Source organism: Heptranchias perlo, chromosome 19, assembly GCF_035084215.1.
Source record: "Heptranchias perlo isolate sHepPer1 chromosome 19, sHepPer1.hap1, whole genome shotgun sequence".
Taxonomy (NCBI): Eukaryota; Metazoa; Chordata; class Chondrichthyes; order Hexanchiformes; family Hexanchidae; genus Heptranchias; species Heptranchias perlo.
Genome location: NC_090343.1, coordinates 36,153,481 through 36,225,569, shown reverse-complemented (window position 1 = coordinate 36,225,569; position 72,089 = coordinate 36,153,481).

Sequence of the window (72,089 nt, the reverse complement as noted above, 5' to 3'; positions counted from 1 at the left end):
GTGGGTCCTGTCAGACAGCTAGTTGGTTTTCACCTGATGATTCACAGTTCACAAGTGAGCACAAGCAGAGAGTGAGCACAAATAGAGAGTGGCAGTGTCAGCTGTGGAGATTCCAGGTCGGAGATCGCACTCCTCTCCAAGCGCTGCCTCAGCTGAACACAGATGCTGAACCCCGGGGACCATCGACAAAAAGGAGAATCATAGATGGACAGCAGCAAATTTGCGAGGTAGTGGCAGACATTTTTGTTTATTCGTTCATGGGATGTGGGCGTCGCTGGCCAGGCCGGCATTTATTGCCCATCCATAATTGCCCTTGAGAAGGTGGTAGTGAGCCACCTTCTTGAACCGCTGCAGTCCGTGTGGTGAAGGTTCTCCCACAGTGCTGTTAGGAAGGGAGTTCCTGGATTTTGACCCAGTGACAATGAAGGAACGACGATATATTTCCAAGTCGGGATGGTGTGTGACTTGGAGGAGAACGTGCAGGTGGTGTTGTTCCCATGCGCCTGCTGCTCTTGTCCTTCTAGGTGGTAGAGGTTGCGGGTTTGAGAGGTGCTGTCGAAGAACCCTTGGTGAGTTGCTGCAGTGCATCCTGTGGATGGTGAACACTGCAGCCACAGTGCGCCAGTGGTGAAGGGAGTGAATGTTTAGGGTGGTGGATGGGGTGCCAATCAAGCAGGCTGCTTTGTCCTGGATGGTATCGAGCTTCTTGAGTGTATTTGGAGCAGCACTCATCCAGGCAAGTGGAGAGTATTCCATCACACTTCTGACTTGTGCCTTGTAGATGGTAGAAAGGCTTTGGGGAGTTAGGAGGTGAGTCACTCGCCGCAGAATACCCAGCCTCTGACCTGCTCTTGTAGCCACAGTATTTATATGGCTGGTCCAGTTAAGTTTCTAGTCAATGGTGACTCCCAGGATGTTGGTGGTGGGGGATTCGGCAATGGTAATGCCATTGAATGTCAAGGGGAGGTGGTTAGATCCTCTCTTGTTGGAGATGGTCATTGCCTGGCACTTGTCTGGCACGAATGTTACTTGCCACTTATCAGCCCATGCCTGGATGTTGTCCAGGTCTTGCTGCATGCGGGCTCGGACTGCTTCATTATCTGAGGGGTTGCGAATGGAACTGAACACTGTGCAATCATCGGCGAACATCCTCATTTCTGACCTTATGATGGAGGGAAGGTCATTGATGAAGCAGCTGAAGATAGTTGGGCCTAGGACACTGCCCTGAGGAACTCCTGCAGCAATGCCCTGGGGCTGAGATGATTGGCCTCCAACAACCACTACCATCTTCCTTAGTGCTGGGTATGACTCCAGCCACTGGAGAGTTTTCCCCCTGATTCCCATTGACTTCAATTTTACTAGGGCTCCTTGGTGCCACACTCGGTCAAATGCTGCCTTGATGTCAAGGGCAGTCACTCTCACCTCACCTCTGGAATTCAGCTCTTTTGTCCATGTTTGGACCAAGGCTGTAATGAGGTCTGGTGCCGAGTGGTCCTGGCGGAACCCAAACTGAGCATCAGTGAGCAGGTTATTGGTGAGTAAGTGCCGCTTGATAGCACTGTCGACGACACCTTCCATCACTTTGCTGATGATTGAGAGTAGACTGATTGGGCGGTAATTGGCCGGATTGGATTTGTCCTGCTTTTTGTGGACAGGACATACCTGGGCAATTTTCCACATTGTCGGGTAGATGCCAGTGTTGGAGCTGCACTGGAACAGCTTGGCTAGAGGCGCGGCTAGTTCTGGAGCTTGGCATACTGTCCACAATAGCAGAGAGGATGGAGGAGTCCAGCTCAAACATTTGTGGATTGATGTCATAGGCCATTGTGAGAATGTCTTCCATGGAAAGAGTGGCCTCTTCCGTGAAACTTCAATCGCAGCTTTCAAACCAGTCCATGAACACCATGACCATGGCCATGCAGACTTTGAATGCCAGCATGTCTGCCACATTAAACAGGATGACAGATACTTTATTGGTGACCTTACAAGGAGTCAATGATCTGCACCAAGCTGCTCCCCAGCAGAGTGGTGGGAGTGATGTGGCCCTGGCCCAGGAGAGGGATGACAGCGAAAAGGGACATGGAAGTGGGAACTCCACTCAAAGCACTCCCACATCTCACCCACTGCCCCCTCCTCAGCCAGCACCTGACATGCTGCCTCATCACCCGATGGCCAAGTCTGGCCCTGCACAGGTGTAGGTGGAGCAGTCTTTGGTGGGGCCCTCATGGTCTCCAACACCCAGAGGTCGTCGGCCAAAAGTATCTCAGCTGTCAGGGCAAGAATCTGAGCAGCCTGCCAATACCTCTGCTGAAGCTACAGGGAATGCACCACGTAGGAACGGTAGAGAAAGGAAGAGAAAAACATTGTAAATCACCAGGGGTATGCACATGGGTGTTTGTCAAAAAGTTATGTTGTTCAGTTTCCTTTTGTTATTACCACACATAACATTTATTAATTTGCACCACTTCTCCGTGTTGCTCATTCTTGCATGTTGGGAGTCAACTCCCCTTTTCAGTTGCTTGGTGATGAATGTGAAGACATGAATTGACAGGACCAATTGGGTTGTGCAATGGGTGGGTGATTGGTTACAGGACTGCTTTGTGTTGGTGTTCGGGGGGGGGGGCGGGGGGATGGGGGCACAGGGGACGTGATTGTTACTTTGGGCCAGTGTGAGTGGCTAACTGAACCTTCAAGCTATTAGGGCATCCTTGGCATCCCGAGCAGCAATGTGAGCGGCTGGTCTGGCGTTGGGTGCCCAATCTTCATCTTCCTCTTCCTTGTCCTCCTCCTCTTCATTGGAAGCGTGATCAGATGATGAGTGATGAGCGCCTTGTTCCTCCTCCACCTGTAGTCCTCACTGCTGCGCAATGTTGTACAGAATGCAGCACACCACGATTATTCTAGAGACTCTCACTGGCAAGTACTGAAGGGCACCTCCAGACCTGTCCAGGCACCTGAAGCGCATCTCGAGCATGCTTGATGGCTCGCTCGAAGACACGTCTGGTGGTCACATGGCTGCCATTGTAGCGCTCTTGAGGTTCATCAGTGGGGTTCCTCAGATCAGGTTTGAAGGGGGTATCCTTTGTCACCTAGCAGCCATCACTTAAGACTGGATCCAGGTACGAACAGGACGGGGATATTGAACTGCTACAGGATGAAAGCATTATGGCATCTCCCAGGGAATCTGTTGCAGACCTGCATGAACCTCTTCTTGTGGTTTCACACCAGCTGAACATTGATGGAATGAAATCCCTTGCAGTTGACGAATGCTCCTGGTTGATCTGGTGGTGCTCGGACTGCCATGTGTGTGCAATCGATGGCACCCTGTACCTGTGGGAAGCCAGCCAAAGACGTGAATCCAAGTGCCCGCTCATTCTGGCTATTGTCATCACAGGGGAAGTTGAACATAAGTGGACGCCCTGGCAAACAACCCATCCGTCACCTGCCTTATGAATTTATGTGTAACCAACTGGAGGCCCTTGATATGTCTCTGGTGGCACTCTAGATGGAGCCAGAGGCAAATAAATTGAGGGTAGTGGTGATTTTCACAGCGATTTGTAATGCATGGCCACCAGGTCCAGCAGGGAGCAGGTCTTCTAGGAGGCTACAGATGTCTGCGACCACCTGATGTGACAACCTGAGCCTTTGGAAGCACTGCTGTTCAGAGAGTTCAAGGAAGCTGAGCCTCTGTCCTTACACCCTGTTATGTAGATAGTGCCTTCTGCAAACTCAGCCCTTCTGTTGGTCTCCTCTCTGCTGCCCAGCTCCCTGCTACCCTCCTGCAGCTCCCACCAGAGCATGTTGCTGCTGTGGATGGTGATTGTCTTCCTTGTCCGAAGTGCAATCTAAAGCATGGCGCCACTCTTCCTGATGCCCTCGGTGTGAACACCTCCAAACTGTAAAAAATCGTCTCTCACCACAAGAACTCTCAGCAAACCGTTTACCAGTGGGAAGTGAGAAAGCACCTGTGAGCACTGAGCCTTTATTCATATCGGGACACCTGACCTTTAACCATCCCTATGAAGTGCCGTTCAATCTCGTCTTTGTTTTACTGCCAAATCTCCCGAGTTCCGGGAAACCTGCGCTGGCGGAGTCAATTTCAAATCAGTGCCAAAATCTCGAGAACGTACCCTCATTAACATAATGACGGACCCCCCTCTCAAGAGCAGGTTATTTGTCCCCACCCAAACCTGCCTCGGTTAAAACCGGAAGTGGGTGCGTTGGAGGCGGGTTGGGGGTCGGGTATCCCATTTTTTACATTTTAACCTGTCTACCCGCCACTAACCCGCCCGTCGTGGTGGTGGGGGGGGGGGGGTTTATAATCTCCCAAGTGTGGGGATACAGATCATTAATATTTCTTTCTTATCTGTATAATATATGCTATTGTAGGCACAGGGACTGCTTTTTTTATGCTCCACTCCATTACTTCAAGGCTCCAAAAGCAGAGTATTTTATATTTCTAACACTGTGACTCATTGGCAATATATAAATATTACAAAAACTATGATGTATATTTTAAAACTTGCAGATCAAAGAAGTAATTGCATCAGTGTTAGTATTGTTTGCTATTAAGTCGCGATAACTTGTATATAATCTTGTACTATTTGGAATGCAATTGAGTCATGTAGGGAGAAATTGAAACCAACCCGATGACACTTTATTAAAATATCCAATTTTTGAGGCTATTCTTGTGCATATTTTCTAGCTTTTTGAAACCCTCATCCATCCCAATGCTCTCCTAGCTGCGTTCCCATCATTCACCCTCCATAAACTTCAGCTCATCCAAAACTCTGCAGCCCATATCCTAACTCGCACCAAATCCCATTCACCCATCACTCCTTTGCTTGCTGACCTACATTGACTCCCTGTCGGCCAGTGCCTCAATTTTAAAATGCTTATCCTTGTTTTCAAGTCCCTCCATGGCCTCATCCCTCCCTATCTCTGTAATCTCCTCTAGCCCTGCAAACCTTCAAGGTCTCTGCACTCCTCCAATTCTGGCCTTTTGTGCATCCTGATTTTAATCGCCCCATCATTGGCGGCCGTGCCTTCAGCTGCCTAGGCCCTAAGCTCTGAGTTTCTCTCCCTAAACCTCTCCACCTCTCTATCTATCACTCCTCCTTTAAGACGCTCCTTAAAACCTACTTCATTGAACAAGTTTTTGGTCACTTGTTCCAATATTACATAAAATGTACAGCACAGAAACAGGCCATTCGGCCCGACAAGTCCATGCCGATGTTTATGCGTCACATGAGCCTTCGCCTTCCCTACTTCATCGAATCCTATCAGCATATCCTTCTATTCCTTTCTCCCTCATGTATTTATCTAACTTCTCCTTAAATGTATCTGTGCTAGTCGCCTCAACTACTCCTTGTGGTCGCGAGTTCCACATTCTAACCACTCTCCGGGTATAGAAGTTTCTCCTGAATTCCTTATTGGATTTATGAGTGACTATCTTATATTTATGACCCCTAGTTCTAGTATCCCCCTGCAAGTGGAAACATCTTCTCTATGTGTACCCTGTCAAACCCTTTCATAATCTTAAAGACCCCTATCAGGTCACCCCTCAGAGAAAAGAGCCCCAGCCTGCTCAATATTTCCTGATAGTTATAACCTCTCAGTTCGGATATCATCCTAGTAAATCTTTTTTGCACATTCTCCAATGCCTCTATATTCTTTTTATAATATGAAGACCAGAAATGTTCACAATACTGAAGTGTGGTTTAACCAAGATTCTAGACAAGTTTATCATAACTGCTCTCCTTTTCAATTCTATCCCTCTCGAAATGAACACCAGTGCTTGGGGAGATACACAATGGGCTCAATTCTAACAGGGCGGTGGGATGGCAACGGGGGGTCAATGGGCAGGCAGCAAACACGACTAATAAAAACTTACGGTTCCCCACGCGATTGTGACTTAATTGGCGGCCATTAATCTTGTTTCCGGGTTTGCTGTCCGAAAGCTGCGCAGTGGGCAGACTGCGATCCCGCACGACAGGCTGTCATGGAGCGTCTGGATGTAAAGGGCTATTGCTCCAATGGATTTTGCTGGAGCAAAGAGCAAGAAGACCCAATGGAGCAGCACAGGGGCAAGGCTGCTCCAAGATTAGGCGAGGCCTCACTTCAGCTGGTACTGGTTGGGGTGAGGAGGAGGAGGAAACTATTTCACCAGGCCGACAGGAGGAAGTGCCCAGCCTCTGCCACCAAGAAGGCCTGGCTCAAGGTGGCAGAGGAGGTCATGAGCAGGAGCAACATCTGCCGCACTTGGGTCCAGTGCAGGAAGCGTTTTAATGACCTAACTAGGTCAGCAAAAGTGAGTACACTTACTGATTCTCTTGCATTCCATGTCGCACATCACCCTCCCCTCCCCCCCAACTCATTCTGCACTGCCAAGACCATTCCATCACATCACTCCTCACACTCACTTAAGGCTCATCCTCAACTTACCTGCACTTCCTCACCTCTCCATTTGTGACCCCACCACTACCACTTATCCCAATCCCGATCCAATGTGATGTCTCTGTCTCATACTCACCCTCTGATGCACTCTTTCACGGTCAGCCTCACCAAAAGCAATGCATTCATCGTCACTCATTCTGTACTTTCTTCCCTTCTAGAAGAGGGCACAAAATGCATGCGAGAGGGCGAGGACTGGAGGGGGGACATAACAAATAGTGGTCCTCACAGATGCGGAGGAGGAGGCCCTGGAGATCAGCCGTACCCTTGAGTGCCTGTCCGTTCGGGATGCCGAGACTGGCACCCCACAAACGTCTGGTGACAAAACATTAACATTCATCACAAACATGAATTGATGTTAACAATGTTCGGCATGTTGAGCACCTCAGTATGCTCTTCGCAACATGACACATCTGTAATGATGCTTAATATTGCCTTCTGTTCTTTTACAGGCCCTTCAATGACCACAGTGAGGGCAGAAGGCGATTCCTCATAGGACCCACCGACCTCTGAGGGTGCATCGTCACATCTTAGCGAGCCATCCACCAGCGCAGATACTCACGCCTAGTAGTGAATTAGTTGGGTTGGCACCTGGTGAGTCACCACACATAAGTGAGCATGAGCAGACACTGGTGGCCAGGGCAACTGTGGAGAGTCCGTGTTGGTGGGCACACTCCTCTCCAGGCTCTACTCAGCAAGACGCAGATACTGAACCCCAGGGGCCATCCTTTAAAAGGAGAATGATCGAGGGGCAGCAGCACATTTGTGAGGTACTAGAACAGGTGCCATGCACACTCTCCACAATAGTGCAGACGATGGAGGAGTCCAACTCCTGCATTAGTGGAATGGTGGCACAGATAGGGGAGGCAATCTCTGAAATAGTGTCACGGGGATGTGAGCAACTGTCTGAGATAGTGTTGCAGGTAACTGCGGAAATGTCTGAGATAGTGTCGCAGGTAAGTGCGGGAATGCCTGCGATGGAGAGAAGACTAGCCCCCGTTGAGCTTCAAGCACGGCTCACAAATGAGTCCATTCAGGCCCCGACAACAGCCGTTTGGACTCATGATGAACAACATTCTGCCGCCTTAAACAAGCTGACAGAAACTTTACAACTGGGCTTCCAAGGCATCATACATGTCCTCCAAACTGTTCTCCAGCAGGGTGATAGGAATGTTGTGGGCCTGGTCCAGGAGAGGGATGATGGCGAAAGGGGACATGGAAGTGGGGATGGTCACTCAAAGCGCTTCCACGTCTCACCCATTGCCCCTCTCTCAACCAGCACCTGCAATGCTGCCTCCTCTCCAGGTGGCCGAGTCAGCCCCTGCACAGGTGCAGGTGGACCAGTCTTTGGAGGGACCCTCGCGGGCTCCAAAACCCAGAGGGCGTAGGCTGACAGATCTATGTAGTCTGGCCATGGACATGAGCAACCTGCCACTACCTCTGCTGCAGCCACAGGGGATGCACCACGCAGAAGCGGTAGGAAGAGAAAGGCTAAGGATTTATGATCACGAGGGTATGCACAAGGGTGTCTGACAGACTGTCATGTTTTTCATTTGTATTTGATTTCTGTTAAAGTCACATTAAATGTTATCATTCTTACCACTACTGTCATGTCTTGCCTGTTCCTGACTGGCTTTTGTGATAGCGCCCTTTCATGTGCTTCATCATGAACGGCGACACTTGATGCTACCCAATGGGTCACTTTATAGTGGGTGTGTGTAGTTGCAGGACTGTTTTGTGCAGGGTTGGGGGGGTGCTGGTGTTGGCACTGCTCTTTCCAGGTGGTGTGAGGACTAGACTCTTCTCACTTTCTGATCTTATGAGAACCGTTCGCAAATGAGTGAGTCCCTGGCCTTATGAGCAGCCAGGTGAGCTGATGCTCTGTCCACGGGTTTGTCCTCCACCTCCTCCTCCTCCTCCTCCTCGTTCTCCTGCTCCTCCTCAATGTGGAAGGCAGATGTGGATGGTGGATAAGGGCATGGGGCCTCCTAAACCGGTACCCCTCTCTGTTGCGCAGAACCCAACGCACGACTATAATGTGGCCCACTCTCGCTGATGTAGCTGTCGTTGCATCAGCGTTGTTGCTTGCTGATGGGGTTCCTCAGAGGTATCATGAGCCACGTATGCAGGGGGTATCCCTTGTCCCCGAGGAGCCAGCCCTTAAGGGTGTTCGGTGCGTAGAAGAGGCCCGGGATGTTGGATTCCCTCAGAGTGAACGAATCGTGGCAGCTGCCAGGGAATCAGGCGCACACGTGAAGAAATCTTTTGCGGTGGTCACAAACGAGCTGAGTGTTGATGGAGTGATACCCCTTTCTGTTGATGAACAGTCCTGGCTCGTGTGGAGGTGCTCAGATTGCTACATGCATTCATTTGATTGAGCCCAGTACACGTAGGAAGCCAGCCATAGAGTGGAATCCCACTGCAATCTCTGTCTGGCTGAGGTTGTCCATGGGGAAGTTGACGTATTGCGAGACCCTTCAAAACAAGTTGTCAGTGACCTGCCTTATGCACTTGTGTGCAGATGACTGAGGGACCCCGGCAATGTCACCGGTGGCACCCTGGAATGATCCGGAGGCGAAGAAGTTGAGGGCAGTGGTGACTTTAACAGCGAAGGGTAATGAGATGCCGCCAGGCCCATTCGGGAGCAGCTCGGCATGAAGGAGGCTGCAGATTTCTGCGACCATCTGGCGACTCACCCTGAGCCTTCGTAGGCACTGATCCTCAGAGAGGTCCAGGAAGCTGAGCCTCGGTCTGTAGACCGTCTGACGAGGGTAGTGCCTCCTGCGACATTGCTCCCTCTGTTGTTCCCCTCTGTGCTCTTGTGCAGGTGCCCGTGGAGGATGGTGATGTTCCTCATCCTCGGATGTACTATTGAACGCAGCCAACCCGCACCCCCATCCTGACGGTGTCAGTTTAAGGGGGTCCGAAAAGTTGGCAAATTTGTGTAAACAGAACAATTCCGAGTGGAAACCAAGAATTTTCAGTCCAAACATAAAGATCTCCCAGCCAAATGTTTGCCACACTCTTCCTGTCTCAAAAACTTTACTTCCTGTGGTCACAATTTTTGAGTGCTTTTATATCAACATTTCAAGCTTAGCATTCATAACGGCGATAATGAATACAATATTATGCAACTTTTTCACTTGGCAGTAGAAATTGATCTAAATGGAATCCTAAAGATATATATATATATATATATTAATGTTATGAAGCAGGTTAGATTATAAAGTAGTGCAAGAGGAATCAGCCTAATAGCCCTTCTCTGACCACTTCTAGGGCCTGTGTGTTATGCTTGTGCCTCAGTGGCCTGGAGTGAACACAATGTTCAATTCATGGCCTGACTACAGCACTACATGTTTTCCACAACTTAACCTGCCAATATTGAAAGTTATTGATGTAATTTCTATTTGTCTGGTGTACATTGTGCATTTACAATTTGTATGGTTTCATAGTATAAGTGTCCATAAAACACAATTTTTCACCTGAATATGCAGTACTCAATTTTGTACTTTTCCCACTACAATATGTTAAGTTTTTGCATGCATGAATTACTTGATTTGACACAATAATAGAGGGAGGACGCAAGAGTTAGTTTTGCCCATTGTAACAACTATTAATTGTGTGCACAGTTCAGATCAGAACTTAGATCAATGTCTTAATCATGGCCAAATGTTCAACCTGCAACCCACAAAAGTGACCCTAGGTGGCTAAACAAGGATTGCAGACAGAGGAAACAATGAAGGGTTTAAGGGCCTGTACCTATGATACAATACAAAACAAGAAAAGAAAAAGAAACATGCCAAGGAACATGCTTCCTTACCCAAGATTACTGTCTGTCTGACTTCATAGAATCTTACAGCACAGAAGGTGGCCATGAAACCCGTTGTGCCTGCGCTGGCTCTTTGAAAGAGCTATCCAATTAGTCTCACTCCCCTACACTTTCCAGCAAATTTTTCCTTTTCAAGTATATATCTAATTCCCTTTTGAGAGTTACTATTGAATCTGCTTCCACCATACTTTCAGGCAGTGCATTCCAGATCATAACAACTCGCTGCATAAAAAAATAATTCTCATCAACGCCCTCTACCCCACCGTTCTTTTCTCCAAATGATAAATAATTGTACACTATTGAATTTTTTTTTTTACACAGGTTAATGGAGTCTATCCTCAAGTTGATTTATTCCACATTTTCAACAGTGATGCCTTTTTTGGCATCTGTCTACTATTTAGGTGGGTACGTAGAAAGGACAGCTTCTGTTTTCTCCTGAGCATTACATCAATGAATGCTTCTGCAAAGTCCTTCCAGGTTCCATGTTCCAGGTTCTTTTTATATTGAGCCCGGGTCACTTTTTTTTAAAAACCATGCTGTAGCACCCAGCACATGCCTCACGGTTCAAAGCATCTTTCAATGGTACTGGAAACCTGTACAGTGATAAGGCCCATTTCTGCCTCTGTAAAATCCTCCTTTTTTTGTGCGCTGATTCTACAGTGTTTGTGGATACCATTTTATAAGCAATTTTGTCCTGTGTGCAGAGGACACAAAACTGTTTTGCTTACAAGAGCAATTTGCATTCACTTTGCATTAATTTGCATATCTTTTAAAATATTTCACAGTTTAATCGTACATTTGCATATGTTGGCGCATTATTTACTTGGTGAAAAAGTTAAATTATGACTTCAGTTGCATTAACTACAGTACACCCTTACCTCCAGCATGGAATTCAAATTGTATTGGTTCAATGTTTTTTAGGCCTGTGGGAACAATTAGAACTCAACATTAGAAAACAACAAAGGAAATATGCATTTTAGAAGAGCAGTCAACCTATATCTGCAGTTCTCATAGGCGTGTTACTACAGCATTTGTATTTTGACTGCACTCTGTGGGCTGGTGAACAGTATACAAGTGATACAGAGCCTGTTAAAAATGAAGATCATAAAACAGCAAATCGTGATTTAGAATCAACTGGAATTTTAATATAGTCATCTTACAACGGCAAATGCTACACTTGGTAAATATTGTTGCCACAGCAACACATTTTTTTAATGAGGCACTATATCCATTGTTGGCCTGCAGACCCTGTAGCTCATATTTAAGGGCACACAGAGAATGAATTAAACTTAACTCAAACAAGTGAAGAGAAAATTTTCATCTAAGATCATTTTCAGCTAAGTGTAATAGTATCTGGAGATTGCGTCCATGTTGAGGTAAGGGAGCTTCACGTAGTGTCTGTTGGTGGATGTATAGAGATCGATGCTCGAGTCTGCATAGATGAGGCAGGCGGAAAGTAAGACCTCTGCTCCGTCTGCCCGATGCAGTCATCAGGAGGCTGAAGACATTACTCATGATCTGGCCTCATTTAAATGTAATTGGGGAGCTGCCTGCGCTAAAGACAGCTCGCCGATTAGGAGGGCCGGAAATCCGATGGGTTGGCCACTATTTAAAGGCAGCCTGCAGCCCCTTAAAGGGGGGGGTGAACTTGTCGATGGTGCTTAGTAGAAAGCGATTTTCTGAAGGATCGGTCAGTGTGGCTTTATCCAGGGCACCCAGATTTTCTGATGCAGCTGTGGAGGTGCTCATAGAGCAAATGAGCAGCTTGAAGGTCTTTTTGCCCTCTGATGGCGGACAGATGCCCAGACAAATGAGTCAGCAGCAGTGGAGAGAGGTGACAGAACAAGTCACTGCCATCAGCATTGTTCTCAGGACCTCACTGCAGCGCAGGTAAAAATATAATGACCTCACCAGGAGTGTAAAGATAAGAGTCCCTTTCACATCTCTCTTACTCTCTGCACAGCTCTGCACCGCTGTTCTTTAGCCCCAGCACTATAAATCCTTCCCTAACCTGCTTCCCATGCCTCTCGGTCCAATCATAATGGGACATTTTACTGCACTTCCTTCTGTTTGCGTTCACACACTCAACACCTGCTACTGCCCTCATGGCCACACTTGCTGCTTCTTCCTCTCATCATACACACTGTGCTAATCTGTCTTGGACACCCTCAAAACCTTTCGACAGGACTTCTCAGGTTACCCCAAGAATGCCACTTAGTATGCCCTCGCAGGTCTCAGTGGAACTCTTACCAGCTAAGAGCAAGAGTGAGTCCTGCTGAAGGCTCAGCAAAGGCCCAGGAACTCTTGCAGCCTAAGGGGACCCATTTCCATCAAAAGATGACCTGTTGGTTCAATTGGAAGCTAAAGATTTGAATTCTTTCACATTGGGCCCTTCCTCGGCCTCCTTTCCTCCATCAGAGCAGCATGGCGTTCATCTAATTTTGCTGATGGCAGTTAGGGATGGGCACTGCTGATATGCCCTTAGAGCCATGGTATGTAAGGTAATTTGGGACTGCATCTGGGTCACCCAAGTTCTCCTGACTCAGGTGGATTTATGGTCTATTCCACCATACTTTGTCCAGTGGAACAGTCTTACTGAAATTTCCAGCCCAATGTGTTTGGGTTGGTGTGACCTAGAATGAGCGGTCTACATAGGAATTTAATGCTCTGTTCATAAATCAAATGGTTTCCTGCTGATTTCCAATGGCAGCCAGTAGGTTCCAATGTCTCAGGCCTGAGAGGCCGGTCTTTCATGGCAGAGATGGACCTGCGCTGGGGTACCCCTAGGCTATGTAAAAAGCACTTTGGGCGCACTGTTCCTGTCTAATGCTGGGCTGCAGGAGAGAGAGGGCAGGGATCTCCACCTTACTGACTCTTACTGGGGGGTTTGGTTCTATGGGCATCCAATAACTCCCCCAAGTATCTACACAGGTCCCAGCTGAAATATTCACCTGTCTTTCTTTTCCAGGTCCTGACAGATGCGCAATTTCCAGAATTTCCTGTTTTTAGTTTTGCAAAAATTCCAGCATGCGTCGATAATAAAACATTATTGAATTAAAAAAGGAAATCTTCAATCCATCTCCCTCAGTAAATGACTGTTGACTGTTGAAAACTGAGTTAGTAAACAAACCACAGCTTTTGAATTATTATTTGAATAGTTACATTTTCTAAATTCAGGAGCAACTTCAGTCATACAGGCAGGTGTATAGGCTACTGCTCTAATTAGGTACTTCATGTTATATGACATTTCCATTCAACGTGTGAAAAGTGCAACATTTTTACCTTTTTCACATTAACGCAACTGATTTTCACGCTGTCGCAGAACCGCAGGAGCTAATGCATGGACATCTGGAGAGATTTCTGCCCCAGGTAGTGACAAACATTAACCTCACACAAATCTTAAGACGATCACTCAGGTGGTAGCTTTCTTCTTCTCCAGAATATTGGGCCAGGCCTTGCACAGAGCAGCAGGGCAACGATCGCCGCAGCTCCTGCGAATTAAATTAACAAACGTACTTACTGTGGGCTCTGTGGTGTCGACTTGCTTGATATCGAACTTTAAAAAAAAATTGCGCGCTATCAACCCAGCCTCTGAGCAGCGTGAGTTGATGCTCATGGAACAGTCTGTGAGAATAGAAGACACGTCCATAAAATCTGTCAGGAAGAGAAGCCACACTCACAACCAGGCAAGCAGACTTCATTCATTTAAAGTTAATATTCTGGAAGTCATTGCAAATCATTTTTTTATATATAAAAAGCCAAAGAAATAATTGAATTAAAGTAAAGAGACAAAAGGGAAAAGTTAAAAATTAAATTCATTTTTTTTTTAACTGAATAAAAACTATTAAAATATGGAGTAATATGAGACTCCACATATTTAAAATTTAATTTTTAGTTGTTTCACAGTCATTAAGTACATTTAGTTTAGATCTGGTATTTTTAAGCATTCTTGGTGGTGTAATTAGTTACTTTCCAGCTGGGCAGATTTTTTTTAAAAATTCGTTCATGGGATGTGGGCGTCGCTGGCGAGGCCGGCATTTATTGCCCATCCCTAATTGCCCTTGAGAAGGTGGTGGTGAGCCGCCTTCTTGAACCGCTGCAGTCTGTGTGGTGAAGGTTCTCCCACAGTGCTGTTAGGAAGGGAGTTCCAGGATTTTGACCCAGTGACGATGAAGGAACGGCGATATATTTCCAAGTCGGGATGGTGTGTGACTTGGACGGGAACGTGCAGGTGGTGTTGTTCCCATGTGCCTGCTGCTCTTGTCCTTCTAGGTGGTAGAGGTCGTGGGTTTGAGAGGTGCTGTCGAAGAAACCTTGGCGAGTTGCGATTTTTCAGTTATTTCAATGATTGTAGCATGCAATGGCTCTTTAATTCGCAGCTGTCAAATCGCCAGCAAACCAATCGGAGCAAGTTCACGTTTTCCGCGTTTTAGTGCGCACGTGCAAACGTGGAACTTGATCCTTCGATTCACCATTAAAAACGGAGAGCGCTGTTGAGCTCCTCCGTTATTTCGGGAGCAGGTTCTGCCCCAACGTAATTCAGTGCTCCTCAGCTGCTACTAATGGTCCCAAGAAAATGGTCTGCTCTCACTAGGAGTGTTCCTGGTATGCTCAAGATGGAATGTAAGCAGAATGCGGGCTTGAACATGATTGCACAGGGAGTAAGATTAATCCTGTATGAAAACTGTATAAGAAGCTATTTCCATTCACTTCACTCTGTCATTCAGGGCCCGATTAGATTACCTATATAATGGTGTCCAAGATGCCTATTTTTTTCAGCAAATCATTCTCGTTCAGTATAACTTGATTTCTTTAAGTCGCTTGTCATTTTGCGATGCTGCCCTCCCCTTGTTTCCTTGGTGTATCCCATTTATAACCAGTTACTCATTCTCTTGGTTGGCAGTAAGCAAGTCCTAGAATCTCACATAATTGATGATTCTATTGCCACTGAATGATAAGTGCATCAGCACCTGAGCCAAAGGATTCAATGATCAAACTCTCAACCCCTTCTCTCCCAGGCATAATACTTTGTCTAACTGCCCAGCCAACAACTAAAATCAACACACATGTAAGTGGTGTGGTTGAGTGACAAGCACAGATAGGTGAAGCAGATACTTGACTAATTGTAATACTGTACCAGGCTATTCCAGGATACATGCAGTTTGCTTACAGCATTAACTATGTGATGGCAAATGAAAAAGGGCAAAGCAACACTGCCAGAACACAGGTTTTTCAAGCTGACAATTTATATAATCTTTTGTTCCAAGCCTTAAAAATTAACTGTCCATTGGTTCTAACCTTCCTAAATGTTTTAGCTTATTTCTTAAATATTCTGTCTAAATGATTTGATTGGTAAATGCAGATGGAAGATATTTATTTGGCAATTAATTAAATTAAGTACATTTTAATTATACTTTGTGCATTAAGTGGAAGGAAAATGGACTGAGAAAAGATCACAGACCATTGCCATAATTTTATAATAAATTATAATTAACAGAGTTTAATAGGTTTATAAATTCTATTAACTCAAGAAGAAAATTGTAATAAGAAACAGCACACAAGTACTCTCCTAACTTTCCACATTTAAAATAATGAACTGCAATGCAAAATACTAAGGTGGAAAAGGAAACCGATAACAATTATTCAGTTAATCTTTTGTGTATTATTAATTTACAAATAATATAAACAAAACAAATTTAAGGAAAGCAAATCTCACCTTATTTTCTGTATCTGAAGGCATCAGCATGACTCAGTTGTTCAGACTCTTGATTCTGAGTCAGTTTCAATCCTCACTTCAGGACTTGAGTACATAACCTCGGCCAACACCTCAGAGCATTAATGAGGGAGTGTTGCATTATTGGAGGTATCACCTTTTGTTTGAGACATTAAACCAAAGCCCTGTCTGGCTGCTCAGGTGGGAACTTTTCGAAGAGGACCAGGGAATTCTCCCAGTGGCCTGGACAACATTTCTCCAGCGTCCAAACACCACAAAAAATGGATTATCTGGTCATTCATTTATTGTTTGTGGTGCCTTGCTGCGCACATATTGGCTGCTATGTTTGCCTACAATTATGATTCTACTTTAAAAAAGCATTTCATTGGTTGTTAAGTGCTTTGAGACACATTGAGGGACATGGTAAGGTATTATATAAACGTAAGATCTTTCTCCCTTTCCCAAAAGTCCTCAGATCTTGCTCGATTTTCATACCGACTGTGTAAAATTATTTCATATTCAGCAAATTCCAACATTCTCCTATATTATGAATCAAGAGGAGTAACAATTTTTTCTATTTCATGAAATATTAGCTATCAACAATGTGATCAATAAAAGCATTCTACAGGAGCAGCAATACATAGTGTCATGGCAGCTATATACTGCAGAGGTTTTTAATGCCACATTACTGCCCCCATCATAAACCCCCAAAAGAACCCACAGGAAGACAAAAACAACCTAGTATAATTCATATTGCAGAGGTATCTTTGTCACATTAATAGTGTCCCTGGGCTTATCATCCCATTCTCCATTGTCACACAGCAGCAATCTCCTGGAGGCACTCACTGCAAGTGACTTCAAGGCATGGCATGAGCAAGGCATTATTGCATGTAGGCAAGTTGTTCCCCATGGACCAGATAATGTGTTTCCAGCAAGTTTCACCTCAAGCGACAGGATAATTTCTACTAACTCTGGAATCCTACCATTTTCCTCGAAACATAGCATCATCCCATTACAATTATTCCTGTGCAATGGATACATTCCTGCCCTCAACTCTATTTTATCCTCCATAAAAATAGACAATTCAGAGAACACAAATAGCTCTTGGGAACAAGACCTGCCAATTGATATACTCTCATGGGCAGGTAGGTCTTAATATACATCGCTAAGAGCTTTGAACCAAGAGCAAATAGTGATCAGTTTGGTTTATACCCCTTTGGACCACAAAGGATTATGAAGAAATATGGGCAGTAACTATTGCAAATAGCTCTGCATGTAAAAATCGGCTTCAGTCTATTAAGTCTTACCCGAAGCCAAATTTTCAGTCTGAAATAGAGATGAACATTTAGATCTGTCAAACATCATTAAGAAGCGAGGAATAGAAGAGATCTTGAAAGATAACTTCTATGACCTCTACCTGCAACAGAATAAGTGAAGGCTAGTTCAAAATCCTGTACTTGAATGTATCTCATGGCTTACAGATTCCGCAAATTGTACCCAACCCTACAGATCAGGAACAGTACATGGGTTTGATTTGATCCATTGTGATGAACCAATGATCTTAACTGCCCTACCATGGGAAAGTGCTGAGTAGAGGCTAGGCACCTCCTCACAGCAGAAGAAATTCTGGCACACCTTTTATCATTTGGCCAGAATAGCATCAGTAGAAACTTGAGCAGATTTTCCGACTGCCACACCACAAGCTAGATTGGTGTATGAGGCAGGGAGACTGGAGAAGAAAGTAAGGGAAAGATAATAACATAAAATTATTTTGGAGGTACTGGATATAAAATGTCAACTACACCAGTTGGGCCACACTTTATAGGACGCTTGAATCCAAAAAAGAGAAAGATTTCTATCTCCTACTCATTGACATTGATATTAATCTCATTGGATTTAGGCAAGCCTGTTTAAAATTCTATTAGTGATTAAATTTGAATGTGTATATGTGCCACATTTACAAATTTCTTCCACATACTTGTATGCAAGGTCCCTCATGAAGGATAAATTGCACCCCATCAAAAATGTACATACCCGAGAAACCAAATGGCTCTCCCTATTGATTTCTACATAAAATAATCTGCTTTAAATGCAGCTTTCTGATAGATAATAAAAAATTGAGTCTGAGATAATTGATACTTTAACTTAAAAAAGAAAAGAAAGACTTGCATTTATATTACGCCTTTCACGACCTTAGGATGTCTCAAAAACCTTCACAGTCAACAAAGATTTTTTTAAAGTGTAGTCACTGTTGTAATGTAGTCAATATGGCAGTCAATTTGTGCACAGCAAGAACCCACAAACAGCAATGTAATAATGACCAGATGATCTGTTTTAGTGATGTTGGTTGAGGGATAAATAATGGCCAGGACACTGGGGAGAACTCCCCTACTCTTCTTAGAAATAGTGCCATGTAATCTTTCACATCCACCTTAGAAGGCAGACGGGGCCTCAGTTTAACATCTCATCCTAAAGATGACACCTTCGACAGTGCAGCATTCTCTCAGTACTGCACTGGAGTATCAGACTAGAGTTTATGCTCAAGTTTCTGGAGTGGAACTTGAACCCATAACCTTCTGACTTAGAGGCAAGAGTGTTACCACTGAGCTGACACTAAGGAATCTATGCCGAATAAATAAAAGACAACTTCTACATTTATCATATTGTACTAATTCCCAGACTATCCTTGCAGACCACATGTATGTTTTTATCTCTCCTGCTGATCACATTTTTCCACAATGGAACAACAATTAAGATATTTACTATCAATTTATTGTCTGCAGTAATATTATTCCAGTTGCTCACATGGGTCTCATTTGAATCTGACTGACGAGCTGCAGTTGCCAAACCTGCATCCCGAGGCTGTTCACTGGTTTTGGGTAACAGGAATGTCGGCCAGCTGGGATGCCGGTAGCAGCTGAAGGTAGGTCCTGAGAGGGGGAAAGGCAAGGCTGAGGGGGTGGGGTGGAGGGGCGAAACCAGGCTAGCAGTAGCTTGCAGAATTTTTGTGGAACCAGGAGGAGCAGGCTTACCAATGAGATCCTCTTTGGCTGGACTACCGGCTGATACCGGACAGAGCGTGTGAAGCGCACACTCCGCCTAGTACTCTCCTAAAATGGCAATCGGGGGCCAATGTACGTAATTTTAAATGAGCCTACCGCCTGATTCAGAGCCCGGGGGGGATTGCTGCAGCCACTGCGGGAATGGGGCAGAAAGTCATTCCCCACCTTTATCGGGGCACTACCACCCCATTTCCGCAGGGCGGGCGCCACAAGTTCAGTCTTCTGAGTCAAGTCTACACACTTGCTTACTATTGTTAATAAAAAGAAGGGTGTTCTTTATGATCAAGTTGTTGAAGGTTTGTAATGCTAGGATAGATCAGTTTGGTTAACTAATATGAGGATCTACTATGTCTCAACAATATATCTTAATGGGGCACTGTTTTCACGAAAAAGCTTTTGGCAAAACTGTTTTTGTTTGTAGATGCATGATACATATAGTAAACTGTGTAGCAGTACATCTTTAATAGTCACATGCATTCGTATTATGAAAATTATGCAATGATGTTCCAGCTCTTTTCTCTTCTTGAAACACAAACGTTTGCCACACAATTTTTTTTTGACCAAGACAGTGCCCCTTTAATGGTCCTCAGAAGAGCACCTTAGAATCAAAGAATCATAGAATGGTTACAGCACTGGAGGAGGCCTTTCGGCTCATCGAGCCCGAGCCCACCTTCTACTGCATCAGCATGAATTATTTCCCCCACACCAGTCTGATTTAAGAACTCCATGGCCATGATTTTGGTATGGAGGCCGGAATTCAGCAGGTGGGTAAATAAACGCATGGGAAACCCGGAAACCCGGATTGTCTGATCGCAATTCAATTGAAGCTACTTAATATTAGTTCCTTGGTTTGAGTCTCCAAGCTGCGCTGCGGATGTACTGCGCACCCGCATGGCGTGATTTAAAGCCCACTATTTAAAGGGCCAATGCAAAAATGGATTTTGAAGGAGAAAGGAGTAACAAGTGAAATGGAAGGACAGAGAGGAAAGGCAGCACTCAGGTTCTCGGACGCATCCCTTGAGATTCTACTGGCTGCTGTGAGAAGCGGGAAGGAGGTGATATACCCAGCTGATAGGAGGAAGAAACCTGCTTCTGCTACCAAGAAGGCGTGGCTGGTGGTGGCAGAAGAGGTGAGCAGCAAGAGCACAGTGCCCCGGTCTTGGCTGCAGTGCAGAAAACATTTTAATGACCAAACCAGGTAAGGAAAATTAGTACAGTTACTGATTCACCCACATTCTGTATTGTGCAACAGCACCCCCCGCCCCGACCCCACGCTGTGTTGGCAAGTCTACTCCATCACATAACTCCTCACACCCAGTTAAGTTGCAGCATCAACCATCATTTTCTATTTACTTCTTTCAATTCCTCATTTATTCACCATCACTGCCACTCACCACATTCCTGATGCAATGTGATGTATCTGTCCGATAGTCACCCTCTGATGCATCTGTTTCATGGTCAACCTCACCCAAGGCAATGCATTCATAGGGTGAATACTCTCAGTCACTCGCTGGTCTGTTCTTTCTTGCCTTGTAGGAGAAGAGAACGCAAAACACATGGGAGAAGACGAAGACTGGAGATGGCCCTCCACAAATAGTATAGCTGACAGATGCAGAGTAGGAGGCCATGGTGATAAGTGAGACATCGGCATGCCTATCCATCAGAGCTGGAGAGACTTGGAACCCGCAGATGGCTGGTGACAGAACTTTAACATGTTTCACACACATGATGAATTGATTTTAACAATGAGTGAACTGCGCCACACCTCAGTATGGTCATTGGAAAGATTGTCACTTTTCTGATGAATAATTCATTTTGCTTTCTGTTGTCTTCCAGGGCCTTCATGACTTCAAGAACAATCAGGGGAAATGGAAGACATCTATTCCTCAGAGGAGCTCATTCCTTCTGAGGGTGCACCGTCACAGGACATACAGTCATGCACCAGCGCAGATACTCGCACTTCAGTGGATCCTGTTAGACAGATAGTTGGGTTGCCACCTGGCGATTCACTGCTCATAAGTGTGCATGAGCAGACACTAGTGGAAGGGGCAGCTGTGGAGAGTCCAGCTGAGGAGAGTAATGAAGGATTCCCCCAGATCGATCCAGGCACCTGAAGCGCATCTTCAACATTCCTTTGGCTTGCTCAATGGCAGACCTGGTGGTGATGTGCCTTGTTGATGGGATTTCTCACAGGAGTCATGAGCCACATCTGCAGGGGGTATCCCTTATCTCCAAGGAGCCAGCCCTTCAAGTCTGTCTCCTGTCTGGAAGAGGTCTAGAATGTTGGACTCGCGCAAAATGAATGAATCATGACGGCTGCCAGGGAATTTGCCGCACACCTGCAGAAACCTCTTCCATTGGTCGCATATCAGCTGTGCATTGATGGAGTGTTGCATCCTTACCGCTGGTAGAACTAGAAGACTGACATCTCATAAATCTGGACTTAATTCAAAACCGATACCTAGATGTCAGAACACAATGTTCTGGCCCGCCGTGGCACCTACTTCCCTGAAAATATTCTTCCATAAATATTTAAGGCTTATCCCTCAAATATAAGTGAAAAAAAATCTTCAGAGAACAAGAAAAATGAAAGGGGATCATTGAGAATTTGTAATTAATCCTGAAGGATTATACTGATTTTACAGGCTGTCCTCCGCCTCGTACCTCACAGCAACAAGGAAATGAACTCCAATGCTGAAAATTTGATTCAATTTACTGTAAAAATGGGACAAGGTTGACATCTTCTGCATAAATAGATTTTTTGGGAACTGTAATTCCCCAAGTATTTAAATCCTTGATCTATGAAACAGCATGGGAGGTTTAAGAAAAAGTTAGCCTTCATGAAAAATGGCGAAGTTTTATTTATATCGCCTGACAAAGGATGACCCAATAACTCGTGAGACAAGTTATAAGAGCATTAGTAGGGCTAGAGTTAATACTTTCAATTTTCTACTAAAGTATTATTTTAATATCATAAATAAAAGTCTATTCATTTAATACTTGGAATAATTGTTCTTAATTAAAAGTTAATTTTAAGTATGTGGATAGAGTGAAATATGGAAGACAGATAAATTGCTTTATAACACAGGCCATATAAAGCAATACTTTCACTAGTATGAAGTCATTACATTGCTTTCCTGAATGTACTACAATATAAAATCTAGAATAGTAGCCACAGCTACCACTGAAACACTATAAATCCTGCCATTTCAAAGTGCAACACTGGGCTCTCCCCACAACCTCTCCACAATGTGCTGCATTTGGGCCAATGCAAGAAAAGTTCTGCTCATCATTGGTCCCGCAGAACTGTTGGCACCAGAGTTTTGTGAGTCCGCTCATGTCCTTTGGAGGATTTGTTGACATAAATCCAACAGGAAATTCAGGAGAAACTTCTTTACCCAGAGAGTGGTTAGAATGTGGAACTCACTGCAACATGGAGTAATTGAGGTGAATAGCATAGATGCATTTAAGAGGAAGCTAGATAAACACATGAGGGAGAAAGGAATAGAGGATGCGCTGAGAGTTAGATGAAGAGAGGTGTGAGGAGGCTTGTGAGGAGCATAAACATCGGCATGGACCGGCATGGGAGAGATGGCGAAGTTGGGGGCTTAATCCTGCTGCCACTCTACTGACTGGTTGGGTCGAATGTCCTGTTTCTGTGCAATTCTATGTAAATTTTGTGTAAAATAGAAATAATCTGCTCAGAATTTAGACTGCAGCCTTTAAAAAAACAATTCTGAATGAAGCTTGCAGTAACAGGCCAAGGGAGCAGCAAATAAGTAGCAAAGTACTTGGATCACAGTGCACTGTCAGCTAGATGTCTCGTGATTGATTTTGTGCCAGTTTTCAAGAATGTATACCATGAGAGCTGATGGCAGAGGCAGCCAAAGATTAAGTAGAGACATATAGGAAGAGCCCACAATTTCAATGAGTCAGACTTGCAAACCCTCCTTAATGAAACGGAACCGAGAACACACAGACTGCTGCAATAAGTTCAATGACCTATCCAAGGCAGGCAAGGTAACACACTTCTCCCTTTTCTTACTTGGGCACCAACCCAATCTTCACCTTCAACTGCACAAATAACCCTTCACACTGCACAGGAGACATTAACTAGGGATCTTACAGTATTTGTCATCGTCTCCCCTAACAGCAATTACTGCTCTGTTCAACATCAATACTCTACTCTAAGAGAGAGTAATACCATCACATTTTTATTTCAGCTGTCTTGTGCACCTGGCAGACACTCTTCAGTTGCAAGGGTCCGTCTAAATCACTCAATCATGTTTCAGAAGAAATCTGCACACAATGTCCTTGTGAGGCAGTGGACTGGAGAGGGCATCCCTTGACTTTGAAGAGATCACACCCTTCAAGGATCAGGCCATGAAGCTGATGGGTAGGCATTCTTGCTTTTGCTGGGAGAGATGGTGAAGTTGGGGGATTAATCCTGCTGCCATACTACTGACTGCATACCTATAGTTACAAGCTTCCACCTCAATCTCTGTCCCTTTAATCCTCATAGGGCATTGCTTGCCCATGAGTAATTTGAGACACGATATATGGTAAGTGTAGAATGCTTAGGAGAAACAGGTGACTTTGGACCTATGGTTCCCAAAGCCTTCCACCACTGGGAGTTTTCCTCGCCTCATGCCTGGGTCTGTTCTAGATTAATTGACAGAGATTGATTGCCATAAAATACAGAAAAACAGGACACCCCTCAAATACTTCCATTAAAGAAATTACAAGAAAGTATTTGTGATATCATGAGGAGAACTATTGTGGCATTAAAGCAATGACATTAGAAACAGTCACATTTCCTGAGATCAAAATTGGCAAAACATGAAAATCATGTCACTATTTTTGAAACAATGGGCATGATTTTAACACGGAAGCGGGAAAGGACCGGGAGCGGAAGATAATTGGCCGCGAAACCCAAAAGGTAAGTTGGCGCGTCGCAATCTGTGATCGCGACCTTAATGAGGTAAATAAATGTTACTTTATGGCTTTGCGCCTGGCAGCCAGCCTGTTTGACAGGGTGCCGGGGGTGGGGGGTAAGCCGGGGATCAGAGAAGAGGGAGAATGGGATTGTGGGCCGTGGAGGACATGAGGGATCGGGGGGGCGGGGTTGGGGTTGGTGCAGATGCCGGGACGAGATCAGAGGTCGCTCAAAGAGTACGCAGAGATCGGATGTCGGGTGAAGAGTCGGAGGTGGGGGGCCCGCCATTGTTGGGGGTGGGGTGGCGGCTGTGGTGGAGTCCAGCATTGGTTGGGGAGGGGGGAAATCGGTCAATCGTGGGGTCATGTCGGGCCAGGTGAGTTTGTTGATCCTGGAAGAAGCACTCCTGCTCCTCCAGGCCCGCCAGCAGTGCAATAAAGGCACCCACCTCATGGATCTGGCCCTTCCTGCTTGCTTTCAACTGACGTGAATCGTAAGCGATGGGAAACCTGAACAGGTAAGGTTAAAATTGTTTTACTTCTTTAATGCACAAAAAAATTAAGTACCACAACGATAAACTTCAACAGTTTAAATGAGTGGACAGAATGTAGTGTATAATGTGGGGAAATGTGAGGTTATTCACTTTGGTAGGAAGAACAGAAAAACAGAATATTTTTAAATGATGAGAAAATATTAAATATTGTTGTTCAGAGAGATTTGGGTATCCTTGTACAAGAAACACAAAAAGTTAGCATGCAGGTACAGCAAGCAGTTAGGAAGGCAAATAGCATGTTGGCCTTATAGCAAGGAGGTTGGAATACAAGAGTAAGGATGTCTCACTACAATTGTACACGGCTTTGGTGAGACCTCACCTGGAGTACTGTGTACAGTTTTGGTCTCCTTATCTCAGGAAGGATATACTTGTCTTGGAGGCAGTGCAACAAAGGTTCACTAGGTTGATTCCAGGGATGAGAGGGTTGTCCTATGAGGAGAGATTGAGTAGAATGGGCATATACACTCTGGAGTTCAGAAGAATGAGAGGTGATCTCATTAACAACCTACAAGATTCTGAGCGAGCTTGACAGGGTAGATGCTGAGAGATTGTTTCCCCTGGCTGGAGAGTCTAGAACTAGGGGGCATAGTCGCAGGATAAGGGGTCGACCATTTAGGACTGGGATGAGGAGGAATTTCTTCACTCATGGGGTTGTGAATCTTTGGAATTCTCTACCCCAGAAGGCTGTGGATGCTGAGTCGTTGAGTATATTCAAGGCTGAGATAGATGGATTATTGGACTGTAGGGAAATCAAGGGATATGGGGATCGGGCAGAAAATTAGAGTTGAGGTTGAAGATCAGCCATGTTCTTATTGAATGGTGGAGCAGGCTGGAGGGGTCGTTTGGCCTGCTCCTGCTCCTATTTCTTATGTTCTTATGTTACGTTCTTATTTCAATGAGGTACATTGCCCCTTTAACTATTGGCCCGCCGGTTTTAAGTGGGGGTGGGGCTTCCGGAAGTGGGCTCGTTTGAGCCGGGATGCAGTCCCGATCCAAGAATCCACTCTTTTTACTGCCCAACCCTCCCCCCCCACCCTGTTTTTGGGGGTTAAAATTACGTCCAATGTGTTGAAAGAAAGTATTCTTCAGACTCCTTGGAGGGATTTTAACCCCGAACATCACACGTTGGGGGCAGGTGAGAAGGTAAAACTTTTAAAATTCTCAAAACCAACCCCAACCCGCCTACTTTAGGTGTTAACGGAGAAGTGGTGAGGGGCGGGTGACCATTCCACTCTCAGAAGGCGGGTTGGTCACTAAAATCTTTTAAGAAGGCTGCGTGCCTCCATTTTAACTCAATTTTAATTCATTATGGATGAAGGCCGGGTTTCCCGGACCTCGGAAATCCCGCCAGGTAAAAGAAGGTGAGAAGGGCCGGATCCATGAGCTAAGTGCCTTTACTGCACTACGTGGGGGCTTGGAGGAGCAGGAATGCATCCCCCCAGCTTACCTGCCGCAATCGGACAATCGCAATTGGCCAACATCCCCTCAACGATGTCCAATTCGCCCTAACCCACCCCCCCGCCCGACCCGCAATGTCCGACTTACCTGACATCCCCTCTTTGGCTGCTTTGTAACCCAACAGATATCCAGCCTGTCAATCTGGCTGGTTGTTAGGTGGGAAACCTGTTGAAAAAAATTAAAAGACGTTAAATTCGGCAGGACCTGCAGGAAACGCTTACTTCCAGGTTTCCTGTCCAGAAATCCTTCCCCCTGCTCTCTTCCCGGTTCCGAGTAAATATCGGGCCCCCTCTATTTCGTTTTAACTAGAAATACTACTGAATTTTATTCATAATATGCAAGACATAAAAGCTGTGGGTCACAGCTCCCAGACTCAAAAATAAACATACAGGGATAGCCTTAGGAATACACCGTCAATTCACATACTCTCGATGGCAGGTAGATCTCCATATACATCACTAAGTGCTTTGAACCAAGAACAAAGAGTGGTAAACTTGGCTTATTCCCCTCTGGACAAGAATGGATTGAGAAAAATATGGGCATTAGATACATCACATATGGCAGTGCATACAAAAATCAAATTCAGTCAACTAAATCTTCGCTGAAGCGAAATATTCAAAAGGACATGAAACAGATAAATATGCAGTCCTGCCAAAGGCCTTCTTGAAACTGGAAGAAATGCTAACAACTGTTCAAAAGAATCTCATGTCACCATGGCTCAATATATCTCTCCAGTATATCTTTTTTCATGGATCTCACTTGCTCAGAAATATCTGGGTACATCTTGTCTGGGCCTATTTTCGGGCCCAGACTCGGGGCCTGCGTCCGTACCAAGAGGCCCGAGGATCGCCAGGATTTAGTCCTCGGGCTTCATCTGCATATTCGAGAGGAACTGCCGCTGCCGGTCGCGCCTCCACGGGCAGCTCGTTCCACAAGAAAAATCAATTTTGGGCCACCTGTCTTGCCGGCAGCGGCCCTCAGCTAAGTTCCAGGAGGGGAGATAGAACGGGCAACAAGAGGGTAGTGGGGGGCGACGGCCAGGAATGTGGAGTCGGGGGGAGCACTCCTGCTCCTCCTACCTCCACAGAAAGGTTTTTAACTTGCCTGTAGTAGATGACCATTGGGGCCGTTGAAGAATCCTGAGAGGAGCAGGCCCGACGCCTGCCCCACTCATCGATGATGAATTTAATACATAGTCCTTCAACAGGCGTTAAGCTTTCAATTAATATATTCAAGGGGTCTAACACCTGTTTTGGCAATCGCCCGGGATGACTAAAAAATGGATCCTACGAATTTAGCAGTGGGCTCAATGCCTGCACAGATTGGGCGCCAGGCCGTCTCACTGCTAAATCGGTATGCTTTGCCTCCATTTTACGCCTGAAAAATGGGCAATGCGCATACCAACTTGTACCCCATCAAGTCCATTAATACTTTCAAAAATGTCTGCGTCTTATAATTAGATAGAATTCTATAATCGACAATGATAGAGGACCCAAGCTCTTAAAAGTCACATTCTAATATACCCCTTCCCTGCTTAAGTAATAAAAATATAAATACCAGTCTAAGTGTTTCGGGTCATTTCCCTGGAGTACTTGCTATGTTTAATATTCTCAATTGGAGTGGAGCTACCAACTGCAAGACCTATATTCTTATATACATATATGTACAAAGCCTTATATACAAAGCCTTGCCAAAAGAAGCATTAGAAACAGAAGAATTATATAAAGTGTTTTCTAGTGACGATTTGAACTGGGGATGTAGGTGCATTGTATGGAGGCTACAGGCTCACATGAGCACGCCGGCCGAGAGGTCCTGGCCATTTTAACTCCCGGCTCTCATTTAAATATTGAAATCTGTGAACAATGACTTTCGGGCTGGTGGGAAAGACAGTTGGAGACCACCGTCGAGGACCGGAGGGAACAGTCCCCGTCCCTAAGGTAAGTCATTGGGAGGGTGGGGTGGGGGTCAGGAGGCTGTCCTATTTGGGGGAGGGGCTGGGAATCCCACGATTTACTAGTGGGACCAGGAGGAGGATTCCGCTCCTGCTCGCTCACAAGAAAAATGATAAAAATTTAGAAAAAAATTCTTACCTGATCTTCTGGCCCTGGATCCATCCGGCACCAACATTCCCGGGCATGTTTGCGGTAGAGTTGTGCGGCCTGGGGTTAAATTTGCATCGGGGTCTATATCATCGGACCCCTTCCTTTTGAATATTTCTGAAGCCCTCGCCCGAAACTCGAGAGTTAAAATATCGTCCGGTGGGAGTGTGGGAAAAATGGGGAGGTATGTACTCTGTCCCTATTTGATCCTCCGCTTGCCCCATTCTCATCAGGCACAGGGGGTTAAAATTGGGGCTTCTGTTTCTAATTTTGTAGTCAGCATCTTAAGGGGTTCCTACTGAGGGTCAGAAAGGGGAGGCAATCTTAAACAATTTAAAAAAAAACTCCAAAGTTCATGTTTGTAGCATTGGCTTGTTGGACTGTTACTTATTTTTATTTATAACGTTTGTGAAAGATATAATTAATCTCATTGGACCTGGTTTAAATTTGGCACTCAAAGTATCTCCTCACCCCGGAGCACCACCTTCCATATTCTACATGGAGATTGATAGATTTTTGTTAGTCAAGGGTATTACGGGATATGGTACCAAGGCAGGTAAATGGAGTTAAGATACAGATCAGCCATGATCTAACTGAATGGCAGAGCAGGCTCGAGAGGCTGAATGGCCTAATCCTTTTCCTACATGTGAATAACTGACAAACTGTGTTTGAAACAATCAAATCTTATTTTTAAAAAATCCCTGTAATTTTTCACCTCCTCTCCTAAAGATGCTGAGACTGTGGAAAACCATAAAGACCACATTAATGTAGAAATACGTGAACAGTTACTTGACCAAAAAAAGAGTAAAGCATGATGGGTATTTGACCAATGTTAACTCCTTGACTCCCATACATAGGGTAGTTACAATTTCATACACACAGAAAAACACAATTGTCCTTGGTACGTTGATAATTAAGTTGGCTGTCCAGGTGCTTGGTACTGTCTGGCCTCCCCCCCTCCCCCTTTACAGATAAGGGTATTGCTGGCTTATAATATAATGGGAATACAGTTTCTTGAGAGGCCACGTAGCCTTGATTCTGACTTCAGCTCTGTGATTAACCAGCTTTGGAATTTAGGGAGGTGGTGTTCTCATGCCTGTGATGCCTGCTACATGCCAAAACAGGAATGAGCTATGGATGTCAGAGGAGGTAGGCTCCCTGCTTGATTGACTAATCACTTCAACTAATGGGGATTGTGCATGTACGCCCATATTCTATGCTAGACAGATATTGCTGATTGAACTGTATAAATGTGGGGGGCATCCTTTGTCCGGGGAAGTGGTAGTTCAGAATATTGTCAGAGCAGAACTTCCCTTGAGCTCAAGTTTCTTTTAATTAAAATTCTTTCTTGTCTGAAAATAAGTGTTTGGAGTTAATGCATTGTATATAAGGGGTAATTAAGTTTTCGACAAGACCCAAGATGGGATATGGTTCCACTGGCACTAGTCACCCTCAGGTGCCTCCCCCAAGGGACCTTTGGGAAGGCCATTCAAGCTACTTAGTCCTTCTGACTGATGCCTGATCCCATCCTAACTCTGTCATTCGCATGTTGTGGCTGCCAGAGGGACGGACGGCCTCTGAAACTGAATAGAATTCATGCTGGGGCACTTCTGAAGTGGAACCCCACTGTACATTGGCTTGTTCAAAAAGTCGTAGCTCCGCAAAGGCCAACCCCTTCAAGGCCCGATTTCTAATATATTACTAATCAATCTCCTGAAGTATTACACACAGAGAGTCAAGACCAAGTATATTTTTCAGGTGAAGCATGGTTAGAGGCAGGGGAAAAATGGAGCAGGATTCATAGAGGTTATTCAGTCACCATTTTAAAGTTATGCATTCTGTCTTTATTTTTATATATCTTGATTTGACATTATTATTGTGATTAAATAGCAAAACCGATAGCAATTTCGGAACTAGAGTTGATTGTAGCAGAGGAGAACATCTGAGGAGCGAGGACACACCAAACTGAGGCACTGCAGCATCACCACTGGCAGGAGGATGGAATTACAATGCAACAAGTTTCCTTAGGCAGTTATCATTAGAAATGTGGACGTAGGGATTTATAATGCAAGTATGTGCAGACACAGGATTTTTAATATATTGTAGATACATACAGTATACAGGTTTGATTTTATTTGAAACCTGTGAATATAGACCAATTTATATACATGTAAAGATTTATAAATAATCTGTAAAGTTTTGCCATCAGGATGTGTCCAAAACATCACATCACACCTGAAAGTGTGGCCTCAAAGGCATCACATCACAGAGCTTTATTAATTGCTTATCAATCAACGATCTACTCGACTAAATGTAAATTAATCAAAAGTAGCAATAGTGAGGAATGGGTAATCAGCAGAAAATCAAGGAATAAAATCCCTCAACTTTTTCCAAGGCCGTTCGACATGAGCCAGCAGGTACCATAAAACTAACCAATTAAATTGCTCAAATATCTTCTTCACAATGTTTCTGGGTGCCATTTCCATTCATGTATCCAGCTAAAAATAACAAAACACATAAAAATACACAATCATGAAAAAAATGTCTAAACTAACCAAAATAGTTAATCATTTAATGTTAGAAATGGCTGAAAGAACCTTCCCTCACACACTTTTACCCTTATATCTGGGCCCTAGGCTTGAGTTGGAAATTTCACCAAACCCTTGGGCGATTGGGATTTCCAGCTGCTGAGGAGAAATTTTGTGTGTGTGAGAGAGAGAGATGCCTCATGCGAGTTGTAGTTTTCTCCTTGCTTCTGTTGAACTATAACACCCAGACAGTACTGCGATGGAAAAAACATCAAAAGTAAAACAAAATGATATTCTCCTGCAATTTATAGTCTAATCTATTAAATAAAAGTTCTGAGCTAAGTGTTATTTGAAACTCATTTTTGGGTCACTGGGGGACATTTAAGGACTGATTTTAACTTTGAGTGACTTCAATGGAAAGGAGAATTGAACAAGGTGTGTAACGAGTGGCCGATCCGTTACCACCCGTTTTCTGCCACTGCCAAAAGTTAAAATTGGCCCTTTAATGTTTGCACCATGGCCAGAGGGAAGTGCTTTGATGCTAACCTCAGGCAGTGTAACCAGAATCAGTCAGCTAGCCAGACTGGACTATGGTAAATGATCATGTGTTCAGGCTAGTCATGAGACTTGACAGTGGTAAGAACTTGCCTAGGCAAGTGTGACTGCATCATGGGGCCAAATCTTGTTGGAAAAATAACAGCGTGTTAACGATGAACACCAATATTAATGCACAAATCGGCCAGCAAGTTCAGGGGTTGAAGAGATACACCATGAGCTGTGAATCTCCAAAACCTGCTGGTCGATTTATACCTTTCTGCCCTTAGCCTCCTCGTTATTTTTTAAGAATGGCTGGATTTGCACATTAATTGCCCACTAAACTCACCACAGAAAGTTAGGGCTCATAATTAATAGCATAAGTACCCTTTTGAGGAGGTGATAATTGTTAATGCAATGCCAATTAATCGCTCTGGCCCAGAAAGAGAACAATTTAAACTGTTGAGTCTCATTCCTGCATGTAGTAAATTGTTGTTCAAAATTTTAAAAAATTCTTTCCTTCTCTCTGTTTCTCTTTCTGCACCTGAATTGATTCTAATTCACCCACTCTAATTCTTCTCCTCCTTCTCCGTTGTTCCTCTGTTTCTTTCTCAATCCTTAAATCTTATTGCTTAGGAGATAGACTGTTGGTCCCATCATTCAGTGAGCTCCCAGGTGCCCTGTTGCACCTGTTATCAGTTCGCACGTTACGGTGCAAATTACATTCGAGCTGAAGGCTGCAGGAAAAAGTCTAACTAACAGCAAATGCCCCGAGATGCCCCGTTCCAGCAAGATTTGGCCTAGTTTTAGCAAGACGACAAATGCACAGTGGAACGTAAAAGTGAGAGAAAACATCTTTTACAATTGTGTAAATAATTGAGGAAAAGATGGAATGAGCAATAAATGAAGAAAGTGCTTGTATTTTAAGCAAATGCTGCAAAATCACCATGGAAGGTAGCACAAAAAATCAATTATGTACATACATACGAACATACAAATTAAGAGCAGGAGTACGCCATTCGGCCCCTCGAGCCTGCTCTGCCATTTGATAAGATCATAGCTGATCTGATTGTGACCTCAACCCTACTTTCCCGTCTACCTACTATAACCTTTGACATCCTTGTTAATCAGGAATCTATCTAACTCCGCCTTAAAAATATTCAATGATCCTGCCTCCACCGCTTTCTGGGGAAGGGAGTTCCACAGACTCCCGACCCTCAGAGAAAAAATGTCTCCTCATCTCCGTCTTAAATGGGAGACACCTTATTTTGAAACTGTCCCCTAGTTCTAGACTCCCCCACCAGGGAAAACATCCTCTCAACATCTACCCCTTCAAGTCCCCTCAGGATCTTATATGTTTCAATAGGATCACCTCTCATTCTTTTAAACTCCAGTGTATACAGGCCCAACTTGTCCAACCTTTCCTCATAAGATAACCCCCTCATCCCAGGAATCAGTCGAATGAATCTTCTCTGAACCACCTCTAAAGCAATTATGTCCTTTCTTAAATAAGGAGACCAAAACTGCACACAGTATTCTAGATGTGGTCTCAACAATGCCCTGTACAACTGTAGCAAAACATCTCTACTTTTATATTGCATTCCCCTTGCAATAAATGACAACATTCCATTTGCCTTCCTAATCACTTTCTGTACCTGCACACTAACTTTTTGTGATTCATTTAGGACACTCAGATCCCTCTGTACCTCAGAGTTCTGCAATCTCTCTCCATTTAAATAATATACTGCTTTTCTATTCTTCCTGCCAAAATGGACATGTTCACATTTTCTCACATTTTACTCCATCTGCCAAATTTTTGCCCACTCACTTAACCTATCTACATCCCTTTGCAGACTCCTTATGTCCTCTTCACAACTTACGTAACGTAAATAACAGGATAGAAAACTGGGGTTGGGAAGAACAAAGTTCCTAGCAACTTAGGCATGTTTGGTAAAGAGATAGGTGTTACAGTAAGAGGGTCTGGAGGTCGGGGCCGGGGATCATGGGGCCTGAGATCGGGGGAGGGAGTTTGAGGCCATGGCTGGGAGCGGTTTTGATGGGGGGGAGCGGTGGTAATCGGTTCCTCTAATGTGGTTTCAGAAGGAGCACGCCTACCCTTTACAGCTCCACATTCAGGTAATTACTTACTTCTTTGTTGTTAGGCCTAGCGGGCGATCTCTAGGCCTGGTTTCCCTGAGTGCAACCAGCACTGGCGCAGGCTGCCTCACGGCAAACCAGTCTCGAAGAGGGGCCTCTTATAGGCTTCAGGCCCCTTATTTGCAAATGGAAAGGGCCTAATGTCTATTTCAGGTGTGGGTAAAGGATGCATATTTTTTGTTCTTACCCAATATGGCGAGCAGTACATTCTGGCCGGAAATGTGCGCATGTTTCCTGCCTGCCATACTGGGGCCTTAGTAATCCAAGGAGAGCCCAAAAAAACTGGTGATGCGCAGACTGATTTCTAGGCCATTGTATCTGTGAGATGTTTATTTTTCAGCTCAAGTAAGCTGTGCACTATTTTTATCCTTGCATAGAAATTCCAGGATTTTGGGAGGCGGAATTCTGAAGCAGGAAAAGAGGAGCATAGAAGTTGGAGCGGAACCCATTTCCACCGGGTTTCTGGACTTTTCTGGCTCTGAAGGCAAATTCCATCTGTTTCCCCCCACCGTCCCCCCAGCCCCCCTCCAAACTTTTGTCATGACACTAGTTCGGGGCACGAGACCGGCAGAATGCCAGGTCCCTTGGAAATTCTGCAGGCATACTTGCCGTACAGGGCCACATGTGGACCTCACAATATTATATTCAAACAGAGAGATCAAAGAGGCTTGAAATCTGCATATTCACAGATCAGTGAAGGAGCAACATAGAAGAATTGGTAAATGTTAAACTTCAGCCAAATCAGCCAATGCCCCCTCCTCCTCTGATGGAGCAGAAAGGTGCCATTCCAAGATCCTACTGGGTCCACAGGCCAGGTGTCCTAGTAGTGCCAATACTGGTTCAGGTGCACTCACATGTTGTGTACATGAACCTGTTTGCGTCTTTCCAGTGACACAGCACCAGGAAGACAATTTCTGGGCTCTTGTGTCAGTCATATTCCTTCAGTAAATTTGCTTTATTACAGCAATGGGTGAACCACGGTCACATTAAGGACAACTGCGCACATCAGAAACTACTACAGAACTCAGACTATCTATGAGCATCCACAGAAGACTTACTAGTGCTAATAAAAAATGTTGAACATATAAAAAGGATAACTTCAGATGTAGAAAGGCAATGTTTTTTTACAGCATGCAAGCTTTGCTTACATTAAGTACATATTGTAGCAAGTACACAGCATGACTACAACCTCTGTGCTTTTGCCTGTTTCTTTTATTCCTTCTGAGACAACACAGTACATCAAAACAAATAAGTGCTGACTTTATGTATAACAACAGTGGGTGGTATAGGGCTGTTGCAGCTGAGCTCACAACAGGGTAAAATAAAACTTCCTTCACCTTTATTGTGTTTATCCAGTTCCAGATCTGTCACATAACATTGCAGTGACATCCATTATCCACACCACAGTCTGACCGTAGCTTTTTTTTAAACCAAAATGAATGACAATCCAGCTCTATAATGGAAAACATTGCTTATTTATTACAACCTACTGACACTTGTATCTGAAGTTACTCTACACTATGATCACTATATAGGGAAGCAGTGTTTTAGCCCATTGTAGCTACTTTCATGACTGATAGCAGAACAGTAACCAAGCTATAATTCAAAAATATCACAATCTAAAATCCTGCACGGTTGAATATCATCATTCAACCAAAGTTTGCAGTTGCTGGATTCACAAGTCAGTCTTTAATCCGACAGACCAAATGTGGTGAATTCTTAAAGATATAAAACTACTGAAGTAGCATTGCATTTATCTTTGTAATTGAACTGCAGCTGTCCAGTTCTTAATTTAATTTGTATTGATTCAGAAATTATTTTAGTATTTATCGTTAGCTCAAAGTGCTAGATGCTTTTCATATTGCTATTTTTGTGACAATCAGAAGAATAATTGAGAAGTCATGTGACGTGTATTGGAAACTGAGGTGCATTAACTCTTCCTTTAAGTCAATGAATTTACCTTTACAAACCAAAAGAGTGAGAATATCACTTGCACGGAAAAGCAATAATCATAATAATGAAAGCTGCAACAACCTGAAAAGGCGATGCTGGAAATGTCACCAATTATATTAAACCAACCAACAAAAAAAAACAGCTGCTGGAATCCCTGTCAACTCTGGAGGTCCAGTGACTGAAACCCGCAAGGAGGGCAAATATATTTTACAATGGATAAAGGAATTATAAATCTCACTCTAAGAGCTATATGTTGAAGTGGCTGCTGATAAAATGGAGTTCATTGAGTTTAAGAAGGAGTTTGCAATCTTATCTGTCAGGAAGAATGATCCAGGCAGGCTTAATAAGGAAGTAAGATCCTCCACTCTGTAGAGCAAAAGAGACTCTTTTACTCTACAGTAAAGCCAAAAGAAAACTTAAAATTGATGGCCTGGAGAAACGCTGTAGGCACAATAATTTAATACTCCTCGGTATACTACAATGACAATAATAACTTGCATTGATATAGCGCTTTTAACATAGTAAAATGTCCCAAGGCGCTTCACAGGAGCTATTATCAAACAAAATTTAACACCGAGCCACACAGGGAGATATTAGGACTGGTGATCAAAAGCTTGGTCAAAGAGGTAGGTCTAAAATATAATAAAGAATAGTCAACACGGATTTCAAAAGGGAAGGTCATGCTTGACCAACCTTATTGAATTCTTTGAAGAAGTAACAGAAAAGGTAGACAAGGGTAAAGTAGTAGATGTAATATATTTGGATTTTCAAAAGGCCTTCAATAAGGTACCACATTGTAGATTCATGACTAAGTTCAGGGCATGTGGAGTCAGGAGACGAGTAGCAGAATGAATAGCAAGCTGGCCAGAAAATAGAAAACAGAGTGTAGAGGTTAAAGGTAGTTACTCAGACTGGCAAAAGGTGGGAAGTGGTGTTCCACAAGGATCGGTGCTGAGACCACTGTTGTTCACCATATGCATAAATTATTTGGACTCGGGAATCGAAAGTACAATTTCAAAATTTGCAAACGACAAAAAATTGGGGGTATAATATCGAGGAGGACTGCGACAAAATACAGGAAGACATTAATGGCAGAATGGATGTGTAATTGGCAAATGAATTTCAATATAGATAAACATGAGATATTACATTTTAGTAGGAAGAATAAGGGGGCCACATACTGCTTGGATAATAAGAGAGAAAAATTGGATAGGGGCTGTTTTTGGGCGTAGGTAGCGTGATGTGCTATTATCCCGCGCCCAGTGGCCCCTGCGCAGGTAGGACGCAAGTTTCGGCCCACCCGAGGACTAACTTGCAATCAGCGTTCCATTTCAGGCCTTGCACGTGGAATCAATGCAATTTGCACTTTCCACCACCAGGGGGAGCTCAATCTCTTAAAGGGAGAATATTTCTTAGAAATCTCTTGAAGGTAGCTGGTACCTGTTATTTGCTGAAAATAACAGTCTACTGTCTGCACGGAGTCTGATCAGAGATCAGGCATTGTACACGTGAAACACAGATGCAGATCCCATCGCTATGTCTACATACTGATGAGTTATGTTAAAACATTGAATAAAGGTTGCACACTACTAAATCCCACATCTTCCAATCTGCACGCCAGACCTCACCAATCTGCTGATCTGAGTTGGTACCAGGCCTGCGAGAGTGCGTGCACCAAGGTTCTCTGCTGATGCACTAGAGACCTTGGTGCAAGGGGTGGGCAGGAGGAGGGCCATCCTATATCCGAGGGGGGAGGGGCGGCAAGAGGCCCGCCAGACATATATCCAAAAGGTAGTGGGGGGCAACGGGGGACAAAGTCAATGCTAGGTGCACAGCACCATGAACATGGATGCAGTGCAGGAAGAAGTTCAGTGCTTTGACATGAGTGGTCAAGGTGAGTGAGGTCAACTGTCAAGTGGCGTCTCCTACCAACTGCTCCACACACTACACCCCCCATCATCCACATACTACCAAACACGCTCTTTCCATCAGTACTCAACTCTTCCAACCAAATGCTTCCTCTCACCCTTACACATTACCACTGTTGCACGCCGCCCACCCACAGCCCACAGGCCACACACACTGGCAGCTATTCAACCATGACAAGCACATCACCCAGACACACGTCCCGCTTTCTTGCAGGAGAAGGTGGCGCATATCAGGAGGCAGCAAGTGTCAGTGGCATTTAGCCCCTCGAGCCTGTGCTGCCATTCAATGAGATTATGGTGGACCTGTGACCTCACTCCATTTACCCACCTTAGCCCCATATCCCTTAATACCGTTGGTTCAAAGAAATCTATTAAGCTCAGATTTAACATTCACAAATGAGCTAGCATCAGCTGCTGTTTGCAGAAGAGCGTTCCAAACGTCTCTCGCCCTTTGCGTGTAGAAGCATTTCCAAACTTCACTCCTGCACGTCCTGGCTCCAAATGTCCCTGTGTCCTAGTATTCAAGTATAGGAGACTTCCAAAAACAGTTGTAAATGTCTGGGCAGCCAGAAGCAATAATCCAGTCACTAACCCATAAATCCTGCATGGTCCCTTTAAATAGCTCTGGTAGGGGGTCCTCAAGGCACTCCAAGACACGTTCAGATGGTCAGGGTTAAGACTGTGTGTTGAGTTGAGTGTTAAGTCCCAAAATAGTGTCTATCACTTTTAATTAGCGTTGCACACTGATTGAAGCCATTTTCTCCCTACTTTACATGATTCCAGCATTCGTTATCTGCACCTGCGCTAACTCCTATACCAAGATGGTGTCTGGCGCACGTCATGCTGGAAATGTGCGCGCGCATCCATACGCCATCTTGGATGTCAGAGAGGCTGTGTTGCGCCGAAACAACGGGCACTACACGGCCTAATTTAGCGCCCTCAGAGTCTAAATGAGGTGGAGGAGCAAAGGGATCTGGGGTTACAGATACACAAATCACTAAAAGTAGTGATGTAGGTTGATAAGTCTATAAAAAAAGCAAACCAAGCACTGGGGTTCATTTCTAGATGGATAGAATTGAAAAGCAGTGAAGTTATGTTAAACTTGTATAGAACTTTGATTAGACCACATTTGGAGTACTGTGAGCAGTTCTGGCCTCCATATTATGAAAAGGATATAGAGGCACTGGAGAAGGTGCAAAAAAGATTTACTAGGATGATACCAGAACTGAGAGGTTATACCTATCAGGAAAGATTGAGCAGGCTGGAGCTCTTTTCTCTAGAAAAGAGAAGGCTGAGGGGTGACCTGATAGAGGTCTTTAAGATTATGAAAGGGTTTGATAGGATAGACGTGGAGAAGATGTTTCCACTTGCAGGAGAGACCAGAACTAGGAGTCATAATTATAAGATAGTCACTAATAAATCCAATAGGGAATTCAGGAGAAACTTCTTTACCCAGAGAGTGGTTAGAATGTGAAACTCACTACCATAAGGAGTAGAACAGGCTATTAGCAGAGGTTCATTTAAGGGGAAGCTAGATAAACACATGAGCGAGAAAAGAATAGAAGGATATGCTGATCGGGTTAGGTGAAGTAGGGAGGGAGGAGGCTTGTGTGGAGCATAAACACCGGCATGGACCTCTTGGGCTGAATGGCCTGTTTCTCTGTTGTACATTCTATGTAAAGGTGCACCTTAAAGGAAGAGAGAGAGGTAGAGAGGCGGAGAGGTATACGGAGGGAATTCCAGAGCTTAGGCCTAGGCAGCTGAAGGCACGGTTGCAAACGGTGGAGCGATTAAAATCGGGGATGCACAAGAGGGAAGAATTGGAGGAGCGCAGAGATCTCGGAGGTTTGTAGGGCTGGAGGAGGTTACAGAGATAGGGAGGGGCAAGTCCATGGAGGGATTTGAAAACAAGGATGAGAATTTAAAAAATTTTCAAATGTCAATGACTCCAGGATCAAAGAATACCAGCAGGAGATTATGGAGAAATCAATATGTATGCAATTTGACTAACTCTTTCAGATGGAACACATGCATTGGATGTCCCTATCAACAGTTAGATAACTTCAAGGCCTTAACCCATAATCACAATGTTTGAAAGTTTCCCTGGAAAGAAGAGGTCCTGCAGAAAACAAGGGGATTAAAATCATTTCATTTTATTAGCCAAACAAATTTGATTTCATGGAATGATACAGCTCAGAAGGAGGCCATTCGGCCCATTGTGCCTGTGCCAGAAAAATTTCAATCTACAATCTCAAGGCGAGAATCTAACCCCTAGACCAACGAACCACACAGTCTTGAACCAAGACAGAATCTAATTTATTCAAACTCAACCAAACAGACTGGCTAGCTTTGGTATTTTGATCACGTTAAACAGGAACTGCACATGAGAGTGATCCTATAATAGTTTCCATATCCAGCTAGGCTCAGGCTGTGTCTTGATTTCTACTGGAGATCTGCCAGCTTATTGCCTCCTATCAAGGTGGTGGATGTGATTCCTTTAGACATTTATACACTACTTCCTTTCTAGGGGCTAAGCACCGCTTCTCCCCTATTCCTGAGCGCAGCAATAGAAGAGGCACTGGAGCAGAGTGTAGAAATGGTACATTGTAATTTGTATTTACTGCACCTACTTCATTGCAATGCATCTTAAGTTAACAGGTCTGATCCCAAAGGAGTAACAGTGAAAAGAACATACTATAATATTTGCTGATCTATATGGAAATATGTTACCTTACAGAATGAAAATACTTAAGATGCTAATGTCTGGTGACTAGCCTGTTCTTTATGAATTTGTTTTCTCTGATAAGGAAAGTTCTCAATAGGGGCTTCTTTGAAGTATTAGAATATGTAACCCACAGCAATAATCCTGGTATTTGTAAATTGCATAATAAGATACTTGATTTAAGGTTGTTTCGAAAATCAATCATTATGATAAATAGAATCATAGAATCATAGAAAGGCTACAGCACAGAAGGAGGCCATTCGGCCTGTCGAGTCCATGCCGGCTCTCTGCAAGAGCAATCCAGCTGGTCCCACTCCCCCGTTCTTTCCCCGTAGCCCTGCAAATTTTTTTCCTTTCAAGTACTTATCCAGTTCCCTTTTGAAGGCCATGATTGAATCTGCCTCCACCACCCACTCGGGCAGTGCATTCCAGATCATAACCACTCACTGTGTAAAAAAGGTTTTCCTCATGTCACCTTTGGTTCTTTTGCCAATCACCTTAAATCTATGTTCCCTGGTTCTCGATCCTTCCACCAATGGGAAACAATTGTTAACAATTTTACAACACCAAGTTATAGTCCAGCAATTTTATTTGAAATTCATAAGCTTTCGGAGGCTTCCTCCTTCCTCAGGTGAATGTGGAAATGAAATCCTCGAACCCTTTGCATTCATAAATCACAGAACAATACTTGGTGATTACAGACAGTGTTTTCAACTGCCCGTTGCCAAGGCAATCAGTGTGCAGACAGACAGGTGTTACCTACAGATCCCCCGAATATACAAACCACCAAAAAAAAAAGAGAGAGGCAGAAACATCAAAAAGACAGCAAATGACCCGTTATATTAAAAACAGATAACATTTGTTCGCTGGTGGGGTAACGTGTAGTGTGACATGAACCCAAGATCCCGGTTGAGGCCGTCCTCATGGGTGCGGAACTTGGCTATCAATTTCTGCTCGATGATTTTGCGTTGTCGTGTGTCTCGAAGGCCGCCTTGGAGTATGCTTACCCGAAGGTCGGTGGCTGAATGTCCCTGACTGCTGAAGTGTTCCCCGACTGGGCGGGAACCCTCCTGTCTGGCAATTGTTGCGCGGTGTCTGTTCATCCGTTGTCGCAGTGTCTGCATGGTCTCGCCAATGTACCATGCTCTGGGGCATCCTTTCCTACACAGGGTCTGCTCAGACGAGGAGGAACGCGATGGACACCTACAGACGCTCTAGTAAGAACGGGATATGACGCTCGACTCATCGATCGACAGTTCCGATGGGCCACAGCGAAAAATCGCATAGACCTCCTCAGGAGACCAACACGGGACGCAACCAACAGAGTACCCTTTGTTGTCCAGTACTTCCCCGGAGCGGAGAAACTACACCATGTTCTCCGCAGCCTTCAACATGTCATCAATGACGACGAACACCTCGCTATGGCAATCCCCACACCTCCACTACTCGCCTTTAAACAGCCACCCAACCTCAAACAGACCATCGATCGCAGCAAATTACCTAGCTTTCAGGAGAACAGCGTCCACGACACCACACAACCCTGCCACGGCAACCTCTGCAAGACATGCCAGATCATCGACACGGATACCACCATCACACGAGAGGACACCACCCACCAGGTACATGGTTCATACTCCTGTGACTCGGCCAACGTTGTCTACCTCATACGTTGCAGGAAAGGATGCCCCAGAGCATGGTACATTGGCGAGACCATGCAGACACTGCGACAACGGATGAACGGACACCGCGCAACAATTGCCAGACAGGAGGGTTCCCTCCCAGTCGGGGAACACTTCAGCAGTCAGGGACATTCAGCCACCGACCTTCGGGTAAGCATACTCCAAGGCGGCCTTCGAGACACACGACAACGCAAAATCGTCGAGCAGAAATTGATAGCCAAGTTCCGCACCCATGAGGACGGCCTCAACCGGGATCTTGGGTTCATGTCACGCTACACGTTACCCCACCAGCGAACAAATGTTATCTGTTTTTAATACATTTGCTTTTCGATGTTTCTGCCTCTCTCTTTTTTTTTGGTGGTTTGTATATTCGGGGGATCTGTAGGTAACACCTGTCTGTCTGCACACTGATTGCCTTGGCAATGGGCAGTTGAAAACACTGTCTGTAATCACCAAGTATTGTTCTGTTATTTATAAATGCGAAGGGTTCGAGGATTTCATTTCCACATTCACCTGAGGAAGGAGGAAGCCTCCGAAAGCTTGTGAATTTCAAATAAAATTGCTGGACTATAACTTGGTGTTGTAAAATTGTTTACAATTGTCAACCCCAGTCCATCACCGGCATCTCCACATCATGTCCACCAATGGGAACAGTTTCTCTCTATCTACTCTGTCTAGACCCTTCATGATTTTGAATACCTCTATCAAATCTCCTCTCGACCTTCTCTGTTCCAAGGAGAACAACTCCAGCTTCTCCAGTCTATCCATGTAACTAAAGTCCCTCATCCCCGGAATCATTCTAGTAAATCTCTTCTGCACCCTCTCTAAGGCCTTCACATCTTTCCTAAAGTGCGGTGCCCAGAACTGGACATAATGGGCGTAATTTTAAAAGGGTGGCAGGATGGCAGAGGGGGGGGGGGTTCAACGGGCGCGTGGCAAACCCGAATTTAAGAAACTTACCTTCCCCCACCCGATCACGAGGTAACTGACTATCTTGGGTTCCAGTCATGCAAGATTTGACTCAGAATATACCGAATGTGAAGTCCAGGTTACAAATATGGTTTTGTGTGTAAACTCTGCAGAAATAATAATTTAAAGAAGCAGTCCCATCATGATTAATGTCAGTCAAGGCTCAGTGGTAGCACACTTGCCTCTGAGTCAGGAAGTTGTAGGTTGGAGCCTCACTCCAGACAACTGAGCACATAATCTAGGCTCTACTGAGGGAGTGCTGCACTGTCAAGAGGCACCATCTTTTGGATGTGTCTTTAAACAAAGGCCCTACCAGTCCTCTCAGAAAGACGTAAAAGATCACATGGCACTATTAAAAGAAGATAAAGTGTCCTGGCCAACATTTATCCCTCAACCAACATCACTGGAAAAAACAAATTATCTGTTCCTTTATCTCATTGGTGTTTGTGGGACTTTGCTGTGCACAGGTTAGTTGTCGTATTTGCTTACATTACAACTGTGGCTTTACTTCATTGGCTGTGAAGCATTTTGGGACAACCTGAGGTCATGAAAGGTGCTATTTTAATGCAAGTCTCTCTTTCTTTATGATTATGATGTGGAGATGCCGGTGATGGACTGGGGTTGACAAATGTAAGGAATCTTACAACACCAGGTTATAGTCCAACTGTTTTATTTGAAAATCACAAGCTTTCGGAGGCTTTCTCCTTCGTCAGGTGAGTGTGACGAAGGAGAAAGCCTCCGAAAGCTTGTGATTTTCAAATAAAACAGTTGGACTATAACCTGGTCTTGTAAGATTCTTTATGATTAGAAAGAGAGAAAAGCCATATAAAAGCTTAATTATGCTTGTGATGATGTCATGAGAAAACATGATGTTAGCAACAAACTAAAACAAATGTGGCACAATTTTAAAGGCTGATTGTGCCTCTTCAATCCTTTAAAAGCTGAAAATTTTGTATGAGATTTCCACCCCCATCCCCCCGCCTCCCCCGGCAAGTAAAATCATCTAAAATCTGCTCAATATTTCCACGAGTGCCTGAAGAATAGGCTTTCAATTCTCTTATTCAGGGAAGTTTTACTGATTGGGCAACTACAGATATTGGAATTGTGTGTATGGAGTGGGTATGGTTACAATTCATTATAGAGGGAGCAGCTATCTATTTATATCTTACACCTGCTTGACTGCAATTTCCATATTCATAAAACTGCTACAAACCAAACTTATACAGATAGGGAATATATCAATCAGCAAGGAGCAAGCAATAACTCTTCTATTTAAGCTTATTTATCTCAGAATTCAAAAACAACCAGCAATGACTCAGAGACAGTAGCAAGTTCTGAAAGGACAGTGGCGGTTAAATTGGATAACCCCCGAAACCGGGTGTTGAGGTCACGGTGCGCGGTTAACCCGCACACGGTTGTTGAGTTACAGGCAGCACGTAACATTCGTGTTACCTGGTGATTTACCTGATATGCAGAAGCAGCCAGGCCGAGCTGTGTTGTTAAGTGACTGCTCACCAACAGGGGGGCTCCAATATCACATAAGTATCTAGCACCACTTAAAGGCAGCCTGCACCTCTTAAAGGCATAAATTCCACTTTAGATAAGTCTGTAGCACAAAAACATCTGGGATGTTTTCTAATTGGTTCATGGAAAATTTGAATCAATTGAAAAATATTTCATCACTACTCATTCACTCCAGTGTCACAAATTTCTAATATATGAGCCCATTCACTGAGCAATGCCACAGGAGATTCACAAATCATCAAGAAGTAATGGTTTTCTTTCAAGCAACAATATCACAAGCACCATTTACAATGGCTTAAAAGGTGATCTTATAGAGGTCCATAATATAGTAAACAAAATGGAAAAGGTTAATCTGTAATACTACTTTAAACTGTGGGAGAGCGAACACGGGCTTAAACTTGTGAAAAGTAATGTAAGGACTGATATCAGAAAGTTCTTCTCATAGAGAGTGGTCAATAATTGCAATGAGCTTCCAGACAGAATAGTGGAGGTGAAAACCTTGGAATTATTTAGAAACAATTAGATGGTGCACTAAGGGTCTTTCTGGATGGATTAATTAAAATGGGCTGAATGACATTCCTCATCTGCAATGTTGTGAAAGAGAAACAGAACTTGCATTTATATAACAACAATCCCAGAATGTTGTATCCTAAGGGTAATCAGTGGGAAAAAAAACCTGCAATAACTCATGCATAGGATGCAACACAAAGCAATACAACACAATAGCACTGTATATAAATAATTCAGAGCTCAGACACTTTGATACAAAAGGATAGATTTTCTATGGGTGATCTTTTGGTGTGACTGTTAATTAAATTATACTGGCAGTAATTTGGTGTGAGCGCTTAAGTTCCATTGGAACATTTCCTCTTATATGTCAAACTAGCTTAAATATTTAGAGCATAAAATTACTGGAGGCTCGCAACACCACTGGAAGTGTGACAGCGTGGGAGTTCCAACTGCCAGTCTGCTCCAGCCTTGACACCATCCCAAATCCCGGGGACAGCGTTATTTGTGTAAAATGGAGGGGTGCCCACACCATTTATGGTGCTTCCCAGGCATCTGTCCCTTGGTGTGTGGGGGAGGGGAGGGGGTGTCGGCAGCAACTTCAGAACAGAACATTGCCGCTCCATTGGGGTGGGGGCAAGTCCGGCCAAAGCTCATTAATTCTTTTGAAATAAAGCTCGATTTGACAGTTTTCACTTTCTGAAAGGCAATCGATCGCAGGTCGAAATTGTGGGCCTTACTCTTGCGAGGATGATATCCTAGCGATGTATCATGCAGGTGGCCTTTACATTGTGGGCAGAGGAGGTGAAACTGGTGGAATTTCTTGCGGGTGATAGTGTCCCTCCTCTTTTGACGTTGGTACAGCAAGAGGGGTGTGAGTGCAAAAAGTGCCAGAACTTTTTAACATCACAAAGAAGGGGCAGAGACTGGGTGGAACTAGGGTCACATGCTCCATCAGCCTAAATACCATATCACTAAGCTCTTTCTGAAAGCATGCATTTTGAGTGGAAAGATTTTCTACGCAACCTGTGGGAAGTGAAATCATAAATGAGTGTCTTTGCTACACAGAGGAAATTTTCCCTCATGCTTAGTCCATACAAATTACCCTATTGAGCAAATTAACACAATAATCTTTATTCACCCTCCATTTTACTACCATTCATCTATCTCAGCCATGGTTCAGTGGTAGCAATTTTAACTCTGAGTCAGGGGATTGTGGGCTTAAGTCTCACTCCAGAGATTTGAGCACCAATGTAACAATTCAGTACAGTACTGATGGAGCAATCTTCAACTGAAGCCCTGTCTGCCCTCTCAGGTGGACATAAAAGATCCCGTAGCATTATTTGAAAAGAGTGGAGGGTTTATTCTGATCTCCTTGCCAATATTTATCCCTCAACCAACAGCAGCAAAACAGATGATCAGGTCATTTACCTCCTTCTTGTTTGTGGGACCTTGCTGTGTGCAAATTGGCTGCTGCGTTTCCTTATACTGCAACAGTGACTACACTTCAAAATCCTTTTTGTCTGTGAAGCACTTTGGGATATAGTATGGTCGTGAAAGGCACTATATAAATGCACGTTTGTTCCTTCTTTCCAGAGGAAACATTTAACACATTTTGGAAATCCTAGGAATGTTCCCTAGAACTGTCTATCACAATATGTGACAATTCTTATCCAATTATAAGTACTTACTCTCTAACAGGCCTTTTTTTTTGTCCCCGACTAAAGTAAGTCTCATATAGAATATGGACAGTATTATAATATGTCCCTTAAAAACACAATAGATCAACTTTGTTCATACTTTTAGCTAACAATGGAAATCCAATTTAGATGGGATCAAGGTGACGTAGAGTGAATGCATTCATGAAGGGTTTATATTGAGGACTACTCTAATATAGTTCATGTGCTCAGAGATATTAAATTACTGGCCACTGTTACACAGAGTTTTGGGGGGTACTTTTAACTTACCCCTCCGCCCGGTGGAAAACAGGTCGGTGGAGGGGCGGGGGCAGTTAAAATGGAGCGGGGGAGTTACCCACACCTTTCCCACCCCTATCTGGCTAGCTGTCAGATGTCATCTGGGTAAGATTGCAATCTTAACCCCAGGCCTGCGAGGGGAATCTCTAATGGTTTTCCAGCCAGACCAAACCTGTTGGAAAGTGGACCCAGGGCCAGAAGAGGCCCTGAAAAGTAAGTTTTAAGCATTTTTGGAGAGTTTTGCTCATGGGCCAGAAGGAGAAGGAGTGCTCCTCTAGGCCCCATATGGAAACCTTGGGCCTCCCCTGCCCTTCCCTCCCCCTCTCCTAATCGTGATCCCCTCCAGACCACTTATCTTAGTGCCGGGGCCGTTCTGTCAGGTCCCTCTCGGTGGCCTTCTACCGCCTGAAATCCCGCTCCTGCCCGCCAGCCAGGTAGTGATTCCTGTCGAATTCAGATGGGAATCCAAACTCTGATATAGAAATAAGGCCTAGGAGCTAAAATCTCTCCGGATCTCATGCAGTGCCAGCATGCAAGCTTGCTGAGTGTCCCACCCCCACCCCACGCACCAATATCACTCACCTGTTTCATATCAATGGTTTAATATCAGCCTTGCGTCAAACTCATGCTTCACAGTTTTAGATAGCAAAGTTTGAAAAAAAATGATCTGACTGAATAATTTACCATTTGCACCAGCAACACTGGGCCAATTGGGATCGTAAGGATTTGGATGAACAGTCCCTTTAAACAACATTTACAAAGGGATTTCCTGGCTTGTTCTTTTTGTTTATATCGAGCCATTTAGAAATCAAACATGAGGTTTATGCGGTAATCTTGGTATCTACAAAGGAATGACTGGCAACAGACACCATTTTGGGTCTTGACGCTCAACTCAACACACAGTCTTAACCACGACCATCTCAACATGTCTTAGAGTGCCTGGAAGGCCCCCCAACAGTGCTATTTAAAGGGAGCATGCAGGATTTGCAGGTTAGTGGCTGGATTATTGCTTCTGGCTGCTGATGCATTTGAAACTGTTTTTGGAGGTCTCCTAGACTTCAATACTAGGACCCAGGGACATAGCCTAACATATAGAGTCAGGACGTGCAGGAGTAAAGTTAGGAAACACTTCTACACGTAAAGGGTGGGAGAAGTTTGGAACGCTCTTCTAAAAACGGCAGCTGATGCTAGCTCAATTGTGAATTCTAAATCTGAGATTGATAGATTTTTGTGAACAAAGGGCTAAGGCAGGTATATGGAGTTAGGTCACAGATCAACCATGATCTCAATGAATGGCGGAACAGGCTCGAGGGGCTAAATGCTGCAGCCACTTGCTGCCTCCCTTTGTGCGTCACCTTCTCCTGCAAGAAAGTGGGACGTGTGTCTGGGTGATGTGCCTGTCATGGTTGAATAGCTGCCAATTTATGTGACCTGTGAGTTGCGGGTTTGCAGCTTGCAACAGAGGTAATGTGTACGGGTGAGAGGAAGCATCTGATTGGAAGAGTTGAGTATTGATTAAAAGAGTTTGTTGGTATGTGGGTGATGGGGGGGTGTACTGCGTGAAGCAGTGGATACGGCTAGTGGTGTAGTTGGTAGGAGATGCCACTTTGACAGTTGACCTCACTCACCTTGACCAGTAGAGTCAAAGCATTGAACTTCTTTCTGCACTGCATCCATGTTTGTGGTGCTATGTGCCTGGCATTGATTTCATCCCCCACTGCATCCAACTGCCTTGGGAGCATATGTCTGGAGGGCCTATTGTCCCCCCTGTGGATGTAGGATGGCTCTCCTTCTGTTCACCTTTTTTACCAAGACCTCTAGTGCATCAGCAGAGAACCTTGGTGCACGCTCTCTCGCAGGCCTGGGACAAATTCAGATTGGCAAATTGGTGAGGTCTGGCATTCAGATTGGAGGATGTGGGATTTAGTGGTGCACAAATTTTATTCAATGTTTTAACATAACTCAGGGACGGGACCTGCATCTGTATTTTACACGTGCGATGTCTGATCTCCGTTCAGACTCCGTGCAGACAGCAGAATGTTATTTTTTAGCGAATAACAGGTACCGGCTACCTTTAAGAGATTTTAAGAGACAGCATCCTTTTAAGGGATTGGGGCTCCCCTGCTGATGAAAAGTGCAAATTTACTTCAATCATCGTGCAAGGCTTGGGTTTAAATGCTGCTTGAAGGTACATACTGAGGTCGGACAAAGTTCTCATCCTGTCTGCGCAGGGGCCATTTGGTGTGGGATAATAGCGGATCGCGCTACCCGCGCCCAATAATAGGCCTCATCAAATTTTTCCTCCAAGTCTCCAAAACATGCCAGAAACAGGTCAATCATATAAGACAGATATGGGCCAATTATTACCCCCACCTACATCCTACACTCTTCTGGAGAAAGATATTTGTTTGATCATGTGATTGAAAATGCCTATCCCAGTGTTTGGACGAGAAACACCCAGACATAGTTGCTTTGTACAGAATTTTGCAACTTGGCTGGTCACCATTGACAGAGCAGATTGGCTCTCCAGTCAACTTGCTGCTGTTAAACCAATAACTCTCCTGCTCACAGCTCTGGGAAGTTGCCATTCAAAGGACTCGAGTTTTCTCGATATTTTTCTGTGTGCTTTCTGGAGCCAATTTAATTCTTCTGTGATTGCGGGTTGTAAAAGGTGAAAGGGTCACACTCAAGGATTAAAATTAAAAAGTAAAACCCCAAAACTGAGCCATCACCCCAGTAAAAATTGTTCAGTTTTTAAAGCTCATCGGTATGTTGAATACAATCCATCTGCTGCCAAATATCAAATGGAGACAACAGGATATTTTATAATTTGATTTTCTAAAATAAAATATCAGTTTGTTTTGTGTTGCTTGCTGGCACTGAATGAATGATTAAGTGGTTCGTGGTACAACAATTTTCCAACTGGCCATTTTTAGTGGGAATTCATAAAAATAAAATTTTTTGGCAATCAAGATTCAGCAGTGCAGATGGACAAAGCAAATACATATATCTGGAATTGCATCAAACAGGAATGACTGCATAAATGTTTGATATATCAAATAGTGGGACAACTTGCTTATATTGGAATTTAATATATAATGTAACTTTCATTGTAGTTCTCCTTGTTATATTGTGTTTTAATTGCTTCATGGTATTTTCAAGGATCTCATTATTTTTAAAAACATCAATTAAAGGGGAATAAAGTGGTATTTTTCTTAGTCAGTAATCATTATTACTCCTCTCATTAATGTACTTAATTGAAGCAGTTAATAAGTGTTTTATACTCTATTCTTTTTCTTCATAAATACTACAATTACTATGTAAGTGCAACCCATGCTTATTGAGCAACTTCTGCTCTATATTTTCCATGCTAATATCTTGGAAGGAAACCAGACCTTAAATCAGAAGCACATGGGAAGAGCTAAGGTTCTAAATTTAATTTCTTGTATTGACAGCAAGAGCAGACTTTAAACTAGAAATTAAGTTTACAACCTTTTTGGATCACAGTGATAAGGTTGGCTCACCCCTCACTATCCAATGGACTGGTGCTCACAGCAATGAAATCCAAACCATTTAGTTCATGCTACTTAAGTCCACTTTGTTATTCTGATTGGTACATTTGTCCACCTCTACTAATCTATTAAATAAAATACCACTCAGTACAAATGTAATAGAGAAACACGCACAACCAACAGAATCCATTGTCCCAAAATGTTCTCATAATAATTATTGAAGTGCACCCAATTATCTGTGAGTATCATCTGTCAATCAAACTGGTGAGTGCACGTGGATTTTCTCCCACAAAAGATATTTTCCTCATGAATTTGCTAATCTTACGCATTAGAAACTAAATTCATAACTGCAATGATTTATAGAAATTGGCTGTTTTTTTTTTCTTTTTCGATTTCTCGATTTAAAATGGCACAGGTGGTTTCAGTATTCTGTACGCTTAACTCTCCAGTTTCTGAGATGCCCAAATCGCACATTTTTTCTGAAAATAAAACAGAATGTTGCTTGAATGTTAGATCTGAGCTGTCACATAAGATTAGGTTGTGGTCCATTGTTGTTAATTAGTCACATAATACAACGTTCACTGTGCCACCTCCAGGCACAGTACCTTTGGAATTCTGAGACCATTCGCCATTTTTAATATATAATAGATGGACTGCCACTGGAGATTTGTGACTCAATATTAGAGGTGTAGGGTCTCACTGGGGGTGTATGGACTAGCATTGAGGTTGTGTGTGCTGACTTCAAGGATTTTATTGATGGCTGTTATAGCAAGGTGAGCTGTGTAGTGGTACTGAAGTGAACTGAGAACTGCTAGCAGAAGGTGAGATGACTCCTGTTGCTGGGTTCAACTGAAGGCTTTTAATGACAACAGTGTTGTGCTAAAACTGACACAAGTCATTGAAACTTGTAGCTTCTCTCCTGTTTGCAAATTAGTGGCAGGTCTGAGTAGATAAAAATATCACTCTCTTTAAGTTCTTTTCATTTGGAGGAAAATACCAAAATTTTCTATGCAAAAAGTCTTCAACAAATTCCTGGTATTAACAAGTTCTTAATGAATTCTTTTTCTGTCCACTTTCATTATTTACATTTCAAGGCTTTACAGGGGGATAAAATCACATTTAGGCAATAAAAATGTATTCTATTGCCCTTCTATGAAAACTCTCAGATTTTCTCACCGGTTAACACATTGCATATTTTTGATGGCTGCCTATCCCTGCCTCCTCCCTTGAGCAGAGCACCACGCCAACTGCAATTAGTGCCACATGCTAAATTTGGTTCACATTGCCCTCTTATCAGATTGTATATTTTGATTCGAGACAGCTTTACGGTTGGAACAAATGATCATTCTGAACTTTAGAACAAAATAGAGTTTAACTGTAAACACTGTCACAACATGCTATCACTTGAAAGCAGTGTGCACCAGAGAATGATGGAACAATGTAAGAAAAAAGTGAGATAATGCAGAACACATTTGAACCAAATTAGATACTTTAGACACCAGAACACAAGAAATAGAAGCAGGAGAAGGTTATACAGCCCCTCGAGCCTGCTCCGCCATTCAATAAGATTATGGCTGATCATCTACCTCAACTCCATTTCCCCACTCTATCCCCATATCCCTTGATTCCCTTAGAGTCCAAAAATCTATCACTCTCAGTCTTGAATATACTCAACGATTGAGCATTCACTGCCATCTGGGGTAGAGAATTCCAAAGATTCACGACCTTCTGTGTGAAGAAATCCCTCCTCATTTCAGTCTTAAATGTCCGACCCCTTATCCTGAGACTATGTCCCCTAGTTCTATACTCTCCAGCCAGGGGAAACATCCTCTCAGCATCAACCCTGACAAGCCCTTAGTATCTTATATGTTTCAATGAGATCACCTCTCATTCTTCCAAACTCCCGACAGTATAGGCCACTTCTACTCAATCTTTCCTCATAGGACAACCCTCTCATCCCAGGATTCAATCTAGTGAACCTTCATTGCACATCCTCTAAGAAAAGTATATCCTTCCTTAAGTAAGGAGACCAAAACTGTACACAGTACTTCAGGTGTGGTCTCACCAAAGCCCTGTACAATTGCAGCAAGACTTCCTTACTCTTGTACTCCAATCCCCTTACAATAAAGGCCAACATACCATTTGCTTTCCTAGTTGCTTGATCTACCTGCATGTTAACTTTCTGTGTTTCATGGACAAGGACACCCAAATCCCTCTCACCATTTAAAAAATATTCAGTTTTTCTATTTTTTCCTACCAAAGTGAATAACCTCACATTTCCCCATATTATACTCCATCTGTCACCTTCTTGCCCACTCACTTAACCTGTCGATATCCCTTTGCAGACTCTTTGCATCCTCCTCACAGCTTACTTTCCCACCTAGCTTTGTACCATCAGCAAACCACACTTGGTCCCTTCATCTAAGTCATTAATATGGATTGTAAATAGCTGAGGCCCAAACACCGATTCCTGTGGCACCCACTAGTTACAACCTGCCAACCCGAAAATGACTCGTTTATTCCTACTCTCTGCTTTCTGTCTGTTAACTAATTCTCAATTTATGCTAATATATTACCCCCAATCCCATGAGCCCTAATCTTGTGTAACAACCTCTTACATGGCACCTTATCGAAAATCCAAATATCGCCTTTTGAATATCCAAATATACTACATCCACTGGTTCCCTCTTATCGACCCTGCTAGTTACACCCTCAAAAAACACTAATAAATTTGTCAAAAACGATTTTCCTTTCATAAAACCATGTTGACTCTGCCTAATCATATTATGATTTTCTAAGTGCCTTGTTACTACGTGCTTAATAATAGATTCTCGCATTTTCCCTACTACTGGTGTCAGGCTAACTGGCTAATAGTCCCTGTGTTCTCTCTCCCTCCTTTCTTGAATAGCGGGGTTACATTTGCTACCTTCCAATCCATGGGGACCGTTCTAGAATCTAGGGAATTCTGGAAGATCAAAACTAATGCAGCCACTATCTCTGCAGCCGCCTCTTTTAAAACCCTAGGATGTAGGCCATCAAATCTAGAGGATTTGTTGGCTTTTAGTACCATTAATTTTTCTAAAACTTTTTCTAAAACAGGGTAAAAGGCAGTGAAGAAGGTGAATTAAAAGCAATATGATGAACAAAGACATGTGGTAACTCCAGAAAAATGGATTAAATATAGATTAAATACCTAATGGATTAAGATAATGAGAAACAAACAGCCCTTAGTGAAATATCAGTGCACAGAGCAAAGAAAGGTAACTATTTCACAAACTTAAATACTGGTTTTCAAAATATAAATGTATGCCATTTAGTAATAGTCATTTATCATGAAATATTATTGAATGTCACAAATTACTATTGAAGTAGTTCATCACAACACTCCTTGGAGCACAGCTATCCATAGACACGTCAAATAGGAAAAAACGCAGGAAGTGAACTATTTACATTCTGAAGATATACAGCACAGTGACTTCCCATTAATACAAACTTATTTATTACAGATCTTTCCTTATTGTAACATTTTCCCTAGGTCTATGCAGAACCTCCATTAGAATATGGAAAAAGGTCAAACCTGGATGAGGTGAAATTTTAAAGGTGCAACATTGCCAGTTCCCACCAGGTTCTAGTGATGACACTTGACTATATTTACATTGCATAGATAGCAAATGTCTTGAATCGGTCATGCTCTTGCTTGCTTGTTACATTGCTGTGTTTTTTCTTTTGCCCAAAGACTATATGGGGAGACAGAAGTGGCTGGCAAAAACCAATAAATGACAAAACAATCGTGGGTGCATAAAATGGAGTCTGTGAGGAAATGAGTGAGCAGCACAGCTTGATGAAGGAGAAGTGCAACCACATGAAATGGGTGCAAGAAAGATTGTCCTGTTTGGCATTCTAAGACCCCTTCAGTAATGCAGCATACCTTGCAGAAGATGGCAGCCAGAAAAAAACACTGCGGGTATCACCCACCGGATCTGGGAACAGATGGAAAAGATGGTGGCACATCTTATGGAAGCTGCCACTGTACGAATATCTAAAAGTACCATTTACCAGGTGTTTGGTCCAAGTGTACATGCCACAAAGTCATCAATCTTTTGCACATTTATCGCTGACCCATGCCAAGCTGTCACACAGCCATACAAATCTTTCATTATTTACCATATATACCCAGCACAACACACATTGAAGCCTTACAGTTGATAGCCTAGAGACACTGACATCTTAAAAGGGCTTCACAGGTAAAATTGTTGTATTACAAGTTAGTTGCATGATGTACGGTCCCTTACTGACAGATACATTTGGCATGCAGGTTGGGTATATATCTATCACTGTGTGTAAGCCCCAACATACCCAACACGTCAAGGTTATTATTCTGCTTGCACAATAAGCTGACACATATTATAAGAAAGTAAACCCAAATAGATGAGGGCTCAGAAATCACAAGTGCTTGATTTTCTGGACCTGGATCTTCTTACATATAAGAGCATGGATAGAGTAAGGACGGGCAAAGCCACAGATATTGCCCAAGCTCAAGATTAGAACTAATTTTCTGTTATGTCATGTCGGCCTTTTCTCACTCATTCTCACATGGCATATGTATGACTACATAAATATCACCTACAATCAATGTGAGCTCAATTTGGAGGTGTCTCTTTGAGTAATCGTTTTGACATTTGTTCATTTTCTCTCATTGTCGCCTTGAAAGAGCAGCCTGTCAACACTGCCACTGGCCTAGAACAAGACAGCATATCACAGCTGTCCCTCTCACCCTTTGCAATCTCCAGCACAGCTATACACATTCTGTAGTTAGTGGGCTTCAGAAAGTAGCACCAAGTGAATACTAATTCACGGGTGAGGAGGGGCAAGTGGTATGGCAAAGAAGGAACAGGAATCTGAAACCTACATGGCCATATGGACGTCATTAACAAAGCCTTGGGTATGGGCAATCCTGATATAGAACTATTGCAATGCCATCTCATTCTACTGCTGTTTCTCCATGGGGAAAATGATGAAGGCATTTGTCTGTAAACAATGCAACCGTGACCTGCTTAATGCATCTGTGCACTGTGGATTGACTGATGTTGCTGATCTTACCTGTAGTACCTTGGGATGATTCGAGGGCATAGAAGTTCAGGGCTATGGTGGAGTTACAGTTCTTTTCCAAGCAAATGGGTGACATTTGTGAAGATTGTTAGAGTGTGTGGCATAGCAGCAGGGTGACTAATTTACATGGGATCGGCAGATGCCTACACTACCAAGTGTGCATCTCCAGTGCCCGTCTGCCCCATGCAGATGGGAAATTTGGTGCCTGCAGCTTGAAAAGCTGGAGGGTTCCCAGCCCCCGCCCTGAGACATCATTATCGCATTTTTAGCTTATGCCTGCTCCTTATTTGACAGTGATTCTGGAATCAGGTGGAAGATCGATATGGGCTAGTATCAATGGGTGGACATCTGACAAGACAGGGAGTGGAATCACTGGAAAACCAACATAACTTCGCAGGAAAATCCTCCCTTACCTCTTTAATGACATGTAGTGCAGTGCACTGGAGTTTTTTTTTATTAGATCATGGGATGTGGGTGGCCAGCATTTATTGCCCATCCATAATTGCCCTTGAGAAGGTGGTGGTGAGCCACCTGTTAGGTGCTGTTAGGAAGAGAGTTCCAGGATTTTGACCCAGCGATGATGAAGGAACAGCGATATATTTCCAAGTCGGGATGGTGTGTGACTTGGAGGAGAATGTGCAGGTGGTGTTGTTCCCATGTGCCTGCTGCCCTTATCCTTCCACGTGGTAGAGGTCACGGGTTTGGGAGGTGCTGTCGAAGAAGCCTTGGTGAGTTGCTGCAGTGCATCCTGTGGATAGTACACACTGCAGCCACAGTGCGCTGGTGGTGAAGGGAGTGAATGTTTAGGGGGTGCCAATCAAGCGGGCTGCTTTGTCCTGGATGGTGTCAAGTTTCTTGAGTGTTGTTGGAGCTGCACTCATCCAGGCAAATGGAGAGTATTCCATCACATTCATGACTTGTGCCTTGTAGATGGTGGAAAGGCTTTGGGGAATCAGAAGGTGAGTCACTCGCCGCATAATACCCAGCCTCTGACCTGCTCTTGTAGCCACAGTATTTATGTGGCTGGTCCAGTTATATTTCTGGTCAATCGTGTCAGGATGTTGATGGTGGGGGATTCGGCGATGGTAATGCCGTTGAATGTCACGGGGAGATGGTTAGATTCTCTCTTGTTGGAGATGGTCATTGCGTGGCACTTGTCTGGCGTGAATGTTACTTGCCACTTATGAGCCCAAGCCTGGATGTTGTGCAGGTCTTGCTGCATGCGGGCACGGACTGCTTCATTATCTGAGGTGTTGCGAATGGAACTGAACACTGTGCAATCATCAGCGAACATCCCCATTTCTGACCTTATGATGGAGGGAAGGTCATTGATGAAGCAGCTGAAGATGGTTGGGCCTTGAACACTGCCCAAGATGTTAGTAAGCCCTGTTCTAGATGTTATTAAGAGGTAAACCATGGGTTAACACCATAATTTCCCACATAGTGGGGAGGTGTTTGTAAACATGGGATGCTTACTCAAAGGGCAGGGGGGAGAATTGAAGGGTAGATTATGCACTCCTTAGGAACTATGTCTTCGTAAATTAACATTAAATGGACCATTTTTAGTCCTTTTAGGTTTTCAACTCAATCCGTGTTCCAGTCCTAATTTTTGGTGATTTTCTTTCAGTGAGTATTAGTTGTAAATAGTTGAACATAAGAACATAAGAACATAAGAAATTGGAGCAGGAGTAGGCCAATCGGCCCCTCGAGCCTGCTCCGCCATTCAATAAGATCATGGCTGATCTGATCCCAACCACAAATCGAAAGAACACAAGAAGTAGGAGCAGGACCCGGCCACACAGCCCCTGGGCCCGCTCCGCCACCCACAGGGCATTGACCGATCCGAACTCAGCTTCATGTCCAATTTCCTGCCCGCTCCCCATAACCCCGAATTCCCTTTACTTCTAGAAAACTGTCTATTTCTGTTTTAAATTTATCTAATGATGTAGCTTCCACAGCTTCCTGGGGCAGCAAATTCCATAGACCTACCACCCTCTGAGTGAAGAAGTTTCTCCTCATCTCAGTTTTGAAAGAGCAGCCCCTTATTCTAAGATTATGCCCCCTAGTTCTAGTTTCACCCATCTTTGGGAACATCCTTACTGCATCCACCCGATCAAGACCCTTCACAATCTTATATGTTTCAATAAGATCGCCTCTCATTCTTCTGAACTCCAATGAGTAGAGTCCCAATCTACTCAACCTCTCCTCATATGTCCGCCCCCTCATCCCCGGGATTAACCGAGTGAACCTTCTTTGTACTGCCTCGAGAGCAAGTATGTCTTTTCTTAAGTATGGAGACCAAAACTGTATGCAGTATTCCAGGTGCGGTCTCACCAATACCCTATATAACTGCAGCAATACCTCCCTGTTTTTATATTCTATCCCCCGAGCAATAAAAGCCAACATTCCGTTGGCTTTCTTGATCACCTGCTGCACCTGCATACCAACTTTTTGATTTTCTTGCACTCGGACCCCCAGATCCCTTTGTACTGCAGTACTTTCCAGTCTCTTGCCATTAAGAAAATAACTTGCTCTCTGATTTTTCCTGCCAAAGTGCATAACCTCACATTTTCCAATATTATATTGCATCTGCCAAATCTCCGCCCACTCACCCAGCTTGTCGATATCCCCCTGCAGGTTTTTTATGTCCTCCTCACTCTCTACTTTCCCTCCCATCTTTGTATCATCTGCAAATTTTGATATGTTGCACTCGGTCCCCTCCTCCAAATCGTTAATATAGATTGTAAAGAGTTGGGGACCCAGCACCGACCCCTGTGGAACACCACTGGTTACTGGGTGCCAGTCCGAAAATGAACCATTTATCCCAACTCTCTGCTTCCTGTTCGATAACCAATCCTCCACCCATGCCAGAATGTTACCCCCAATCCCGTGATTTTTAATCTTAAGTAATAATCTTTTATGTGGCACCTTGTCGAATGCCTTCTGGAAGTCTAAATGCACTGGGCCCGATTTTAGCACCTGGTTCCGGGTGCGTTCTCGGCGGGGGGGCCTCTAAAATCCCGGTTTCGAGGAGCGGGACCGGATCGCGCCTCGATCCCGCCCACTTCCGGGTTGCGCGATGACGTGCGGGGGTGCGTGCGTTGGCCCCGCTGGTGGGAATCCCGCAGGCAATTAAAGCCAGCGGGGTTCCACTTGAGTGTATTTATCTTGGTATTTCAGGTCATTAAATGACCTGATTGAGCTGTTTATTTAACAGGTGTCGGATTTTACAGTGAAATGAGACTGTTTCCCATACTGGGGGAAACACTCACACTCTCAACGGACGTGTTGCAGCCAGCAGCCTGTGGCAGCTGCCAAGGTGCATTCCACAGGTGGGGGGGGGGGAGAGCCTTCACCAACGCAGGAGGACACTCCGTAACATTGGGCAACGCATGCCCTCCACCACCCTCCTCCAAGCAAGAAGATTCACCGGCGTGGAAGTCCAACCCCTGTGCGAGGACACACTTTTCTAGCGTGCACAACCCCGCAAACCTAAACCTGCCAGATGGGTGCTGCGTTGACATCCTCGGAGGACGAACAGGATGACCAGCCTCAGCAGCCTCGCAGTCCACGCCGTCCGCCTCAGAGACATGCATCCCCACAACACGGTGCTGCGGCACATCCACCTGCACAGCAGGATGGAGGGCATCCGCAGAGAGAGATGCGTCGCAGGAGGCACTACCCTCCGCACAGGGTCTACAGACCGAGGCTCAGCTTCATGGACCTCTCTGAGCAGCAGTGCATACGGAGGCTCAGAGTCACTCGCCAGGTAGTCGCCGACATCTGCAGCCTCCTCAATGACGAGCTGCTCCCGGATGGGCCAAGCAGCATCTTCTTACCCGTCGCCGTCAAAGTCACCACTGCCCTCAACTTCTTCGCCTCCGGATCCTTCCAGGGTGCCACGGGGGACATCACCGGTGTCTGTCAGTCGTCTGCACACAAGTGCATAAGGCAGGTCACCGATGGGTTGTTCCGCAGGGCCTCGACCTACATCAACTTCGCCATGGATGAGCGCAGCCAGACGGAGAGGGCGGTTGGATTCCATGCTGTGGCTGGCTTCCCACGGGTGCAGGGTGTAATCGATTGCACCCACATAGCAATACGGGCACCTCCACATGAGCCAGGGCTGTTTATCAACAGGAAAGGGTATCACTCCATGAACGCCCAGCTCATTTGTGACCACCGCCAGAGATTCCTACACGTGTGCGCCAGATACCCTGGCAGCTGCCACGATGCCTTCGTCCTCAGGGAGTCCACCGTCCCGCCCCTCTTCCACGCACCCAACGCCGGCAACGGCTGGCTCCTCGGCGACAAGGGATATCCCCTGCACACGTGGCTTATGACACCTCTGAGGAACCCCATTACCGAGCCACAGCGTCGGTATAATGACAGCCACATTGCTACCAGGTCTACAATTGAGCAGGCTATAGGGCTGCTCAAGATGCGCTTCAGGTGCCTTGATCGTTCCGGGGGAGCGCTCCAATACACGCCATTCAGAGTGGGACGAATTATAGTTGTCTGCTGTGCCCTGCATAACATGGCACTACAGAGAGGGGTGCCGCTGGAGGAGGCCCCATGCACACCCGCCACCCACATTGAGGACGACAATGAGGAGGAGGTGGAGGAGGAAGAGGAGGAGGAGGAAGAGGGAGAGGAGGAGGAACGACCCATGCGCCGAACACCGGCTCACCTGCGTGCTCGTCAGGCCAGGGAGGCACTCATATGCCAACGGTTCTCCTAACATCACACTGTGTGAGGCGTTCACATGTCATAACGTGCACAGACGAGGGTCCATACAGGCTCCCTCCACAGAAGAGTGGTGCCTGTACACCTGCACCCACTGGATTATGCTCAATGGGTGGGACGGGGTGGTCGTCGTCATGATGAGGCGCAGGGAAGGGACATATTGCACAAGCCGCAGAATTATGGACAAGAGGTGGCAGCATTGGTGAGAAAAAGTGAGTTTATTTTGTGGTGACATTCAAAGAGTAGAAAATTAAAAAAAAACGACAAACACCCTGTTGCAATCCCTGTGTGCTCACGGAACTTTAGGCGTTCGTTTTCGGGACCCCCTACGTGGTGCTACCCCTGTGGCTCCAGCAGAGGTGGTGGCAGGTTGCTCCTGTTCGTGCCCTGACCGGGTAGATGCTTTGGGCCGACGCCCCCTGGGTTTCGGTGCCCGTGAGGGCACCTCCACAGACTGCTCCTCCTGCACCTGTGCAGGGGCAGACTCGGCCACCTGGAGAGGATGGACTATTGCGGGCACTGGTTGAGAGCGGGGCAACGGGTGAGACTTGGGGGCGCCTTGAGTAGCGTCCACACTTCCATTTCCCCGTTCACCATCTTCCCTCTCATGGCCAAGGCCCACATCACCCCTTCCACCCTGCTGGACGGCAGTTTGGATGACGTGGGTGAGACCTTGCAAGGCCACCTCCAATGTATCTGTCAACCTGTTGATGGCGGCAGAATGTTGTTCACCCTGAATCCGAACAGCCGTTGTGAGGGCCTGGATGGACTCATTGGTGAGCTGTGCGTGACGCTCGAGGGAGGCTAGCCTGTCCTCCACCGCAGACGTTCCCACACCTACCCGCGACACTATCTCAGAGATGCCTTCACGTCCCTGCGACACTATCTCGGCGATACCCTCCTGCACCTGTGCCACCATTCCCCTCATGCAGGAGTTGGACTCCTCCATCCTCCGTGCGATTGTGGAGAGTGCGCGTGGCACCTCTCCCAGTACCTCAGCAATGTTCTGGTGCCCCTCGACGACTCTCCTTTTGACAGGTGGCCCCCTGGGTTCAGCATCTGGGTCCGGCTGAGCAAAGCCTGGAGAAGAGTGCTCCCACCGACGCGGACCCTCCGCGGCTGACCCTGCCACCAGGGTCTGCTCATGCTCATGTGTGCGCGGTGACTCACCATGTGCAATCCCAACTAGCTGAGGGGGGGGACCCACCGAGGTGTGTGTATCTGCGCTGGTGGATGCAAGGCTCATGTGTGATGATGCACCCTCAGAGACGGGCATGTCCTCTGAGGAATCGCCCTCAACCGAGACGTCGATCGCAGACGGTCCTGGAAGAGAACAGAGGGAAATATCAGGCATGTGACCAAATGTGGCGGTGCGGCATATGCCATGTGATGCTACGATCATTCACGATCATGAGTGATGAGTGCCAGCTTTCCCTTACCGGCCGTTTCGCCAGAACCAGACTCGCCATCCGCCATCGACAGGCAATGCAGCGTGCGGCTGATCTCCAGTGCCTCGACCTCGGCGTCTGTCAGGGCCATCTCGTGTGGCGGGCCCCCTCCGGTGCATGCCCTATCGCGTGCGTTCCTGGCCCTCTTCTCCTGTGAGGGCAAAACACAAAAACGTTATTGAGTGATGATTACAATGTGAGACGCTTCAAGCATTGGTGTGATTGGGTTGAACGTGTGCCAGATGGATGGGAGGATGCGTGTGCCACATGGCCATCCCATTGTATGGGCATTGGGGTGTGTGGTAGTGGTCGAGTGGGGACAGGGACGGTGGGTACGTGCAGGCACTGTGAGGATGATAGTTGGGTGGCTGTGAGGATTGGTGCGGGAGCGCAGTACTGTCAGTGGAGATGGGGTTGTGAGGTGTTTGAGGTGATGTGGAAGACGGAGTGATGCAGAATGCGTTAGTGTACTCACTTTTCCGGACCTGGTGAGGTCATTGAATCTCTTGCGGCACTGAATCCAAGTGCGGGTGGTGTTTCCCCTGCTTGTGACCTCCGCGGCCACCTCATCCCATGCCCTCTTGGTGGCGCTGGCAGGGCACCTCCTTCCATCCGTGGGGAACAGCGTCTCCCTCCTCATGCGGACCCCGTCCAGCAGCACCTGGAGGGCGTGGTCCGTGAAACGGGGAGCAGCCTTACCCCTGTGCTCCTCCATCCTTGATGGAGTGTAGTTTGTGGCTGGAGGGGCTTTGGTGGACTGCCCCTTTAAATAGAGCGCAACCATCGCTCAGACGTCAATGCGCATGCGCAGGCCGCCGGCACGCAGCTGAGAAGCGCGGAACCCGTAACTGCCGGCTAATCACATCAATCATCCCGCGATCGCGTGCGCAACGCACTCAATTTGGCCGGCGCGTTTTCCTCGAGCCCGCCCGACCACCCGCTGCCAACCCGCACCCCTGGTAAAATCGGGCCCACTATGTCCACTGGTTCCCCTTTATCCACCCTGTACGTTATATCCTCAAAGAACTCAAGCAAATTTGTCAGACATGACTTCCCCTTCATAAAGCCATGCTGACTTTGTCCTATTAAATTATGCTTATCTAAATGTTCCGTTACTGTCTCCTTAATAATAGACTCCAAAATTTTACCCACCACAGATGTTAAGCTAACTGGCCTATAATTTCCAGCCTTCTGCCTACTACCCTTTTTAAATAACGGTGTTACATTAGCAGTTTTCCAATCTGCCGGGACCTCTCCCGAGTCCAGGGAATTTTGGAAAACTATCACCAAAGCATCCACAATCCCTACTGCCACTTCCCTCAAGACCCTAGGATGGAAGCCATCAGGTCCAGGGGATTTATCCGCTTTGAGTCCCATTATTTTACTGAGTACCATCTCCTGAGTGATTTTAATCGTATTTAGCTCCTCCCCCCGTAGAGTCCCCTGTTTGTCCAGTGTTGGGATATTCTTAGTGTCCTCTACTGTAAAGACTGAAACAAAATATTTGTTCAGCATTTTTGCCATCTCCATGTTTCCCACCATTAATTTCCCGGTCTCATCCTCTAAGGGACCTATGTTTGCCTTAGCCACCCTTTTTCTTTTTATATAACTGTAGAAACTCTTGCTATCTGTTTTTATATTTTTTGCTAATTTCTTTTCATAATCTAACTTCCCTTTCTTAATCAATCCTTTAGTTACTTTTTGCTGTCTTTTGAAGAATTCCCAATCTTCTATCCTCCCACTAAGTTTGGCTACCTTATATGTCCTTGTTTTTAGTCGGATACTATCCTTGATTTCTTTACTTAGCCACGGATGGCTGTCATTTCTTTTACACCCTTTTTTCCTCAGTGGAATATATTTATTTTGAAAGTTGTAAAATAACTCCCTAAATGAACACCACTGCTCATGTACCGTCTTACCCTTTAATCTATTTTCCCAGTCCACTTTAATCAATTCCGCTCTCATACCATCATAGTCTCCTTTATTCAAGCTCAGTACGCTTGTTTGAGAATCAACCTTCTCACCCTCTAATTGGATATGGAATTCAACCATGTTGTGGTCGCTCGTTCCAAGGGGATCCTTAACTAGGACATTATTAATTAATCCTGACTCATTACACAGGACCAGGTCCAAGGTTGCCTGCCCCCTTGTAGGATCAGTTACATACTGCTCAAGAAATCCATCCCTGATGCACTCAATGAACTCGTCCTCAAGGCTGCTCTGCCCAATTTGATTTGTCCAGTTAATATGATAATTAAAATCCCCCATAATTATAGCTGTTCCCTTATTACATGCCCCGACTATTTCCTGATTAATACTTCTTCCAGCAGAGTTGCAACTATTAGGAGGCCTATATACTACGCCCACTAATGTTTTTTTCCCCTTATTATTCCTTATCTCCACCCAAACTGTTTCATTATCTTGATGCTTTGTCCCAATATCATTTATCTGTATTACAGTGATTCCTTCCTTTATTAACATAGCCATCCCACCTCCCCTTCCTTCCTGCCTGTCCTTCCTGATTGTTAAATACCCTGGCATATTTAATTCCCAGTCGTTGTCACCCTGCAGCCATGTTTCTGTAATGGCCACAAGATCATACCCATACGTAGTTATTTGTGCCGTTAACTCGTCCATTTTGTTACGAATGCTACGTGCATTCAGATAAAGAACTTTCAAATCTGTTTTGTGACGCTTAGTTCCTGCTTTTTCCTTTTTTAACGCTTTACCTATTACTCCATACCTTCTGTCCCTTCCTGTTACGCTTTCCTCTCTCTCCCTGCTCAGGTTCCCAACCCCCTGCCACTTTAGTTTAAACCCTCCCCAACAGCACTAGCAAACACTCCTCCTAGGACAGCGGTCCCGGCCCTGCCCAGGTGCAGACCGTCCGGTTTGTACTGGTCCCACCTCCCCCAGAAGCGTTTCCAGTGTCCCAGGAATTTGAATCCCTCCCCCTTGCACCATTCCTCTAGCCACGTATTCATTTGAAATATCCTCCTATTTCTACTCTGACTAGCACGTGGCACTGGCAGCAATCCTGAGATTACTACCTTTGAGGTCCTATTTTTTAATTTACCTCCTAACTCCCTATATTCTGCTTTTAGGACCTCATCCCCTTTTTTACCTATATCGTTGGTGCCTATGTGCACCACGACAGCTGGCTGTTCGCCCTCCCCCTCCAAAATGTTCTGTAGTCGCTCCGAGACGTCCTTGATCCTTGCACCAGGGAGGCAACACACCATTCTGGAGTCTCGGTTGCGGCCGCAGAAACGCCTGTCTATTCCCCTTACAATTGATTCCCCTATCACTATAGCTCTTTCACTCTTTTTCCTCCCAGCCTGTGCAGCAGAGCTACCCGTGGTGCCAGGAAGTTGGCTGCCTTCCCCTGATAAGTCATCCCCCACAACAGCATCCAAAGTGGCATATCTGTTTGAGAGGGGGATGGCCACAGGGGACCCCTGCACTACCTGCCTGCACCTCTTACTCTTCCTGGTGGTCACCCATTCACTTCCTGCCTGTATACCCTTTACCTGCGGTGTGACCAACTCGCTAAACGTGCTATCCACGAGTTTCTCTGCATCGCGGATGCTCCACAGTGAGTCCTCCCGCAGCTCCAGCTCCGAGATACGATCGGTCAGTAGCTGCAGGTGGACACACTTCCCGCACACATGGTCGGCAGGGACACTGGTAGTGTCCATGACTTCCCACATCTTGCAGGAGGAGCATATCACGGGTGCGAGGTCTGCTGCCATGACTTGCCTTAGCTGAGTTACCCCTTTTAAATTACGTTGAAATTAGAAAATGTTAACTATACTAGGGACCTAGGTTCACTAAAAAAAAACACTATCTGCTATAAAACCTGCAGATCATCCCTTTCTTATTACTTTACTTACAGTAAAATGGTAGAAATACTCACCTGAACCTACTCACCAATCAGCTGCCTCCCCTGTGCCGCGTCACTTTCTGACTGGTGACGTCACCCCGAACTGCCGCTGGTCTCAGAGTCTCGCTCTCAGAGTAAGCTCTGGTCTCGCTCTCTCCGCGCTGTTTATATCCCCGCTCTGGTCTCGCTCTCTCCCGCCGCTCACCGACTGGACTCTCGCTCTCTCCGCGCTGTTTATATCCCCGCTCTGGTCTCGCTCTCTCCCGCCGCTCACCGACTGAACTCTCGCTCTTTCCGCGCTGTTTATATCCCCGCTCTGGTCTCGCTCTCTCCCGCCGCTCACCGACTGAACTCTCGCTCTCTCCGCGCTGTTTATATCCCCGCTCTGGTCTCGCTCTCTCCCGCCGCTCACAGCCTTACAGTGTACCAGTTAATGCATTTATGCCCTGACAATGATACAGATGCTGTCTGAACATCACAGAATTGCAAGCACATTTCAAAACACAAACAGTAGCCTTCTGGAATATTAAAATTTTACTAATTAAGTGCAGATTATCAAAATTTTCTTGCAAACGAATGATATAATGGGCAGTATCCTGACAAACGTAGTGATAATATAATATAAAATAGAACTTAACGGTTACTGAAGAATAACGCTACAGTCAGTCAGCCCTACATATCTCACTCACTCCTTTAGATTTAAGAGGAAAGAAAGAAAGACTTGCATTTATATGGCGCCTTTCACAACCTCAGGATGCCCCAAAGCGCTTTACAGACAATGAAGTATTTTTGAAGTGTAGTCACTGTTGTAATATCAGAAACATGGCAGCCACTTTGCGGCCAGCAAGGTCCCACAAACAGCAATGTGATAATGATCAGAAAATCTGTTTTTTAGTGATGTTGGTTGAGAGATAAATATTGGCCAGGACACCAGGGAGAATTCCCATGCACTTCTTCAAAATGGTGCCATGGAATCTTTTACGTTTGCCTGAGAGAGCAGACGAGACCTCGGGTTATCGTCTCATCCCACCTGGTGATAATCTGATGGTTTACTTTCCGTAATTTTTCTGTCCAAAATATATGTACAAGATTTTTAGTACAACCGTTATGTTGAATTAATTTTATGATGCTTTGAGGGCACATTTTCAACTTTGGGCCAAAATAGGTGCGAAGTCAGCAGTGCCTGTGGTGCCCATCCAAGGCCATAGTCGGGAGGCCCGAACCATTTTCAGGTACGGGCCTCCTTTGAATTTTACCCACAAGCTGCGGTTACCATACAGGCACTCCGCCGCAGCTCGCTGGTTTCAGACAGCAGAAAATCGTCCAGCTTCTTCACGGAGCCGGCTGCCAGGTAGGGCCTGTAAGACAGCAGTGGATCCTGGGGAGGGCCAAGATGGGGCCGACAATGGTACAGAAGATTTTAGTGGGGAATGTTCCTCCTGGCCCACAAAAATCTTACCTGGTTAGGCCGCTTAATGCCCAGTACAACTGGGACTAGCATGCACAGCACAAGCTCCTTCCATTTACAAAATTAAACAACCTTCCACTTATTTTGGCCAAGAATGCTGGGTGCCTTGGACCATTTTCCCACCTGATTCAATTTTCAGGCAGTCCACCTTGGACCATTTTCCCGCCTGATTCAATTTTCAGGCAGTCCTTTTAAAGGACTGCCTGAAAATTGAATCAGGCGGGAAAATGGTCCAAGGTGGACTGCCTGAAAATTGAATCAGGTGGGAAAATGGTCCAAGGTGGACTGCCTGAAAATTGAATCAGGTGGGAAAATAGTCCAAGGTGCCCACCAGATTTTCCTCTGCCAGTCACTCATTTTCCAGGTGAGAAATGGGCAGCCGGCAGTTGAAAATTCTTGCCCCCACCACTCCACCATGATTTGTGTGCTCAGTATTAAGATTCAGTCAGGCTACTATAATTTTAGTTAAGGGGTTTCATACAAGAACTAACAAGCATATTTTAAGGATTAACCAATATATTAAAATCTACTAACAGCACTTGTCATTATACACAGCATTCTGCAGCCAGTGTGCATCCCACTATTCCAACTTCCATTACCTGAGTTCACAGAGAGGTCCTACGTTACAGTGACTACACTTCAAAAGTACTTCATTGGCTGTAAAGTGCTTTGGGACGTCCTGAGGTTATGAAAGGCGCTATATAAATGCAAATCTTTCTTTCTTTACATGCTTCCTTAAAATGACAACTAATACTATCTACTTCGCTGTCCTTAGTGGTTCACATGGTTGTTTATTGTAAGACCCTTCGAGCAGTCCATCTGTATCTCTCCATGCTTGATGTGTGCTCCTCAGAAAGGTCCTTACTGAGGTTCCTATGGGACATGTTTATGAGATTGCCACAGACCCATACAGTAGGTAAGGCAACTGTCTGGACTTTTTTTTCTGAAGTTCATTTAAAATCATAGTTGCATGTCATCCATGCCACTGAATCTGCCGCGTGGGGAGGAAAGTCTTTGGCTGTGAGTACATTAAGGCAGCGATTAACTGATAATCTAAATTACAGCAGTGAGTAATTTGTTTTCAGACTTGGATTTTAAAGGAATCTTTTATGATGGGCAATTATATTTAACATGTTGAGAGAGTTTTTTTTTAAATGCTTTAGTACAAAATGACTGTGGGCTTAAGTTTGAATAGGAAAATAAAACTTGAGTAAGACTTGTTGGCTCCGGCTTGTTTTAAATTAATATTCTTGACATTTCACTCTGCAACCTGATGACTTCTTTTTAATAAGTAATGTCCCCCACTGTGTAAAGGCCGTGTTGTAGACTCACTTTGTCCATTGGGGATTGCAGAGGAAATTTCTATTGCCTTCTAAAATTAAATTGCAGTTCCAACTTGCACATTAAAAGCATTCTAGTCAAGTTTGATATGCATGGTATTAAAGCAGCTATTTAAAATTATTCTGAGAACATTAATGCAATTTTGTCAATCAATGCTAACAAAGGAGAACTAAGAGTTGCAGTTCTTTTTCAAGCCAATGAGTGGAACGAGAGAATTGGAGACATAAGCCGAGGTCCTTCTTTTATGGTCAGTTGATCTATTAGTCTGTGGGGGAGAAATAGGTGAGCGCCTGACTACGGGTGTCAAAAGGGCAGTGGGACTGCAACCCGTGCTTGAGGTGGTAGGCCTGAGGATCACCCGAAATTGGTCCTCGGGCCTCATTACCATGAAACAGGAGAGCTGTGGGCGCTTATTGGGCATCCCAATGCAGCATGCCTGTCAGGCTCAATGCAAAACCGGCCGGGTCAGAAGCCGGCAGTGGCCCTCAGGAAGGTCCTTGCTGCATTGTGTTCGGTTGCTTGCAGTGATCCCTTTAAGAATCGTTGGTTAGGTCGCTGTAGACTCGCAAAAACTGGTCCAAGCTCCGACTAATTTTTCAGCAATTTCAGATCAGGGTCCCAAAACAGGCATAAAGCCCCTAATTAGCATATACAAGGGGCCTAAAGCCTGTTTCAGATGGGCGCCCAGGATGCCTTAATACCGCTTGATCTAATTCGGTGTTTGGTACACTTCAGGGGTGAATCGGGTGCGGGACAAAGCACCCTGAAATTGGTAAGTTTTGGGCCTGTTTTATGCCCAAAAAATGGGTATTAATGCATACCATTTTCTCCACCACTGTGTCTGTCGATCAATCCATCTATCTTTCTTGCTAATACGGGTACAGTTGCATAGTGGTTATGTTACTGGCAGTAGTAATCCAGAGGCCTGGACTAATAATCCGGAGATATGAGTTCAAATCCAGCCATGGCAGCTGGGGAATTTAAATTCAGTTAATTAAAAATGAACAAAAAGCTAGTAATGGCGACCATGAAACTATTGGATTGTTGTAAAAAACCATCTGGTTCACTAATATCTTTTCGGGAAGGAAATCTGCTGTCCTTACCTGGTCTGGCCTATATGTGACCCACAGCAATGTGGTTGATTCTTAACTGCCCTCTGAAATGGCCTAGCAAGCCATTCAGTTGTACAATCCTGCTACATGAAAGACATAATAACAGTATGTAATAATAAGAGACCTCACCTAGAGTTCTGTGTATAGTTTTGGTCCCCTTATCTGTGGAAGGATATACTTGCCTTAGGGGCAGTGCAACGAAGGTTCACTCGATTAATTCTTGGGATGAGAGGGTTGTCCTATGAGGAGAGGTTGAGTAGAATGGACCTATACTTTCTGGAGTTTAGAAGAATGAGAGGTGATCTCATTGAAACATATAAGATTCTGATGGGGCTTGACAGGGTAGAGGCTGAGAGGTTGTTTGCTCTGGCTGGAGAGTCTAGAACTACGGGGCAGAGTTACAGGATATGGGTTAGGCCATTTAAGACTGAGATGAGGAGGAATTTCTTCACTCAGAGGTTTGTGAATATTTGGAATTCTCTACCCCAGAGGGCTGTGGATGCCGAGCCATTGAGTATATTCATGGCCGAGATGGATAGATTTTTGGCCTCTTGGGGAATCAAGGGATATGGGGAAAGTGGAGTTGAGGTCGAAGATCAGCCATGATCTGATTGAATGGTGGAGCAGGCTCAAGGGGCCGTATGGCCTACTCCTGCTCCTATTTCTTATATTCTTAATAAAATTGGACAGACCACCCAGCATCGGACCACTAGGCACCGGACAGGACAAAGGCAAACCAAGTCCAGTTGACCCTGCAAAGTCCTCCTCACTAACATCTGGGGAATTGTGTCAAAATTGGGAGAGCCGTACCACAGACCAGTCAAGCAACAGCCTGACATAGCCATCCTCACAGAATCATACCTTTCAGCCAATGTCCCAAACTCCTCCATCACCATCCGTGGGTATGTCCTGTTCCACCTGCAGGATAGACCCACCAGAGGTGGTGGCACAGTGGTATACAGTCAGGAGGGAGTGGCCCTGGGAGTCCTCAACATAGACTCCGGACCCCATGAAGTCTCATGGCATCAGATCAAACATGGGCAAGGAAAACTCCTGCTGATTACCACCTACCGTCCTCCCTCAGCTGATGGATCAGTCCTCCTCCATTTTGAACACCACTTGGAGGAAGCACTGAGGGTAGCAAGGGCACAGAATGTACTCTGGGTCGGGGACTTCAATGTCCATCATCAAGAGTGGTTCGGTAGCACAACTACTGATCGAGCTGGCCGAGTCCTGAAGGACATAGCTGCCAGACTGGGCCTGCGGCAGGTGGTGAGAGGACCAACACGAGGGAAAAATCTACTTGACCTCATCCTCACCAATCTACTTGTCGCAAATTCATCTGTCCATGAGAGCATTGGTAGGAGTGACCACTGCACAGTCCTTGTGGAGATGAAGTCCCACCTTCACACTGAGGACACCATCCATTGTGTTGTGTGGCACTACCAAAGTGCTAAATGGGATAGATTCAGAACAGATCTAGCAGCTCAAAACTGGGCATCCATGAGGCATTGTGAGCCATCAGCAGCAGCAGAATTGTATTGCATCACAATCTGTAACCTCATGGTCTGGCATATCCTCCACTCTACCATTACCATCAAGCCAGGGGATCAACACTGGTTCATTGAGGAGTATAGAAGAGCATGCCAGAAGCAGCACCAGGCGTACCTAAAAATGAGGTGCCAACCTGGTGAAGCTACAACACAGGATTACATGCATACTAAACAGCTGAAGCAGCATGCTATAGACAGGGCTATAATCTCACAACCAACCAAAGCTCTGCAGTCCTGCCACATCCAGTTGTGAATGATGGTAGACAATTAAACAACTAATGGAAGGAGGAGGCTTTGTGAACATCCCCATCCTCAATGATGGCGGAGTCCAGCACGTGAGTGCAAAAGACAAGGCTGAAGTGTTTGCAACCATCTTCAGCCAGAAGTGCCAAGTGGATGATCCTCCCAATATCCCCACCATCACAGAAGCCAGTTTTCATCCAATTCGATTCACTCCACGTGATATCAAGAAACAACTGAGTGCACTGGATACAGCAATGGCTATGGGCCCCAACAACATCCCGGCTGTAGTGCTGAAGAGTTGTGCTCCAGAACAAGCTGCGCCTCTAGCCAAGCTGTTCCAATACAGCATCAACACTGGCATCTGCCCGACAATGTGGAAAATTGCCCAGGTATGTCCTGACCACAAAAAGCAGGACAAACCCAATACGGCCAAGTACCGGCCCATCAGTCTACTCTCAATCATCAGCAAAGTGATGGAAGGTGTCGTCGACAGTGCTATCAAACTCACCAATAACCTGCTCACCGATGCTCAGTTTGTGTTCCACCAGGACCACTCAGCTCCAGGCCTCATTATAGCATTGGTTCAAACATGGACAAAAGAGTTGAATTTCAGAAGTGAGATGAGAGTGACTGCCAATGACATCAAGGCAGCATTTGACCGAGTGTAGCATCAAGGAGCTCTGGTAAAATTGAAGTCAATGGGAATTAGGGAAAATCTCTTGGCCTCCTTGACATTCAACGGCATTACCATCGCTGAATCCCCCACTATCAACACCCTGGGGGTCACCATTGATCAGAAACTTAACTGGACCAGCCACATAAATATTGTGGTTACAAGAGCAGGTCAGGGGCTGGGTATTCTGTGGCGAGTGACTCACCTCCTGACTCCCCAAAGCCATTCCACCATCTACAAGGCACAAGTCAGGAGTGTGATGGAATACTCTCCACTTGCCTGGATGAGTGCAACTCCAACAACACTCAAGAAGCTCGACACCATCCAGGACAAAGCAGCCCGCTTGATTGGCACCCCATCCACCACCCTAAATATTCACTCCCTCCAACATCGGCATACTGTGGCTGCAGTGTGTACCATC